The 70,009-nt window shown below is 52.6% G+C and overlaps 1 protein-coding gene across 2 annotated transcripts; it reads left to right on the top strand.

The window, feature by feature from the left end:
* Positions 1–397: 397 nt before the first annotated feature.
* PCDH19 (protocadherin 19) lies at positions 398–59,460 on the top strand. Of its 2 annotated transcripts, none has more exons than XM_059483184.1 (5): positions 398–2,538; positions 5,371–5,698; positions 29,009–29,067; positions 32,535–32,707; positions 56,112–59,460. In XM_059483184.1, exons 1-5 carry the CDS (start codon positions 398–400, stop codon positions 56,696–56,698), a joined length of 3,288 nt encoding a protein of 1,095 aa, XP_059339167.1. In that variant the 3' UTR covers positions 56,699–59,460. The 2 variants fall into 2 exon arrangements, with proteins under 2 accessions (XP_059339167.1, XP_059339169.1); XM_059483186.1 differs by having other exon boundaries at positions 32,538–32,707.
* The last annotated feature ends 10,549 nt before the right edge of the window (positions 59,461–70,009 follow it).

Below are 70,009 nucleotides of genomic sequence, written 5' to 3' on the forward strand. Positions count from 1 at the left end.
CGCCGCCCGCCCCCGCGCCGCCCGCCGGCGCTCCGGACTGCGGGCAGTGGCGTGCGGCCGCCGCAGCGAGCGCCGGCGGGAGCGGGCTCGGCTGGCTCGGCGCTGCGCTGCACGGCTCGGCTCCTCGCTCCTCGCTCCGCTACCGCTCGGCTCAGCGCCCCACTTCTGCGCCCGCACCCGCTCGCCATGCCCGGCCCTTCCGCGGCGCCGCCGGCACGGAGCGCCTGAGCGGACGGCGTTGGCGTGTGCGCGGGGGACCGCGGCTCCGGCGCCCGCAGCCGCCCGCCGCCGCCGGGGCAGCCCGGCGGGCGCTGCCCGCATGAGCGCGGCGGGCCGCTGAGGCGCGCGGCCGGCGGCCGTCGGGGCGCGGCGCGGCGGGCGGAGCGGCGGCGCGGCCATGGGGGCTCTCCCGGCGCTGCTGGGGGCCGCCTTGCTCTGGGCCGGCGCCGGGGCCCTCGTCAACCTCAAGTACTCGGTGGAGGAGGAGCAGCGGGCCGGCACGGTGATCGCCAACGTCGCCAAGGACGCCCGGGACGCCGGGTTCGTGCTGGACCCCCGGCAGCCCGCCGCTTTCCGGGTGGTCTCTAACTCGGCCCCCCACTTGGTGGACATCAGCCCCGGCTCCGGGCTGCTGGTGACCAAGCAGAAGATCGACAGGGACCTGCTATGCCGACAGAGCCCCAAGTGTGTCATCTCGCTGGAGGTGATGTCCAGCTCCATGGAGATCTGCGTGATCAAGCTGGAGATCAAGGACCTTAACGACAACGCGCCCAGCTTCCCCACGGACCAAATCGAGCTGGAGATCTCGGAGACGGCCAGCCCTGGCACCCGGGTGCCGCTGGAGAGTGCCTATGACCCGGACTCGGGCAGTTTTGGGGTGCAGAGCTATGAGATCACCCCCAACGACCTCTTTGGGCTGGAGACCAAGACGCGGGGGGACGGGTCTCGTTTTGCTGAGCTGGTGGTGGAGAAGAGCCTGGACCGTGAGACCCAGTCCCACTACAGCTACGTGATCACGGCGCTGGATGGTGGTGACCCGCCCAACTTTGGCACGGTGGAGCTCAGCATCCGCGTCATCGACTCCAACGACAACAACCCGCTCTTTGAGGAGCCAGCCTACACCGTCAGCGTGCCTGAAAATGCCCCGCCGGGGACGCCGGTCATCCGCCTTAACGCCTCCGACCCGGACGAGGGCACCAACGGCCAGGTGCTCTACTCTTTCCACAGCTACGTCTCTGAGCGGGCCCGGGAGCTCTTCCAGATCGACCCCCAGAGCGGCCTCATCACGGTGAGCGGTGCCATCGACTACGAGGAGGGCCACGTCTATGAGCTGGACGTGCAGGCCAAGGACCTGGGGCCTAACTCCATCCCTGCCCATTGCAAAGTGACCATCAGCGTCCAGGACGCCAACGACAACCCGCCCCTCATCAACCTGCTGTCTGTCAACAGCGAGCTGGTGGAGGTGAGCGAGAACGCCCCGCCGGGCTACGTCATCGCCCTGGTGCGCGTCTCGGACCGCGACTCGGGGGCCAACGGGCGCGTGCAGTGCAAGCTCCTGGGCAACGTGCCCTTCCGGCTGCAGGAGTACGAGAGCTTCTCCACCATCCTGGTGGACGGGCGGCTGGACCGCGAGCAGAGGGACCAGTACAACCTCACCATACAGGCCAGGGATAATGGCATCCCGTCCCTGCAGGCCACCAAGTCCTTCACCGTCAAGATCACCGATGAGAATGACAACCATCCCCACTTCTCCAAGCCCTATTACCAAGTCATCGTGCAGGAGAACAACACCCCGGGGGCCTACCTGCTCTCGGTGTCGGCCAGAGACCCCGACCTGGGCCTCAATGGCAGCGTGTCCTACCAGATCGTGCCCTCCCAAGTCAGGGACATGCCTGTTTTCACCTATGTCTCCATCAACCCCAACTCTGGAGATATCTATGCTTTGAGGTCCTTCAACCATGAGCAGACCAAGGCCTTTGAGTTCAAAGTCTTGGCAAAAGATGGGGGTAATCCCTCTCTGCAGAGCAATGCCACCATCAGGGTGATCGTCCTGGACGTCAATGACAACACGCCCGTGATCACGGCCCCGCCGCTGGTCAACGGGACGGCGGAGGTGTACATCCCCAGGAACGCGGGGGTTGGCTACCTGGTCACCGTGGTCAAGGCAGATGACTATGATGAGGGTGAAAATGGCAGACTTTCCTACGAAATGGTGGAAGGAGACAGAGGATTTTTTGAGATCGACCAGGTCAATGGAGAGATAAGGACCACCAGAGCCTTTGGGGAGAATGCCAAAACAGCCTATGAGCTCATCGTGGTGGCTCACGACCATGGGAAAACATCTCTCTCGGCTTCTGCCTTGATTTTGATATACCTGTCTCCAGCCCTGGATGCCCAGGAGTCCATAGGATCTGTTAACCTCTCCTTGATTTTCATTATTGCCCTGGGGTCTATTGCAGCCATTCTTTTTGTCACCATGATCTTTGTGGCAGTCAAGTGCAAAAGGGATAACAAGGAAATCAGGACCTACAACTGCAGGTAAAGCTACCTTTGTTTATGTGCACCTGCGGGTCTGCTTTGATTTTTGCCCCCGCTGTTACTTTTGCATTTGCTGCTGTATACTCGGGGGCGGCGAAGAGGGGTGGATTTGCCTTAGGAGCAAAACCGAGGTTCCTACCCCTGCAAGAAGATTTCTTGCAAAGCTTTAAGAAATCGCTCTCTGCGAGGAGAGCGCGGAGTAACGAATCGCCTTAATTGTGCGGCTTGGCAATCTGTTGCAGCAGCGCGGATTCTCCGTGCTCCATCGCCGCTCGCAGCGGACAGAGCGGTTTTCCTGGGTTCGCCGGGGGCACGGCTGGTTCGCTGCCCAGGGCGGAGAGCCCCCGGCCCCGCAGCATCCCCGCAGCAGCCGCTGCCAGCGGCATCCCCGAGCCTCGGCGGGCGCTCAAAGGCGCTATTGTGTGCCCGCTGCGGCTCCCGGCCCCGGCACGGCACGGAGAGCAGCCCCGAGCGGCTCCGGCACCGGGCAGCGCTGCCGGGCACGGCTCCGGCCGTTTCGGTGCCATCGTGCCCCGGCTGGGCCGGCGCTCCTCGGTCCGGAATGCCGGCGGGGAGGTCAGCCCGCGCCCGGAGCGCTGAAAGGCTGAGCGGGGAAATCCAGTCCCCTGAATATGTAACAGCCCGGCGATTATTGTCTCTCTTTTACTATTCTCTGTGTTACACAAGTTAGGAGACAAATGCTAACCACACATGAATATCAATCAGATGCCATAAAAGAGCAGCTGCAATGCCTCATAAATGGTTTAATCCTGTTACTAGTGAAATAGCCATGACTTCTCCGTTCCTTCGGCACCGAGTCGTTTCAGAGAGGAGGGATGGAAATTAATTTTGCTCTACCTTGGAAACGCACGCTCGCCCCTGGCAATTCAGCGGCGCGGGGGGATGTGCGGTCTTTAAAGTTTTATTTACGCAGAAATAATGCCGGAGAGTCGGGGCATTGTACCCCGTTTTCACAGCGTAAAGTGCGTATATAAGCCTTTTTGCTCGATGGGGGAAAAATCATCTGCAAATAAAGGTCGGTCTGTGCTGTATTATGGGATGTCTAGCTCCGAGTGAAAGCTCACAGAGCAGATTTCTTGCCAGCTCGGCCCATTAAAAGGGGATGGGACCTGAATGGATAAAAATCATGTTGTGGTGGTGCCCCTAACAGCTACCCACAAACGCATAAGCCCCGGGTTTACTGTGACGGCTTGGGGATTAATGAAGTGCGGTTTAATTAAATAATTGGTCAATAGAGAAAGGACAGAAAAAATGAATGCCTGCAGGAAATAATTGGGCTCTCGCATTGCCAAACTTAAACATTTAGGTAAACAAAACAATTAAAGCTTCATCAGGCATTGTCGGACGAGTCAGCAGCATATAGAGCGTTGGCACAGCAGCAATCCCTGCCTCGCCGTGATTTTTCTGCACACTCGGGGTGCTGGGGCTGTGATCGGTGTGTGTCTGGGCAGGAGGCAGCTGCAGGGCTGGGGAGGCACCAGGCACCCTCTCCCCACGCCTTTGGGCTTTGCGGTGCCTTGTGCGAGAGATTCTTCACTGGAGCTGCTGGAGACTCTTCCAATGACGTGTTAATTTATGAGGCACAGATGAGGGCTGTTCGACTTAGTGGCATTTTCATGCTCAGGCAATTAGCTTTCTGGAACAAGAATATTTGTCCAAGATTTGCCTTTCCAGATAAACTGTATTATTTATTCATCCAGTTATTTCTGTTGCAGCTACTGGATTTTTTTAAAATGCTGTTATCACAACAAGAAGAGGAGCAAAATCCTGACTTTCAGATGTGCATTTCTGACTGTGCATGGCATTTGATGTGCTTCCCTAGGAAATACCGAGTTGCCCAGTGCTGTGCATGTACAATTAATGGCAGGGACTGTTGTGGTGCTCACTGTGGGAAGATGAGCCACAGCCAGTCTGAGCCGAGCAGACTCAACTAATGCAAGGTGCAAATAATTTGTCATTATTTGCTTGGGTGTTGTTTTGCAGTAACTTTTTTCCTCTGGTGTTTTGCAGAAGGCAAACAAAGCAGTTCATCAGTTGATTCTTTTGGCAGGTGGGAAGCGAAGAGGGAAGGAAAGGCAGAGAAAAACAAGCTTGCAGTGAAATAAAAAGGTCAAAAAGGATCATTTTTCTTTGCAAAGCACACGGTTGTTGTTCTCTGGTTTTGAGAAGGTGAAAGCATTTCCCAGCAGAAGGGGATGTGCGTGTCAGTGTGAGGCAGGAATGGAATTCAATTGGAGAAAAGATCAGGTATGATCAGGAGACAGTCAAAACACCAGCAGTTTAGATAAAGCATTAATAAACAAACAGCCTTTGGAGTGTGAGAGAATTGAGCTTGCCAGCTAGGACTGCTTCTGGGTCTGCTTTATTTACTGCTATGGAAAACGAACTGGGGAAAAAATCTGCTATTCGTTTTGAATTTTCATTACGGGGACCAAATTAAATCACTTTTAAAATCCTTATTAGGCATGGAAATGAATGCAGGCACCCTTTTCAGTTCATGGATTTTAACATCTCCATTTTTCTCTTCTGCAGGCTGGACTTTACTTCTAGTAACTAAATATCAACAATTACATTGACTAGGTCAAAACAGAAGCATTCTCCCTTCCCATTTTTTTACGCGTTTGACCTGAAAACGTTATGCGTGTGAAAATAAGCTAAAGAGTTGTGTTGTTGTGTTGTGCCACCAGCCCCAAACCATGACGTACCGTGCATGACTAAGAGCCCGCACGGAGATGGGGCCAGGCCCTCTGGGTTCCTGCGTGGGGCAGGGTTTGGGATGCTCTCAGCCCCTCATTTCCCTCTGTCCCCCAGGATCGCGGAGTACTCCTACGGGCACCAGAAGAAATCCAGCAAGAAGAAGAAGATCAGCAAGAACGACATCCGCCTGGTGCCGCGGGACGTGGAGGAGACGGACAAAATGAACGTGGTCAGCTGCTCCTCCCTCACCTCCTCCCTCAACTACTTCGACTACCACCAGCAGACGCTGCCGCTGGGCTGCCGCCGCTCCGAGAGCACCTTCCTCAACGTGGAGAGCCAGAACAGCAGGAACGCGGGCTCCAACCACATCTACCACCACACCTTCACGGGGCAGAGCCCGCAGCAGCCCGACCTCATCATCAACGGCATGCCGCTGCCCGAGGTGAGCGCGGTGCGGCCAGGGGCTGTGCCCGGGGTGGGTTCGGGCTGAGCTGTGCCCAGGATCAGCACAGGTTTGTGCTGAGCTGTGCCCAGGATGGGTTCGGGCTGAGGTGTGCCCAGGATCAGCAGGGTTTGTGCTGAGCTGTGCCCAGGGTGGGTTTGTGCTGAGCTGTGCCCGGGGTGGGTTTGTGCTGAGATGTGCCCAGGGTGGGTTTGTGCTGAACTGTGCCTGGGGTGGGTTTGGGCTGAGCTGTGCCCAGGGTGGGTTTGTGCTGAGATGTGCCCAGGATCAGCACAGGTTTGTGCTGAACTGTGCCCAGGGTGGGTTTGTGCTGAGCTGTGCCCAGGGGTCTGACAGTGCCAGCGCTGCCAAAACTGGTGTGACAGTGCCAGTGCTGCCAAAATGGCTCTGACAGTGCCAGTGGTGCCAAAACGGGCTGCTGGGCAAATGGGCACTGCTGCCTTCTGTGTGCTGCACAGGGCAGGTTTTGGTGGTTTCTGTGTGCCTGGCAGAGCACAGTAGGGTGGCTTCTGTGCGCTGCACAGGGCAGGCTTTGGCGGTTTCTGTGTGGTGGACAAGCACACTGCTGTGGTTCCTGTGTGTTGCACAGAGCACGCTGCTTTGGTTGTTCCTGTGTGTTGCACAGAGCACGCTGCTTTGGTTGTTCCTGTGTGTTGCACAGAACACACTGCTTTGGTGGTTCCTGTGTGTTGCACAGAACACACTGCTTTGGTGGTTCCTGTGTGTTGCACAGAGCACGCTGCTTTGGTGGTTCCTGTGTGTTGCACAGAACACACTGCTTTGGTGGTTTCTGTGTGTTGCACAGAGCACGCTGCTTTGGTGGTTCCTGTGTGTTGCACAGAACACACTGCTTTGGTGGTTTCTGTGTGTTGCACAGAACACACTGCTTTGGTGGTTTCTGTGCGCTGCACACCCCAGGGGGAGGCAGTGATGGAGCATGGGCAGGGGGAGCAGCCAGCACTCACCTGTGGGCTCTGGAGCACCCCTGACGTGTGGCCGTGGGTGGGGGTTTGATCCCCAGACCCTGCAGAGAGCCCAGAGGTGACCCTCAGGGCCCAGCCAGGCTGTGTCCTCGTGCCCGGGATCCTGGAGGGGGCTGTTGGCAGGAGGATTCTGAGTGTGGCGATGCTCAGGGGAGCAGACGCTGGCCTTCACAGGAGGTTTTTGAAAAGGCTGTTGGGAGCAGTGTTGGTGGCTGTTCTCTGGAGGCTGCAGGCCCTGCTGGGGGTGCAGACCATGCAGCATGTCCCATTGTGCCCACCTGCACACCTGGCCCAGTGCTGTCCCTGCACTCTGCAGGACCCTGGCTGGCATGGGAGGGATGGGTGGTACCTGCTCTCATCCACACCATCCTCATCAGTTTCTTCCAATTCTTTGGCTTTCCTGTACATCACAGGCATCATTTAATGTTGCTTGTTTGTCTCTCTTTGAATTATTGTTTAGTTTTAAGCAACACAATCAAAGGTTTGTCATGTTTCCTGCTTTGAACAGAATAACAAAGCTGAAAAAGCAGCTGAAATATTTATGGCTCACTCTGTTTTGTGTTCAGTGTGCTGGTGTAAATGCAAAATGCTGTTGCTGAAGGCAGAGGAGCTGCTTCAGATTCATCCTGGAGCTGCAGAGAGCCAGGCCCAGTGCTCTGCAGGGCTGCTGGAGAGGGCTGGTGCTGGGCCCTGCTCCTGCTGTGCTGGTACTGGCAGAATGCTCACTGAACCCTGGGGTCTGCCCCTGGGGCAGAACCCGCTCTGAGAGGTCGTGTACCAGGCTGGCCCACGCCAGTGACCACTGCTGTTGTGGGCAGTGCTCCCTGAGGAATTCCTGTGTTCCTGGGGCAGTGTCTTCTGGAGAGGATTCTGGAGTGCATCCCTGGCTGGTGCTATGGGCACTGGAGCAGTGGAGCATCCTGCCAGCCCGTGATTCACAAACCCATCGCAGGCTGGCATTCTCCAGGAGTGCAGGCTGGCACTGGGAGGTCTCAGGTGCCAGGGAGGATGGAAGGACCATCAGGACCATCACAACTGACAAAGTTGGCAGGCAGCTGCATGCAGAAGGCACTGCTGCCTGTGCTTCTCTGGGTGCAACAGCTGGGCTGGGGTCTCATGGAGTGTGCCCTCCAGGGCTGTCCCTGCCTTGCTCACCCTCTTTGTGAGGGACAGGGGATGCTTGTTTCTCCCTGTGCCTGCAGCTCGCCCCATTCTCCCATCTCTTGTGCAGGTGAGGTGCTCTGGGAGGAGCTGGTACTTGCCTGCAGACACCGGTCTGTCTCCTGTAATGAGTGCTGGAGTGTCAGTGGAACAGCAGCCCCGGGAGCTGGCCAGGGGCAGCACGCAGCTCACCAGTCCTGCCAGGGCTCTGGTGTGAGAGAAACGGGTCCTGGCAGGGGCTGCTCCCCCTCTGGAGTGCTTCTGGACAGAAGGGCAGGATCGGGGTACAGGGTGGAGAAATCCCAATGGGAAGCTGTTTGGAAGTTTAGTTCAGGGTGGGAATGTTGATGTTTCTTGGCAGAACCCGTGTGTTATGCTTCCAGCTGTTGCAGGCACGGCTGTCTTGCTGGTGGTGTGGGTTCTGTTGGCTTGTATAAATCCTGGTGACCCCTGGGAGTGAGGTGGTTCATTGGTGCTGGTGTCACCCTGTCCTGGCCCTCGGGGTGACACAGAAACACCAGCAGCTGTTCCTATGGGGGAGCATGGCAGCCCTGCAGCCCCTGCAGCCCCTGCAGCCATCCCTGCCGGAGCAGTGCTGTGCTGTGCTGTGCCATGGTGCTGTGGCTGTGCAGGGTGCTCTTGGCACACCTCCTGGGGCTGAGGGTGTAATAAACACACTCCCTGCCCAGGGTTTACAGAGCCAGAGCCTCCCCTGCAGTGGTGCTGTGTCTGGGCTGCTTTGGATGCTCCCAGCAATGGAGCTGCTGCTGTTTCCCCAGGGAGGCTCTGTGAGGTGTCAGCACCGGGGAGAGATCACTGCTGCTCCACCTAGGAGTGACTTCTCCTGATGGGAAGGCAAAGCTTGGGCTGACAGCAGATAAAATACGAGGAGAATGTGTCTGTGGCAGTGTCACTTGGCATATGGTGGCTGTGGCTGAGGGTGAGCTATTGCCTCTGCAGCACGTGCTGCCCCAGCAGTGGTGGGTCTGTGATGTGGCTGGTCTTTAACGTGAACCTCATTTATTTTAGCAGTCAGGAGCCTTGAAATAACCGTCCCCAAGGATGCCTTGTTTGTGGAGCTTCAGGAAATGTTTCTTCTAGTGCCGTGGCAGGTCTCGGGGCTGGGAATAATTGGGTTTGTTGGTGCTTCTCATCTTTCCCTGGTGATGTGGAAGGGATTAAAGAGGGGTGTCTGAGGGGCTGCAGTCCCGCTCTGAGGGTGTAACAGAAGTTTGAGCCCACCCTTATAAAGCCTTTCCCTTTGGCTGGGGCTGGGCTGTCAGCTCTGCTTGTGCCAGGGTACGGCTGCCAAGAGAGCATCAGGGATGCAGGGGCATATCCTGGGGTGCTCTGGCCCTGCTGGGATTCAGTGGGTGCCAGGGTGCCACTCAGGGCAGTGCCCACAGCCCCTCAGTGCCCCGTGGCTGTAGGCAGTGATGGTAGGAAGCGTTTGGAACAGCTCTGGTGATCCTGGCTGACAGCACGAGGCTTGGCCCCTGTTAGTTCAGGCTGGTTCTGCAGCAGGGACAGTGGGACATGCTGGAGCTGCAAGGGCACTGCTGCTCAGGGCCTTTGCTGCTGCTGAGAGCTCTTTTTGTCTTCCTTGAGCTGGATGAGAAGTCAGCTTTGAAACCAAAAGGGCTTGTTGTCAGGTTTTGCATGCATATTGCTGGGAGTTGTACCAGGAGATTAAAAATCAAAACTAATAGGAGCCATTAGGCAGCTTCCTTGATAAAAATGCGTGTTGCATTGGGGTGGTGTGGAAATTGGTCTGAATGCTGAGCCCTTTAGGATCCAGGGCACATGACCTGCATGCAGAGCAGCCCCCCTTGGGTAGCACTCACATGCCTGCGTCTTGACTTGGTGTTTGAAAGCAAACGGTGTGTGTGTGGTGGCTGGATCTGTTACATGCCAGATTTGCACTGCTTTGGGAGATGGCGTTCGTTTGCTGCTCCAGGATGGGAAACGCGCTGGGCACAGCAGCTGGCTCTGTCCCCAGGGCTGCCCTGGGGCCACCGTGGTGGCAGGGCCTGGCTGCCAGAGGCCAGGAGGTGTGACAGGGAGAGGAGAGCCCTCTGTGAGAGGGTGGAACTGGGTGGAACTGGCAGGGAGGTCCTTGGCTGGCTCTCTGGGATGGCTCTGGGATGGCTCTGGGATGGCTCTGGGATGGCTCAGTGGTGGCAGTATTGGAAGTGGCAGCCCTGGCATTGCTCTGTGAGCAGAGCATGAATCAGGCGTGGTCCTGCTCTGGTTCTGCTTTGGTTGAGCCCACAGGAGGAGAAGGTCAGGATGGAGCCCTCTCTCCTCCATCTCTGACCCAAACAGGACCCACACACCCAATAGCTCCCAGAGCTGTGGCCATCCAGCTCCTCCTGAGCTGATGGCCACCATCAGTAAGATGGGGAATTACTGGTTTTATGTGGTAATCCCGGTCTAATCCCCCAACCTTGATACACTCCCACATAATCCTCGCTCACTCTGATTTATTTAGCTGGGGCTCCTCGTGGCTCCAGGGATTATTTGAGGGAGCAGCAGTGGCAGGATGAGGCCCCGTTGGTTTCAGATCTGCTTTGTACTACCTGGAAAGCGTTCTGCTCGCTGTGGGAAATGGTTTTCTCAGCACAATAGAGCAATTTTCGTTTCAGGCAGCACCGGCAGCTTTTGCTCTGGCTATCTGGCGGTGTTAACTAAAGCGCATTTCTACAGCACACAAAGATTTTTGTTTTGTAAGAAATGAAATCAGCGTGGCTGTTTCTCTTTCTCTGTCATTTCTCTACTTGTCAATTCTTTCTTCCCCTCCAGCTTATCCTCCTCTTCTCCGCTAGCCTTAAAAAGCCCCCAAAGTGTCTGTTATAATCACATTTTGTGTGTTACAACCAGAATGAATGTACTCGCTTTAATATGCTGGGTTTGAGGAAATCAGTTTCTGTCTGGTATAACAGACAATTTGTTATAAACCATGCCATTTAGAAGTGAAGGGCCTCGCTTTAGTGCGGCGCTGGGGAAACGTCATGATATATAATTGGAAGGGATTTGGCTTGCTTCTGAGTAATGCTGTGTACAGAGCAGGGAGAAAGGGGAAAAGGAGATGATTTCCAACCCGGAGAAAGTTTGCTGTGTTGAGGCAGGCGGGGTGATGAGATGAGGCTTATTTTCAGGAGCCATAATAATTAAAGCATTAGCAGGGATGATGTTCCACTCGTGGGAAGGCTGGCTTCGCAGGCAGCGCTGCCAGTCTTGTTTTCTCCTTGGGAGGTCACTGTAACTCAGCACTTTTTTGTGCCTGCCACTGATGCACGGTGCTGGGGAAGGCAGGTCAGGCTCTGCTCTGCTCTGCTCTGCCCCCCGAGCCCCAGCAGCCCTGCCTGGAGCCAGCCAGCCTCAAACGGGAGTGACGCTCTCAGCTTTGGACATGCACTGCTTGTGCCCTCCCTGGGGATGGCTCCTGTCCCTGCCTGGGCACCCAGCCCCGCTCTGCATTGCCAGGGATGGTGGGATGGGACCCCCAACCTCCCTCCCTGGGGCACCCAGCCCCGCTCTGCATTGCCAGGGATGGTGGGATGGGACCCCCAATCTCCCTGCCTGGGGCACCCAGCCCCACTCTGCATTGCCAGGGATGGTGGGATGGGACCCCCAATCTCCCTCCCTGGGGCACCCAGCCCCGCTCTGCATTGCCAGGGATGGTGGGATGGGACCCCCAATCTCCCTGCCTGGGCACCCAGCCCTGCTCTGCATTGCCAGGGATGGTGGGATGGGACCCCCAATCTCCCTCCCTGGGGCACCCAGCCCCGTTCTGCATTGCCAGGGATTGGGGTGGTGGGATGGGACCCCCAATCTCCCTGCCTGGGCACCCAGCCCCGCTCTGCATTGCCAGGGATGGTGGGATGGGACCCCCAATCTCCCTGCCTGGGCACCCAGCCCCGCTCTGCATTGCCAGGGACCCTGGTACCCCCAGCCTCCCCGTGTGCTGCCCCTGCTGGCCCCAAGCCCCAGCAGATCTCTCAGTTTCACTGCTCCCAGAGTGGATTGTGTATCGCTGTGGGTTCCCTGACCTCTCAGAGTGTCACAGGCTGACATTATGGAAATCAGCAGCTCTTTATTCCAGTCTGAGGTCAGCCTAACCAAATTATACATCTCTTAATGCAATCGCCCCAAGCTGTTGTATGGAGAAATTCCCTTCAATACCCTGCAACAGAGATAAATACAGCAGCCCCCATTTGTGTTTAACCATGCCACGCTCCCTGGGTGTGGGGCAAGCCCTTAGTTCAACGCTCTTTGGCTTTTCCCAAGATCATCACATCATTTAGGTTGGAAAAGGCAGTTGAGATTGAGTTCAGCTAGGAGCTAAACATTGCCATGTTCCCCAGTAAACAGCACATGGTTTGTATTGGTGATGTGGGGCTGCCACCCCATCCTGGCAGCTCCTGGGGCTTTCCAGGGGTTTTCTGGGCTATGGTAGGGTCCTGGTTGGAAGGACCAAAGGGGTTTGCTCCAATGGTCTGTGGAGGATTAGGGCTGCTTGTGTTTAACAGCAAGGCCTGAGTGCTCCCATGGATATGATCATATTGTTGTATATTACATACTGTATGTTGTATTTGTGATATCCTCCGTAGAATCACAGAATCATTTAGCTCGAGGATTTAAGATCATCAGGTTGAGACAGTAACCTAACACTGCAGTGTTCACACCTGTATCCCTATGCCTACAGAAAGTGTGTATGGAATTATTACATATTGCATCTAATTATGTGGGTATATAATATGTCATATAATCAGATACATCTCATTTGTTTTTGTGCTACTGCTTTTATGGTTCACTTTTACTGGAACTGGAGAGGCTTCTCTTGTTTTCATAGAATCATAGAATGGTTTGGGTTGGTAGGTTCCTTAAATATTTCCTCTTGGAAAATTTGAATTTCTGATGCACATTTCTAATGCATAACTCGTGAAGTCTATAAAAAAAGCTTCTGCAACTATATTTACATGGCAGATAAGAATTTTCTCTTAAATTGGGAAAGATTTCTAGTAAAGTTTTTTAAAATTTTCATCCAAAGGATAGTCTTGCATGGGCTTTCTTACAGCAGTATCCCAGCGAATCTGTGTTGTATCGAGTGGTCTCTGTGGTTTCTCCCTCTGGTTTCCTTTGCTTGCAGCACGTGCTCATGCAGAGCCATCACTGAGGCCAAGTGCAGCAGCCTTTGAATAACCTTGTGTGCATCTGCTTGGCTGGGTGGAAGAGCTGCATTTTCCAGCTGCCATTTCCTCCAGTCCCTCCTGAGGGCTGTGAGCCAGAGCAGCTCCTCAGCCAGGTGCCCTTCCAGCTCCTCGGGCTCCTGCCCTCACCAGCTGTGCCCGCTCAGGCCATTCCTGAATTGCCAGCAAGGGCAGAGCCGCCGTGCCCTGCCTGCTTCCATCCCCAGCTGTGCCTGCAGGCTGCCCAGGGATGAGCCTCCCTCTCTCCTGGGAGACCTCTGTGCCCCATCATCTGTCCTGGAACCTTCTCTCCTCCATCTCTCCTGGCTTTGCCCTCTCTCCTCCCTCTCTCCTCCATCTCCCCTCCCTCTCTCCTCCCTGCCATCCCTCTCTCCTGACCCCTTGCCCACTCTGCCAGCAGCTCCTGCTCTTTTGTGGGGGCTCAGATGGGTGAGCCCCCCCAGCCCTGCCCGCTCCCCCTCTCCTGCCAGGCTGCTCGTGGGGCTGGCGTGGCCTTGCTGCAATAAATTGTCAGATATTGTTCCCAGTAGAGGCTATAGTTGAGTTCCAATCATTTTCTGTTAATTAAAATACAGGATGGTCTTATTTGTAGCATAAATAGTTGTAATCTGTGTGCTTATAAGTGTAATTATAATTCAAATTAGAGCGTGCTCTGCATAGGGCATGGGTGGGGTGCTGTGCAGGCAGTGCTGCCCTGGCAGGGCTGTGCTGGGTCTGGGACAGTTCCAGTCCCCAGGGTCCCCAGTGTCCCCAGTGTCCCCAGTGTCCCCAGTGTCCCCAGGGTCCCAGGACAACATCACCAGGGCTCAGCACAGGACACTGGGCTGCTGGCAGCTCCCAATGTCACTGTCCCTGCTGGGGCAGAGCCTGTCTGTGGCACCTGTTGGAGGGTTTGTGGAGAAGAGGCACAGCATCTCTGCTCCAGTGTCTCCCTCTAGCTCCTTGTGTGGATTTGGAGTGGAGGCATGGCTTATGTCAGCTGGACAAGTGATTCATGCTGAGCCTGAAGTGTCTCCTGTTTAACATGGAATTACAGAGAGTTCTCCAGGCCTGGTGAGGGCTGGGGACAGCTGATGCTGCACAGGCAGGAGTGTGACAGGTACTGCTCTCCTGCAGCCTCTGATGGCAGCTGGGCACCCACAGGTGATGCCAGTGCTGCACCTGGCACCCAGGACAGGCAGGTGGGTGACAGGTACTGCTCTCCTACAGCCTCTGATGGCACTGAGCACCCACAGGTGATGCCAGTGCTGCACTCCTGCAGCCTCTGATGGCACTGAGCACCCACAGGTGATGCCAGTGCTGCACCTGGTGCCCAGGACAGGCAGGTGTGTGACAAACCTGTCAGTCAGAGTGTGCTGGGGACTCATCTGCAGGTGAGCTCCTCATCTTGCACCCTGCTGAGGTCTGGGTGTGAATGCCCTGTGTTTCTCACGGGGAGCTGGAGCTGCTGGATTATTCCATCGTTTGTACTGGCAGGTGTATGCCACAGGGCAGGTTGTAAATTCCCGTGTTGGTGGATTGCATTAACCCATCCTAAGTCAGGTATGTAAAATTCCATTAAGTGAAACCCCTCTGGCATTTTCTCACCCGGGCTCCAGCTCTGCAGGCTATGCTAATGCAGTGTGTTTGCTCATCTATTAGAAGGATGATGGCTTTAAAATAATAACATTTATCTTTGGCAGCAGACTTACAATAGTGCACACCGAGTACAATTTTGTGAAAGGCTCTGCAGATGTTGCCTCATTCAATCTGGGTCAAAAAGAGTGCTTAGAATCATAAAGGTTAGGAAGAGATCAAATAATTCGGTGGTTTTATTGCTGAATAATGTACTTGGAAAATATCATTCACCGTTATTAGACTAAGTGAGTACAGAAAACACAGGACTCAATAGCCATTTCTCAGTATTGGCTGATTTTACTGTTTTTATAATGTAGCTAAATTCCCTGCTATTGATTGCAGCATCGATTATCGATCTGGAGATGTAAGTGTAAGTGATGGTGGGAGCACACAGGAGCTGGGCACTTGGGCACTCAGCAGCTCTTCCCTGCAGTGCCTGCTGGTGGGCAGCACATGCTGCAGCACACTGAGGCTGCTTCTGGGGAGCTGTCAGGGCTTTCAGAGCTGTTTTCACGAGTGAGGATGAAAAACAGGAAAACACCCGTTCTGTGTGTTCTTTCCCGTGCCTGAGAGCTTATGTAAACTTGCTGAGGCAAACCCAGATGGGCTGGGACGCTGGCAGCAGGATGGGGCTGGAGCCTCTGTCACCTGCTCCCTCCTGGACCTTTCATATTCAGATTCACATCTGGATGCTCTGGCAGGGACCCAGCTCACACGTTCAGTAAGCGGAGCCTTGGGGCTGTGCCTCGGATACAGACCCAAACCTGTATGCCCAAAACACTTCCCAGGGCTTTGGGAGCAGTTCCTCTGCCTCCTTCCCCAGGTGCTGTGCCCAGGGGCAGTGCCAGCTTGGGCTGAGGCTCTCCCTGGACAGCAATCAATTATGGGGACTGGGTCAGTGAGAGCAAAGCCGTGCCCCTCTGGGCTCTGTGTCCTGTGCTGAGCTGGAGCAGGGCTGGCAGCATCACTGTGGGAGCCACAGGCTCCTGCTGGGCTGGGGTTCAGCCACACCATGGGTTCCTTTGTTTGGGGAAAAAAGAGATAAATTTTGGAATATGTTCATCTCCTGTTCCCTGCACTTAGTTGTTGTCAGCATTAATATGCCATTAACACATGCTCATTAGGAGGAGAATGATTGTACCCTGCAGAGTAAGGGGGAAACCTTCATTAGGCACTAACATATTGAAGTGAGCTGCAGACTTCACTTGGGAGAGCTGGGGAGTGCTCTGCTCGGCTTCAGGTTTCCCTGATTCCTCCTTTTGGTCTGATGAAAAAAGCACCTCACCTTCTGGCATGTACTTTGGTCTGATGAAAAAAGCACCTCACCTTCTGGCATGTATTTTGGGTTATAGGTGGGGAGGATGTGCAGGTGAGCCTGGGCTCAGCCTGGGCTCAGGGTCCAGCACTGAAATCCTTTTGGGACCTCAAACCCATCTGTCCCCAAATCGAAACCCTCCCCATCAGTGCTTATTTTGCCATGACACAAGCCCGAGTCACCCCTCCAAGGGCTCTGTTGGCTCTTCAGCCTCAGTGAGATGAATTCCTCACGGGGCTGGGAGATGCTGGGGGAGCAGATCTGTAGAGAAAGGAGGTGTCACTTCTGCACGCTCGCTTTTCACACTGTGAGGACGTTTTAAGCGTTTGTGTGGCCTTGCTGCCTGCAGTCTGCACCATGCCCTGCCCTGTGTGACAGGGCAATTGCTGGCCCTGCTGATCACTGCAGCGGGGTCCCCTGCTTGCTCACGGCTCCAGGCTGTGCCTGCTGCTCTCCTAAAGTCAATCAATGGCAATAATTGCAAGTTCAGGTGGGGCTGAGGGAGGAGGGAGCCCTGGCAGACAAATATTTGCTGATCAAGACCCTGTGCAGGTGCAGATGTCTCTGTGATAGGTAAGAAGGGATGGACAATAAGGACCATATGTGGTATTTAATCAGAATTTATTCTAAATTGAGTGATTTCGTAGATTTCCACAGAGCTGGCAGCTGTCCTCTGTATTAGGAGTGAATGCCCTGGCTCTGTCCCTGCCCCACTGCCCTCTGCCCTGGGGCTTTGCAGGATATTTCAGCGTGGGTGCAGCGTGGTCCCATCCTCTCTTGCCTCTGTGTAGGCATAGCCAGAGGGAATCCCACAGATCAGTGTTCACCAATAAACCTCAGCAAAGCTGAAATGACATTTGACTGGGCTGGGCTTGCTGTTGTGAAGGTAAATGAGAGCCTAGCCCAGACTGGAGCTCAGGCAGGTCCTGGAGGAGGCAGCTCCTCCTGCAGATCATCTGCCCTTGTCAGGGAGGGAAATGAGCTGCCGAGGTGAGATACCACCATGAGACAGGCTGGGTTTGGAAGCTTTTTGGGTGTCTCTGTTCATGGACCATCTCCAGTGGTGGCAGCTGGCCCTGCAGCGGTGCAGGAGGCAGCTGGGTGGCTGTCCTGGCTCCACCCAACGCTTGGGTGTTTTGGGTGTTTTGGGTGTTTTGGGTGTTTTGGGTGTTTTGGGTGTTTTGGGTGTTTTCTGTCTCCCCCTCATCCCGCACGCTGTCTGCAGGCAGAGCAGCCACAGGCTGGATGTGGTCCCAGCTCTCCATGTTGGGGATGTGGCTGTGTCCATTTGCTGGCTGCTGCGTGACTCATGTAATCACCATGCGAAATGCATCATTCATAAACTGTTTAACGTGACCTTTTGTACAGTAGCACTAATTATTATTATCACAGAAGCCCAGTAAACTAGACTAGTAATTATCAGGGATTTATTTGAATGGACAGCTAAGCTATTCTTGGCAAGTTAGTCAAAGCAGTTGTCATGACAGCCACACAAATGTGTCTTATGAATTGGGTTAATTAGGGTAATTAATAACTGTTGTTTTGCCCTTTTTAACAAGGTATTGCTGAGACACTATCAAAAAATAGCAATTGTACCTAACAGAAATAGTCTTATTTTAGCAGCAGCCCTCACATCACAAAACAGAAGCAGTAAATACCTGTTGGGTTGTTGTTTCACAAAGAAATGTGCCATCCAACCTTGTCTTTGAGAAAAAGCAGGGGGTTAGAGGCTCTGCTGTAATTTTTCTGTTGTGCTTCCCCTCCTGGGCCATATTACCAAGAAATGGATCATCATCCTCGCTGATATTATCATTATTTATTGCAGTGCTGTGCTGCACTGAGCTGCTGTCACAGGGAGGTCAGGGCAGTCACGGGTGGTCAGGGCAGTCCCAAGGTGCTCCTGTCAGTGGGAGCAGGCTCCGCAAGGACTCGGAGCCAATTTTAAAGTTGTGGCCATAAATTAGAGCAGTTCTGCTGATGCATCGTCACCGTCGTCATCAGGACAGCAGGTGCCAAAGCGCCGCGTCCTCGCTCGGCAGAGCATCTGCTGCCTCTGAAAGGAGCTTCTGCTGAATGCAGGCATTTGCTTCTCTGAGAGCCTCCGAGGATCCTGGGCTGGAAGAGACCCACAGGGATCCTGAGCTGGAAGAGACCCACAGGGATCCTGAGCTCAGAGAGACCCACAGGGATCCTGAGCTGAAAGAGACCCACAGGGATCCTGAGCTCAGAGAGACCCACAGGGATCCTGAGCTGAAAGAGACCCACAGGGATCCTGAGCTCAGAGAGAGCCACAGGGATCCTGAGCTGGAAGAGACCCACAGGGATCCTGAGCTCAGAGAGAGCCACAGGGATCCTGAGCTCAGAGAGACCCACAGGGATCCTGAGCTGAAAGAGACCCACAGGGATCCTGAGCTCAGAGAGAGCCACAGGGATCCTGAGCTGAAAGGACCCACAGGGATCCTGAGCTCAGAGAGACCCACAGGGATCCTGAGCTCAGAGAGAGCCACAGGGATCCTGAGCTGAAAGAGACCCACAGGGATCCTGAGCTCAGAGAGACCCACAGGGATCCTGAGCTCAGAGAGAGCCACAGGGATCCTGAGCTGAAAGAGACCCACAGGGATCCTGAGCTCAGAGACACCCACAGGGATCCTGAGCTCAGAGACACCCACAGGGATCCTGAGCTGAAAGAGACCCACAGGGATCCTGAGCTGAAAGAGACCCACAGGGATCCTGAGCTGAAAGGACCCACAGGGATCCTGAGCTCAGAGAGACCCACAGGGATCCTGAGCTGAAAGAGACCCACAGGGATCCTGAGCTCAGAGAGACCCACAGGGATCCTGAGCTGAAAGGACCCACAGGGATCCTGGAACCCAGCTCCTGGCTCCCTCCAAAAACAAAACTATGATTGTGGTGCTTGTTGTTGATACTGAGTAATGGTAATTAAAGCTCTTAATAGTCAAATAGCATCAAAAAGCCTCAAAAGGAACAAAAGCCATAGTGCCCATCTCAGGGAGCACCCTGGGCACCCTTGGTGGCCTCATAGTGGGCTGCAGCCTGTGATGGGTGATGGTCCTGTCCCACTGGACCCACCGGGTGCTTTCAGCACTGTCTCCCCAAGGACTGCAAGAATTGGTGCTGATTATTAAAAATGACCCAAGATTATGGATGCAACTGAGGAATATTACGTAAGTTTTGTAGAAAAATGACCTGAATAGATGAGTGAAGGCTCGGGCTGGTTCTCCAGCTGCACTGAGCTCTGTCTATTTATATCACCCCTGGGCTTTCCAAGCCCTCTTTTAACTAAAGCTCATTTGATAACGCATGTCTTTTAAAAAGAAAATAATAATAATAAAAAAAAAAGAAGGAAAGGAGGAAAAAAAACCTAAAGAAAAACACCTCTATGGAGAAGGTAGGGTTTTAATGAAGAAATATTTTATACTATTCTCCTACAACCTTAGGGCTAATAGCCTGGAACTGGTACTTTGGCTCCTTAAAAAGCCCAACAAGACAAGCCAATTACGGCCTCTGAAACATTTTTATTTTTAGTTCCTTGTAATAGCAATTTATCCTCGGCCATGGTACATTAACTGGAAGGAACAAGAAGTAGTAAGGTTTTGGCATCTTTGTAATAACCAAGGGGCTGTGTTTACCAGGCTGTTACTAATGTGGGGTGGCTGTGGGCAGGGTGGGGATGGGAGAGGGCACCCAGCGAGTGCCAGGCTGAGATCCATCCCCTCGTGTGGTGAGGCTGTGTTGTCATTCGTTCATTTCCCTGCAGTTTGTTCTGGGAGAGCACAGGCTCCTGTTAGCTGAGTTCCTCGGTTTCTGCTGCCCAGAGCTGGTGGCTTGGCTCAGAGGGGCTGTGCAGAGGGTGCTGCCGTGTCCCCAGGGATGCTGGGGCTGGTGGCACCTTGGGGAAGGGTGGGCTGAGCAAAGCCAGCTTCACATCCCCTCCCCATGCAGCTGAGACAGCGATGGCAGTGGGAGGAAGGCCAGTCCTGCTCGGATTTGCTGCCAGCCTCATGGCTGCAGGGAGATTCTGTGGGCTGAGAGCTGTGTTTTCCTGCACCAGTAGGGAAAAAAGCATTAAAATAGGGGAAAACTGGTTTTGATAAAGAGTTTTGTTGTGAGCGAAATCCCCCGGAGGCTTCGAGTGGGAGCTGCCTGAGGCTATCCTGATTGCAAGCCTTCCCATGCAATTGCAGATAAACACTGAGAATGATAAAACCATGAGCACAGGACAGGGTTTGTCTGGCTTTGATTATCTGCCAGGGTGGGGGGATTGCAGCTGAAGCCAGGCAGGAGTGCTGCAGAGGTGCTAGGGCTGGGTCTGGGTGCCCATGACCGTGTGCCAGGAGCAAGCCTGGCACCAGCTCTGGCCTCTGGTGATGCCATGGCAGGAGGATGCTGGGGCTGTGTGGGTTGGGAAGCTCTGTCTGCCTGCCCAAAAACCAGAATAAATGGGGTTTGCTCTGGGAAATGGGGCAGGGCCAGGGTCCCTGTGGCCCCTGAGTGCCCCAGGGCTGGTGCATGCTCGGGGGGCATCCCCTGGCTCTGATGTGCCAAGCTGGCAGCACCATCTCACGCCTTCCCTATTTTAACTCAGCTGCAATGATTTTTGGTTTATGGTTTTTCTTTTTTTCCCTCCTCCTTTTTGCAGTGACAAATCTGTGATTTCTCCTGTTCCCTACGAAATGCATTGGCCTGACCTGCCACTCCAGAAGGTGAATGACAGGGAGTTTTATTTAGCCCTGGAGACGGGAACATTTATAAAAAGGTTCTTCTGTTATATTTGTTTTCATTCCTAATGGCAGGAGGCAGGGAAAGGACAGTTCTGAAGGGTTTCTTTAACAAATCTCCAAGTCATGCCCCATCACCCTGGGCCTGCTGGTTAGATCCAGATTGTTTCTCTCACTGCCCAGGGAGGGGTGCAGTGTGTGCTGGGAGCTGCAAGTGTGGATCCATTGCACGTCTGAAAGTGCAGGTACAATGGGAAAACCCCTTTCTATCAGCTTTATTGGCTGTTACATCCCTGCAGGGAGCTTTCCTTGGCACGCTGAGGCAGCAGCCCTGTGCAGGAGGCTGTGCCCCATCCGTGGGCACAGGGAGGGAGGCATTGCCCCTGCTGCCCCCAGTCCCTCCTGTCCCAGCCAGGGTGGCTGCCAGGGCATCACCAGCCCCTGCTGCTCTTGGCCCCTGTGAGAACGTGTCTGGATGCTCCTCTCCAGATAGCCTGCCCCACTTTTGAGTCAGTATTTTGCTTTTCAATAGATTTTGAGGAATGGTGCCAAGCAGCTATCTGCTGTGATGGTTCCAATGGAGGACCCCTGTGCCATGCCCCCCAAAAAGCTTTGGGGTTATAGATACCACGTGGATGTAAGGCAGATGTTTCGGGATTTTTGCTCTTCATAACTGTAGATTTCTATCTGCTGGCAAATCCAGCCCGGTGACACAGTTTGTGGCTTTGTGGGGTGTAATTTTTTGCTTTGTTGTGTGCTGCTGCTCCTGGATTCGATCAGAGTTTTTAATCCTATACCTCTTTTTCAAAATCACATCTCAGCAGCAGCTTTTCTCTTGCCTCCCATCCATTTTCAAACAAGAGATGACAAAGCCTGTGTTTATTTGGGGAGGGGACAGGAGTTCAGTGTGGATTAGTGGGATGCTTGCACTGTAATAGAGTCTGGCTTGATACTGCTGCTTAGTCTGATGAGAGGAGTGATGCTAAAGGATGAACTCTCCCTGTGATTTCTCTGCAGTGCTTTTTATTTCATCAAGAGAAAATGGAGGCTGGACTCAGTTCCTCCAGTGTTTAATAATGTCCATCATAACGGAATGCCCTTTATTTGAGCTGCACTAGTAATTAGAGGCTTGGTGGTGTTAAGTAGCCGTAGAGTCTGGCTCTGAGGAATGTTCATTGTACCTCATTAAATTTGGAATTACTACTTAAAAGGCCAGAAATAAATATTCTGTTTATATTTTGGGGCCAGTAAATCTAAATGGATGCTGTGTTTGCACATCCTCGTCTCTGCTCGTTCCTGCTGAAGTGAGCCAGGCATTGCTCCAGTGGGCTGAGGCAGCAATCAGTCTGCAAAACAGCCTAACCCCAAACCCAGAGCTGGTTTCATTGATCAAGGGCAGGAAAATGATCTGCTGTATTACATCTAATTATAAACCATCAATATCAGATGCTAGATGCACTTACTGGTTCCGAGGCACTGCACTGTAGCTCACAGTTGGCAGGCTCCTGCAGGAGAAGCTCTGTCAGAGCTGGGTGTGGGCAGAGGGCTGCAGAGGGACATGCCAGAGGCCAGGTCCTTCCTGCTCTTCCAGGTGATGGTTCCTCAATGCTCCTTAAGGGCTGAGTTGCTTCATGTGTTCCTTCTGTCCTGCCGGGGCTGTAGAGGTGTGTCCTGCTCCTGTGCCCCCTCCTGGCTTGTGCTGCAGTGCCCATGGGGTGGCTGGAGCTGCTGATGGGTGCCAGTGGCCAGATGGGTCCTATGCAAAGGTGCTGACCCTGCAGGGGTGTCACCCACAGCACAGGGACACGTGGTGGGTTCCTTGCTATGATCTCTGGGCATCGCTCCCGCACTGCATCTGTCAGTGTTTGCTGATTTTCCCCCATGGTGGAAGCCCCAGTGGCTGTTTGGTGGGGTTTGCACTGGTGTTTAGCCCAAAGCCTTGGGCTGCTGCTGCTCCCAAACCTCTGACACCCACCGTGCCAGGAGGTGCCACTATGGGGGGATCAGGGCCTGGGGAGCAGGGGTTTGGCATCTCCCAGCTGTGCGTGGCTCTGGGTGCTGCAGGTGCTCAGTGCCAGAGCAGGAGCAGAGCTCCTCTCGTGGGTCAGGCACTGCACCTGGTCATGGTCCTGGCCCCCGACCCTGCTCTGGGGCAGAGGAGGGCTGGTAGCACGGGGCTAATTACTAATTATGATCCATCACACACACACAACGGGAGAAATCTGTCCTGACGTCCTTTGAGTGTGCTCCCAGCCCGGAGCTGGATCTGATGGGTCTGTGCTGCTGTGCAGAGAGACACCAGCCCTGGATCTGCTGGATCTCTGTGCAGAGGGACACCAGCCCTGGATCTGCTGGGTCTGTGTGCAGAGGGACACCAGCCCTGGATCTGATGGATCTCTGTGCAGAGAGACACCAGCCCTGGATCTGATGGATCCCTGTGCAGAGGGACACCAGCCCTGGATCTGCTGGGTCTGTGTGCAGAGGGACACCAGCCCTGGATCTGCCTCTCCTGTTGGTGTGCAGAGGAACACCAGCCCTGTGGCTGGGTGTGAGAACATCAACCCCAGCCTGGCTGCTCCTCTGGCCCATGGGCACCATCCCAGTGCTCCATCCCAGTGCTCCATCCCAGTGCTCCTTGGGCTTTCCCACTGCGTCTGCTCCCTGTGGGAAGGAGTCTCAGACCTCTTCCTTGTTTCCCATGGGCTAAATAAGCAGCTTGCTAAATGATAATGACTTTCCCTCATTGCTGATGCATACTTCATTTGACCTGGTCCCTACTTTGAAATTTTCACTGTTTCCTGAGTGCAGCTGGAGCGTTCTTATTTAATTTGCATGAATTTTGTATCACCCACAATGTAATTCAAACCATAAGAATTAAATGCTGGTGAGATCTCCTAACAGGCAGCATCAGTTCTATTGCAGATGCTGGAGCCTGAGGTTGAGTGGCCCATGGAGAACAGGACTGAGGATACACAAGGACCAGGAGAAGTGCTCTTACAAGCCCTACCCTCTCCAGCAGGGAGGCCCAGTGGACTTTGGGGGACAATTTGCCATTTCTGTGGTCCCCAGTGATGCCTGCAGCACAGAGGGGAGTCAGGAGACTGCTGCTCTGGGTGGAGATGTGCAGCTTGGAGCAGAGGATGAGGAGCCGTCGATGTTTCTGGAGCATTTTGTGAAACCAAAAGGAGAGATGCACATTGCAGCCTTGGAGAAAGGTCCGCTTTGTTTTTTAATAATAAAGGGTGACATGCAAGCTTTATTAACAAGGCATGTAGGGGAAAAAAGGCTCAAGGGATAACCCTGAAAAAGTGGTGCTAAATGTGTCATTTTTATGAAGCTGATTTTGTGAAGAGTCCCTACATGCTTTGGCAGGAGGTTGCAGCAGGTTTACAGTAATTTGTGGAAAGACAGAAATGTTTTCACCCTGAAGTGAGAAGAAGGGCAAAAAAATCCCTGTGTGGAGATGCTTTAGAGCCATGTTCCGAGGCAGGGCTGGCAGATGGATGGATACCTGTCACTTTGGGTAGGCAGAGATGGCTCCAGCTCCAAACAGCCATGGACTGTGCTGGGGGCTGATGGGCAGGAGCCAAAGCCTTTATCGAGAGCCTGCATCCACCTGCCGTGGAGAAAGCTGGATTTTCACCTCTGTGCAGTTTGGTTTGAAAGATATCCCACATCTAAAACTGCTGAAAGGAGGAAGAGTGACAAAGAGCCAGCTGCCAGGCATTGCCCTGAGGCGAGCAGGCTGCAGGGACACCCCTGTGCGGCTCCCAGGCTGCTGGCACGGCCCAGGACCCATCCCTGACACCCTGCAGTGACCCTGCCAGCATCCTCTGTCTGTGCAGTGCTGCTGGTGCCCAGAGCAGCATCCTGTGTGTGCAGTGCTGCTGGTGCCCAGAGCAGCATCCTCTGTCTGTGCAGTGCTGCTGGTGCCCAGAGCAGCATCCTGTGTGTGTGCAGTGCTGCTGGTGCCCAGAGCAGCATCCTGGGTGTGCAGTGCTGCTGGTGCCTGGAGCAGCATCCTGTGTGTGTGCAGTGCTGCTGGTGCCCAGAGCAGCATCCTCTGTCTGTGCAGTGCTGCTGGTGCCCAGAGCAGCATCCTCTGTGTGTGTGCAGTGCTGCTGGTGCCCAGAGCAGCATCCTCTGTCTGTGCAGTGCTGCTGGTGCCTGGAGCAGCATCCTGTGTGTGTGCAGTGCTGCTGGTGCCTGGAGCAGCATCCTCTGTGTGTCCAGTGCTGCTGGTGCCTGGAGCAGCATCCTGTGTGTGTGCAGTGCTGCTGGTGCCCAGAGCAGCATCCTCTGTGTGTCCAGTGCTGCTGGTGCCTGGAGCAGCATCCTGTGTGTGTGCAGTGCTGCTGGTGCCCAGAGCAGCATCCTCTGTCTGTGCAGTGCTGCTGGTGCCCAGAGCAGCATCCTCTGTCTGTGCAGTGCTGCTGGTGCCCAGAGCAGCATCCTCTGTGTGTCCAGTGCTGCTGGTGCCCAGAGCAGCATCCTCTGTGTGTCCAGTGCTGCTGGTGCCCAGAGCTGCTGCCGCCCTTCCTGCTGGCACTGCCTGAGTTCCTGCTGAGGCGCCTTTGGATGCTTTATTTTATGGTTTATTTCTGGTTTATTTCTGTTTCCAAGGCAGGGAGTGAGCAGTCCTTAGAGCAGTGCCCTGGTGCTCACAGACCCTTTGCTGTCGGGGAAGTCCTCCCATCGATATTCAGAGTTACACTGACGTTTGTACATCTTTTTTTTTTTTTTTAATTTAATGGAATTGGCAGTCCTCAACCAAAAGCAACCGCTAGGGGAAAAAAAGAAAGTGTAACATTTCCCTCCCGATTGCTCAGTTTGCAGTGTGTCTGTTGTTATATTTGTATTTGTGTTGCTAAGGCAGCGGTTAAGAGCCTTTTTCAAATTAGGCGCTGGTAAGCTTTGGGCAAGCCAGGGCTCTCTTTGGCAGTGCCACCAACACGTCTGCATCTGGAAAGCAAGGACAGCCCTGTCCCTGGAGGACAGCAGGGCTTCTCTCCTCCAGGAGAAATGCGGGCTGAGGCCTCAGGCTTCATGCAAGGTGTTCCTCAGCGTTTCCCAGTGTCTGGGATGTGGTGTTTATTCTTGGCACGGCAGCCGTGGGGCTGATGGTGACAAGTGTGAGCATCCTTTCTTCAGTTACAGCGAGGAGATGAGAGCTGCCAGCATGTCTGGGAGGTCCTGGCTGTGCCTGGCTCTGAACATGGAAAGCAGAGGCTGGACTTGGGGCTGGGCTCCCCTTTGATTCCTGCAGGAGTGATGCTGATTAGTGAGAAAGTGACAGTTCATTTGCTTTTGCCAAAATAATGAAGAAGATGAGGGCCAGCCTCTCAGTGATGCACTTGATGAAGAGCACGCTTTCATCGGTGCCAGCCAGCCTTACCTTTTCCCTCTTTTTTGTGCTTTGACTTTGTTCTTTGGGTCTCATTAAGAGAGGGAGTGGATCCTTTCCCAATTAAAATGTTGACATGTCGAAGACGCTCTCCTTTCCCATCATTTTGCCTCTGTTTGTGAGTGGTTGCACCTTGCAGGATGAACTAGAAATAAATCAAGTGAACTTTGATTGAATAATGCAAGCTGTAAAGCAACCCTTCTCCATGAAAAATCTCTTTTTTTTTTAATTTTTTCTGGTTTGATTCCCTAGTCTGCATGGAGATAACCTTGACAGATAATCCCATGGCTAAGTAAAGAAAAGGGCTGGAGGGAAGGATGAGCAGCCCAGCCTTGTGCCAGCGTGGGCAGCACAGGCAGCTCTCACCTCTGGGGGTGCAGGGAAGAGGATTTCCCATCCTTGTGGCCGTGTCACTCCTTGTTTTGCCTGAAATCTGGAAGTAATTATCATGACTTGTGCTGTGTCCAGCGGTGGGGGAGTTCCAGGCCTGGGAACGGATGCTGTGTCCAGCCCCTCAGAGCCCTTTTGTTCTGTGTGCATGTGGGGGTTCCACAGAGCATCCTGAGCAGGGATGTGGAGCAGGAACACACAGGAAGGACATTTCTCCAGTCCATTGAACAGAAATCATGGGGAATTTGCTCCTTGGTGAACGAGCTGAGCCTGGATATGGGCTTTGGTTGTGGTTTGAAATCAACAGCAAAGCTCCCAGGATGTTGTTCTGAGGGGGATTTAGTGCCAGCTCTGTGTCTGTGCTGTGGCAGTTTGATGGCAGCACATGTGGTGTCTCCTCAGCCTCTGGGATTTTTGGTCTGGCTTTCCCTTGGGTGTTCCTTGGCCCCTGAAGCCTTGGCCATGCAGTGTCCAGGCTCTGAGTGTTTTAAAGCTCTTCGGTGTACCTGTACATATTGGAACTTGCTGTCTGCATCCTCTCCCCCAGCTGTTCCTCTCCTGGCATTCCCAGGGCTGTGCACACACAGGGATGGAGGTGATGGAGCAGGGCTGGGTGCAGGGGTCTCCCTGCTGCTGGGGATGCAGGGATGGAGCCAGCTGAGGCTCTGGGCCTGTGATCCCTCATCTGCCAGTGCTGGGTGATGGGGGGCTCCCCACCCTGTGAGGATTGTGCCAAAAGTGGCTTCCATCCCTTCTGCCATCCATTGCTTGGCTGCTCTCAGCCCATTTGCAGGGCTGGGGGCTGCTGTGGGACTCCCTTGAGATGGCAGCCCTGGGACAGACGGACAAACACAGGGCCAGGTGATTTCTGTGGTGCTGGGGTTCTCAGGTACCATATGTAACCCACCCCCTTGGCATGGCAGCTCCAGGACAGACAGACAAACACAGGTCAGGTGATTTCTGTGCTGTTTGGGTTCTCAGTATCATATGTAACCCACCTCCTTGGCATGGACAGACGGACAAACACAGGGCCAGGTGATTTCTGTGGTGTTGGGGTTCTCAGGTACCATATGTAACCCACTCCCTTGGCATGGCAGCTCCAGGACAGACAGACAAACACAGGTCAGGTGATTCCTGTGCTGTTTGGGTTCTCAGGTATCCCACGCTTTGAGAGTCCGTGTGTCTGTCTGTTCTGAGCTCTCAGCGCCCAAGGCACCGGCAGGAGCAGGGATGCAGGAGTGCGGGCCAGTGGTGTGTGCAGTAAATGTGCAGCGTGGCTCCCCAGCAGTAATTACTGTGTGCAGCAATAACAGAGCTGTGCTCAGCGCCGGGCCAGCTCCCCCGGCTCGCTGCTCCTCGCCTGCCTCTCTCTGGGAGGTTCCTGTTTGGTAAATTGGACCTTGTGCTGTGTCTCAGCAAAGGTTACACTTAGCCAGGGCTGCCTGTGCTTTGTGATCTTGGCAGAGCCGTGTAACCTCTGCTGGGGCACGGCTGGATTTCACATCGGGCTCTGCTGCAGCGGCCCCTCTCCCTGCATCCTGCCATTGTGACTACGTCAGCAGCAGACTCTGCTTTCCTTTATTTATTGAGACATTAAAGATGCATGCATTTATTTTTGCCGTGTTCATAATTGCCATAAAAGCAGGCCGTGGCATCCCAGAGCAGCTCTTTGGGAAGGAGAGCAGCCACGGGGCGAGGAGCAGCGTGGCACAGAGGAGGCAGGGCTGGGGCAGGGGGATGCTCCCTTTGCTGTCCTGGGAGGAGGCTGCTCTTGTCCTGGAGGGAGGGGAGCAGAGCGAAGCCTGCTCCTTCTGCTGCCAGCACCAGAGCCCCAGGGCTGTGTAATCTGAGGGTAAAAGATGTGTTTCAAGTGCAGAACGAGTTGGTGGGTTTTTCTCGCAAGTAACAACTCCTTTGACTTTTCTCCCCTTCTTTTACTCCCCTCCAACTTTTAAGCATGTCACCCATTGTTTGCTTTTTTATTAATAACAGAGCCCACTGTCTCTGCAAATGAAATGATGTAAAACAAAGAAAAGTGCCCGCATTAAATTCTCCGGCAGGGGATTACCTCGCTGGCATTTACATATCTATGCAATAAATATTTTAACATGTTAATTATACACTAATAAGAAAAATACCTTTTGAACTTTCAGTCAAATTGACACGCACAGAACGGAGTCCATCAGGGAATTAAAAGCAATTAGTTTTGTAACTGAGCATAGCCACATTGTTTCTTCTCTGCAAATTGTTCTGTGGTCACCAGCCAGCTTTTTTGTTGGTGAAAGTTGGTGGAGAGACTGAGACAGGTGCTGGGGTTTTCCATCTCTGTCCTGCTCCCAGGGGCCTGTGCCATCATGGGATGCTCCTTCCCTCCCCAAAGGTTTCATCCTGGCCCTGCACACCTGGCTCTTCCCACTCATGAGAAATCTGACTTGTAACCATCTCCGTTTTCTTTTCCTCCTTGCAGACTGAGAACTACTCCTTTGATTCCAACTACGTGAACAGCAGAGCTCATTTAATAAAAAGGTACGTGGGCTTGCTTGGAGGGCTTGCTTTGCCCAGCCAGATCCCAGGGGTTTAATGTTCTTTCATGCTGCCTTATATACTACTTGCTTATTTTAATATGCAAAACTTTTTAAGAGTAATAATTTGCTTTTAAAACAGTACTTATTTACCATTAAGTCCCATTGCTCATGGTTTGCAGTAAAGGAAATATTTTTTTCCTTCTCATTGGCTTCTTCATGCTGGGAAGGTGCAGTAAGTGAGGTAGAGTGCTGTTACCCTGACAACTTTCAAATTCTGAGAGTTTATTCCATTTGAATGCACAGGAATAAAAGGATAGATTTGGGTGGTGAGATCTCCCTGCCATGTGAGGCGGGGAAAATTAAAAAAACACCAAGTTGTTTGGGGGCAATAATTGGGTTGGATGCAGCTCGTGGCTCCAGCTCACTGGTTTAGTTTGAATACCACGGCAAACAGCACTTGGCCAGGCTGAGTTTTCCCCGTGTGTAAAAGGAAACAATCAGTTCAACTGCAGCCTGGCAGTCACCCTTGGGGAAACAGAGCCCTTTGGGTGGAACGCTGCTCTCCTCAGAGCCTGGCAGTGTGAGGGAGTGTCTCTGGGGGTTTCACACCACGGTTACCCAGCTGAGCCCTGCTGGGCTGTGCTAACCCAGAGGTGAGCATCGCCCAGGGGCAGGAGGCTCAGGAAGGGACATGTATTGACCCAGCGTGGTCAGTGCTCCTCACAGGGCTGCAGGAACAGCTCCCTGCACAGGAGCAGGGTGCAGGGTGGGCCCAGCAGCTCCTTGCCCACCTCCCTGCTCTCCCCAGGGCCTGGCCAGGGTGTGCTGGGACCAAGCCATAGCCGTGCCCGTGCCCAGCCCAGCTGTGCTCGTGACTCTGCAGAAGCCATCGCTGAACCAGGGGTTTTACAGAGAGCAGAAGCCAGCCCTGAGCTGCTGAGATCTGATCTGAGCAGTAAAAATACCCAATTATGTGCCTGGCTGAGAGCCCGTTTGTTGACACCTTAGCAGCCCGAGCAGCGAGGGGCTGCGAGCGCGTTCAGCTGCGGAGGGCAGGTGTGTGTGCTGAGTGCCCGTGCTCTTTAACCACGCTAACGGGACACTGAGAGAGCTGGCTGGCCTGGGCCACGCTGCTCCTGCCAGAGAGCCTTCAGGCACGCTGAGAAACCCCAAATCCATTAATCTTTGCCTGCTCCCACCTCAGATAAAGGCAGCAGCACTCACCTGTGCAGGGGGCTGACTCTGTGCCTGTATTGTTTGGGAGATGCTGCTGCTTCCCCCAGACCTGCCCATGCTTTAGGAAGTGTCAGCCGTGGAGGCACGTCAGGGGCTGCTGCATGACAGTCTGGCTCACTGCAGGGAGGATAAATGCCTTGTAGCACAGTGCATTACGAGCAGCAGCTCCGTGTAGGACAGCGCTTCCCCTGCTCTCTACCTTTGTCTTCTATCTTAAGTACAACGGGTGCCAGGAGTGCTGTGCAGACGTCTGAGAACAAAAAATATTCTCTGTAACACACTGTGGCATCATTTTCATCCTTTGCCTTTATGAAGATGTTGTAGTTCTGCTATCTTTGGTGAGTGAATCTTCTCAAATCCAGCACTTAATTAATCTATTTGTACTTTTCCTGTGTTGTCTGCCTGCCTCTCCCGCTCATCTACACTCACACAAATGAATTGTAGATTTGTAGTGCTTTCTTAACTTAAAAATCTTTGATGTCACCTGGAATCAAAGTCAGCGGCTTCAATAGGGACATCTTTATTTAAAAGGTAGTGTTTGAAGGTTTACCAATTTATATGTATTTCAGAGCTCCCCCCTCGTGTGCTTTTGCAGAGCATTAGATGGTAGGTGGTCTGCTTGGTTTCCGTGGAGACACAAAAGGGCTTTTCAAAGTAATGAAAATCTCCAGCTCTTTGGGGCTTTGAAGCCCAGGCTGAGGCTTTCCCTGACGTCTCACACCACATCAGCCAGGGAGGAAGTTCAGACAGGTGGCTGCAGGTGGATCCTCCCAGTGGGGGCAGCTCTGCCATGCCAGGCTGGGTGTGGAAGGGGCACAGGGTGGGTGTTGCCAGGGACACCCTGATGGCTGTGCCACCTGGGTCAGGTGTGTCCCAAGGTGTCCCTGCTGCTCACAGCACCCCTGGTCCTGGGACACAGCCCCTCTCAGGGTGTTGGGGTCCCAAATGCAGCCAAAATGCAGCTCTTCATAGAGTCACAGAATGGTTGGGATTGGAAGGGACCTTAAAGCCCACCCAGTGCCACCCCTGCCATGGCAGGGACACCTTCCAGGGTGCTCCCAGCCCCATCCATCCTGGCCTTGGGCACTGCCAGGGATCCAGGGGCAGCCACAGCTGCTCTGGGCACCTGTGCCAGGGCCTGCCCACCCTGCCAGGGAAGAATTTCTTTCTAATATCTAAATACCATCTCTCTTCTTCTTCCAGTTTAAAGCCATTCCTCTTTGTCCTATCACTATCTGCCTGTGTAAAAAGTCACTCTCCCTCTATTTGTGTGTTCTATCACAATTTGCCCATGTAAAAAGTTACTCCTCTAGGAACTGAAGAGGCTGTATTCCCAGAACATTGTCCAGGGTGAGCAATCCCAGCTCCCCCAGCCTGTCTTCACAGGAGCTGCCCTCCCTCCATCCCTCTGGCTGCATTGCAGGGGCTCTGGGGCCGCTCAGCCCTGGGCAGATCTGGGAGCAGCTCAGTGCTTGGTCCTCCCAGCTGTGCCTGTGCTTGCAGAGGATGTCAAGGATGTCTGACTGCGTGTCAGATTTCCTTAAAGCTGCGTGAACTTGGACCCACAATCACTGGTTTATTTTTAAAAATCAGAATGCATCATCATGATTAAAAGACACTCCTGTTTCCAGGAAGACTTTTGTTTTTGTGCTTGAAGTGATTAGTACTTGGCTTATAACCTAAAAAAATGAGGTTTAGATCTTGTGTAACTTCAGTATGAGGTAGTGCAGCTTGGGAGAGCCAAGTTGTAGAAGCAGCTCACTTAGTGTATATTTTTTAAATTTTATTTCAAATCCTGCTTCACTCTGAGCTTCTGCAAGATGCAGGGCAGCCTGAGGGGTACCCACAGGGGCAGGAGCAGGGGTGGTGCAGGCTGGATGCTGTGTTTTGGGGGGCAGAGGTGCCCGTCAGGGAGTGTCCCCCCAGTCCCTGCCCAGCTCTCTGTGCCTGGCAGTGTCATTGGTGCCACTGGGTGTCACTGGGGGGTGTCACTGGGCGTCCCTGGGTGCCATTGGGTGCCACTGGGTGTCACTGGGTGCCAGTGGGTGCCAGTGGATGTTACTGGGCATCACTGGGTTTCACTGGGTGTCATTGGGTGTCATTGGGTGCCACTGGGTGTCACTGGGTGCTGGGGGAACACGCACCTCCCATCCCCGCAGCTCTCACTGCAGCACCCCGGGGTGTCAGGGGCCGCCGTGTCCCACCCAGCCAGTGACAGCTGTGTTTCCCCAGCAGCTCCACGTTCAAGGACTTGGAGGGGAACAGCCTGAAGGACAGCGGGCACGAGGAGAGCGACCAGACGGACAGCGAGCACGACGTGCAGCGCGGGCTCTACTGCGACACGGCCGTCAACGACGTGCTCAACACCAGCGTGCCCTCCGTGGGCTCCCAGGGCCCCGAGCAAGGTGAGCCTGTGCCCTGGGGGTGCCCACGGCCCCCGTGCCCCTCTGCTGCTGCCCCGGTGGGTGAGCAGTGAGGGTGCTCAGTGCTTGCTGGGGATAGCGCTGTGCGTCGTCAGAGTGCTGGGTGGATATTAATTAATCTTCACTCCACGCCTGTCAGGTAAACCAGCAGTTGGGATTATCCTCTTCTCACGAGCAAAAAACCTGAGATGTGCCTGACAGTGAGGGAGTGCTGGAGCTGGGATTAGGGCAGGAATTAGGGCGCTGTGCCCAGGGCTGGTCCCTGCCCGCCTCCCCTCCGGAGCACCGATGGTTTTCCCGTCCCAGCCCTCCATTCCCAGCCCTCCGTTCCCAGCCCTCCGATCCCAACCTTCCCAAAGGTCAGCAGAGCACATGGACAACCAGCCAGGCATCCCACAAGGGATTAGCTCAGGCCACTGGGCGAGGGTTTGCTTCTTTTCCCCTGCAAAGGTGGCAGCTTTCAGCTCTTCTGGTCCCCGTGTGCAGGGATGGAGTCCTGCTCTGAAGCCAGACTGGTGTTAGCTGGAGGAAGGCAGTCAGAGGAGTTCAGCTGAGCCCAAGTGTCGTTTGTACTTGGGCATGGATGTCGCTTTTAGTGTCTGAGGGATGCAAGCAGCCAATGCAAACATCCTGTCTGTTTCAATTAAGGAGGTTTGGTGCTCGGGCGCGGGGGAGCCTCGGGGCACTTGGCTATATCTTGAGATAAGCTGGAGCTGAGGCTCCACTGGAAGCCCCACTGCTAAAAGACTTAAGGATGTGAAAACAAAATGCTGTGATTATGAACTGGTCTTCAGCTGTTTAATTCAGTTCATGGTAAACATCATTAAAAGCCTTTGTTTTGCTGTCATAAAAGAGTCAAACGGGGGAGAGAGAGTTCTTGCCATCTGCGGCACCGGGTGTGGGATTTTTCTGGAGATTCTGATGGCTGTATTAATTCTCGATGGAGTCTGTTAAATGGCCACAGTTAACCCTGTGAGACTCCACGAGGAGGGGAACACAGAGGTCACCTACACATTGCACGCTGCCAGCCGCACTAATTGGAGAGGGATGGCATCCGCAGTGATAATGTATTTCCAGACAACCCTACTGTGGCCAAAGATGAAAAAAATTAAACATTTGTATAACTGTACAGTGGCAGTTTAATTCTCTGCGGACCAGCACCGTGTCAGAGAATGCAGGCTGATAGCTATCATTTATTATTCTTCTATTACAAAGAAATGCTTTTTCATTTCGATCAGGAGAGGGTTTCCTAAGATGCATTTGTAGTAAGGGATGACTGTGGAAGCAAAAATGTTCATAATTGATTCCCATCCCGGTGAATGGTCTGAGCAGCATCTGTTAATTTTTTGTCACATTTCTTCAGCAAAAAACCCAATCTCAATGGGCTGCAGATAGGGTTTTACAGGGATTACATTTCTGATAAGTCTGCGTGCTGGCTCTGATAACAATGCAAATAAGTTAAAGAGGCTGAGTTGGAGGCAGAGCTCCTTGGAGGAGTCAGATGGGAGTAAATATGGTTCACTCTGTTGTAGCATGGACTTCCCTCTGCATGTAAAATACACCCAAAAATCAGGCGTATTTCCAGAAGGTGACTTCTGAAAGCAGTCTGTCTGTGTCCTGGTCCCGCAATGGCCCAAGGGGTTGGTGCTCCTGGATCTGGTTTATTTTGGGAGGAAAGCAGCAGGGTAGTGCTGCACTGGCACCCAGCTGCACCTGCAGGCAGGTGTGCCACAATCAGCTCTCCTGCCCTGCAGGACCCACACTGTCTGGTGTGGAAGAGCTCGGGGTGACCCTGTGAGGTTATTGGGGTGCTGGTGGAGCAATGAGAGGAAGTGAGTGGTTACTGTCACAGAAGCTGGAAAAGAGGTTAAAGAGAGTGTTGCCTGAGCTGATTTGTGAAACAGGAACTGCAGAAAATAATCAGGAAAATCAAGATGCTGAGATGATGGTGATAACAGCAGTTCCCACATGATTAAAGCAATGGTTTTCACTTGGTAATTTTTACCTGATTTTGGGGCAGAGTGGCAGGGTGGGGAGAAAACACCAGAAATTCATTGAGAAGGATAAATTCATTGAGAAGGATGTGCAGGACTGTTGGCTGACTACTGCTCCAAACACACAGCCCTTGTCTGGAGAGCAGCCTGGCATGTACCCATACTTTGCTTGCTGTCCCTGCCCAAAGTGCATCTCATGTAATCCCAGAGAAATGGGGTGAGAGAGTTGTTGTTGGAGTTTGCTTGTTAATGGCAATGATCTCCTGGCAGGGACCCTGGTGGGGCTCCCCTGTGTCCAGTCTCTGCTGGGCTTGGACCTCAGCTTGAGGCACCACGAGTCCTCCATGAGTTGTGGCTGGCAGAAATCCCCGTAGCTGGCTGGTAGAGGATCATCCTGTGTGGTGGCTCAGGGTGGTCAGTGTGGACCTGTCTGGCCAGCCTTTGCCTGCTGAGATGCTGCATTTCCTGCAGAGGGAGGCGGGCTTGGATGGATCCAAGCTCCTTTGTTGTCTTACACCAGTGGTCAGTACTTGGGCGTGGGAGCCCCAGGGAGCTGCTGGTGTTTGACTGTCCTGGTGCCACTTTGGGTGGGAGTGACACCAGCTGCCAGTCCTGCTGGCAGGAGCCCTTTCTCCTCCTTTGGAAATGACCTAGATTGCCAGAAAAATGGCAAACCATGGCATGGAGAGTGCTGAGCTTTAGTGGGTAGCAGCAGGTCATCAGAAATGCTGCCTGGAGCTCGGCCACATTGCGTATTTTGGGAGCAGGACTTCTGCCCAGTCCCTCTTTACCTCAGGATCTTAATTATTGATTATAAATTCATCTGATGAAAAGATGGCTTTAATTGCTCTAATATGTACCCAATTTGGAGTTCATTACAGGCCAGGATTGTTTTCCTTCCCCTGCTAATTGGCACGAATGGGATGCAGAGGGAGGCGGGCACTGGTGCCGTTCCACCTTCAGCAATTGCCTGGCTGCCTGTAATTGTTTGTTTATTTGTGGAGGTGCTAAGCGCTGCTGGAAGTTTATATGTGCTCAATTCCTAACGAGTCCTCAGCTGAACCTCCAGGGCTTCTCTGAGGGAGGGGGGTTTCAGGCAGCTGCTGGATCCCAGTGATGGTTTGGGATGGCTGGAGAAGCCTGCTGGAGATGGGACACAATCCTGGGCTCCCCTTTGTGCCTTGGCCTGTTTCCCCACAGGATGGGGTGGATTTTCTCCGTGTCCTGGTGTAGCCGAGGCTCCAAGCGCAGCTCTGGAGGCGGCCCTGGGTTGCAGGAGGAGCTCAGGTGTGGAGCTGGTGCAGGAGCTGCCCCTGAGGACAGGTGTGGGGTGAGCACTGCTGGGAGCTCCTGAGCCCCGTTCCCCCCAGCACCACGGGCAGAACTCGGTGGGAGATGTTTCCCAGCCCTGCAGGCTGTGGTGGTGGCTTTCCCTGGACAAGATGTTCACAGGGTAATTGAAAATTCCATTTTATCAGAAAGCGTTTGCTGTCAAAAAGTTTTATCTTTACTTCAACAAAGAGGCTGATTAGATCCCTCAGGACCTGAATTAGCATCTTTGAGGCTGGATACTCTGTTTTGTGATTCAGGTAGTTACTCCTCCCTTGGTTTTCCTCATACTGGTACTTTTTCCTTTATATCCCTTTGCCCTCTTCCAATCACAGTGTTTGTGCAGGTTTGACTTGTTTTCTTTGTGTGGATGTGCACAGGCACCTAGATATGCTTAAATGTATTCTACTGCCTTTTTCACCTTGCCTTGAGCAAGAGCCATTCTCATACTCTCTAAGTCGTGGGAGCCAGCACAGAAATCAGAAAGGAGGTATTTCCAATATAAGTTTTTAATGTTAGAAGCAACAGATTTCACACTTATCTTAATTCCCAGTGCTGGCCAGTATTTTAGCCATCAATTACAGAAAGAAAATCATTGGTCCAATGAAGCAGTGATTCACTGTTTAAGACAAAAATAGAAAATATGAAAATAATAAGCACAGGCTAATCAGAAAATGGCAGTGTTAGAAATAGTCACCACCGACATAAAATAGTGAAAAAGCTTTAAATCAAAATGAGAGGGTTTTAAGCAATGTCAGTAATGGCTCTCTACAGAGAATTGCTTCTAAAAGCATCGCTTCCACTTTTCTGGTGCCAGATCAGCAGTAAAGGTTCACGTGAAATGTCATCTGGAAAGACCTGATCCTGCATTCATTTCCACATCTGTGTAACTTTGCTCACAGGGGAGATTTAATTGTGTCTGAGTCCCATAAACCCCAGCAAGATGTAGGGTTCTTTGAATAGAAATGGGTTATATTTAAGTAGTTATGTTAAGTCTTCTTTATACTATCACACAGTATAGAAATAAGATTTGGGTGTAAAGGAGAAATGGGCCTGTGACATTCACTGAAACTTTTCTGCTGGTTGCATCCCAAATTATTCAGAAGTATCATCATTTAGGGGATCAGGTTTTATCTGGAATATTCCAATTGGTTCTCATGCTCATCTCCATAGTGTCTGGGTGTATTTCAGTTGTGAATTGAGAACATGACTAATGGTATTAACTGGAGGCAAACACAGGTATTAGAAACTGTTGATTTTTTGTAAGCTGATTTCCAGCAGTCGTTCTGCCTACAACTCCCTTTCACTCTGCAGAAAAGCCTTTCTGTAGAGCACATAAAGACCTCAGTGACATATTCTAGGGCTTTGGGGGCTGCATTCCTCTGGAAGCTTCTACAAATTAATAAAAGCACCTAATTTCTTGTATTCATACATGCAGCACAAGACATAAAGTATGACATTAACGTGTGAGTGACAGCACATCCCTTAAGATGGATGAATGCTGTGAGCTTTCTTTCAGGGCAGTGTCAATTATCCCAGCTCCTGTGATTTCTGTATTATTGCACAGCTCTGCCAAAGCAGCCTCAGTGAGCTCAGTGGTGCTCCTGCAGTGGCCAGCCTGCAGGGAGCAATCAGCTCCTCACGTACCCTGTAAGCCCTGAGGAGGATTTTCCTGGCCAGTGGGTAAGCTGCTCTTTGGGCAGAGGAGTTCATTGTCTTGTGATTCCCACACTTTTAATGATTGCGTGTTGAGCATTTGAGTTCAGCTCTGTGTGGAGGTCACTGGTGCTTTTGCCCACGCTCTCTCCATCCTCCCCGAGCTCCTGCTCACGTTTCCTAACTGGGGTTGTGGAGGGCATAATGTCTTTTGTGGGACCGTTGACTGGAGCTCAGCTCCTTCAGAGGGTGATGTGGGCACCATCACACATCACATCCCTGGACAGAGGGACAGGTGGCCCCACTTTGGGCTCAGCTGCCTTCACTCTGTGCTGCAGCAGGGCAGGGGTCCCTTCAGGAGGGTTAATCTGTCCATGGAATTGCTGCTTGGCACAGACACATCCCTGTGCTGCTCTCCTCAGTGCTGCTCTCCCTGAGCACAGCTTGGAGCAGTCCTTGCTGAGGGTTCTGGGGGCACTGAAATCATCCCCATGGCTGTAAGTGAAGCCAATCCCCCTCTGCAAGAGCGGAACTAAATAACAAACAGATGTGCAGCCTCCTTTGTTTGCATGAGAAGCATTGTCCTGTATCCCACGTTCCTGGCACTCTTCTTTCAGCTTTGAGGCTCCTTCAAAGATAGTTCTTATGGAGTCTTCATCACTGAAGTTGCTCCATTCAGGGTCACAGGAGTTATAACCTTTAGATCCTCAAGTTTTTTCCCCCTAAGCACAGAGAACACTCAGCAGATGTGAACATTTTGGCAACTTGGAGAGGAAAATTAAAACTTGAATCCATGCCCTGTTGTGTAGGTTTGCAATGGATGAATGATCAGCCCAGAAATTTGGAGAGTTTCTACTGTTTTATTGTACTTTTTAATGAGATTTTGTCAAATTCAGTCATTGCTTACCCATATTTTTACTGGGTGACTGGAGAGCAATTTATGGGAGATATGAGGAAGAGGTATTTCAGATTAGAGAATTTCAGCTTGTATTTCTGCTTGGTTTTGTTAACTGTTCCTGAACTCCAGCCCAAGGAGAACCTTTGCAGAGAAGATCTTTGTCTCAGATGAAGATGGGGTGGTTTTAACCCTGGCTCTGCCAAAGCCTCCTTTTCCAGAACCACTGCCCAATACTTGCATTTTAAGATGTTTGAAGATAAATAAACAATTTAGGCAAGCTCGCAGCTTCCTTTTGCCTCTCAAACAAGTCAGAAAAGTCTCACTGGCCTCTTTTGCCCCTCTGCCAGTAACTTCTGAGGAAGCCTTTAACACTTTCCTTCTCACAAAGTGGTCAAGGTAATGGCCATCAGATTGAGCAGTGGGGAAGGTATATGAATAAAACCAAACCTTCTGCTATCGCAGCAAGCCAGCACTTCCCAATCTCCTCCTGTAATCAATCTACATCGTTAATGACTCTGGAAACAGACTGAACTGCTGGGGCTGGCACTGGGAAACTTGCATTACAAACTAACATCTCTTATTAACCTTTCGGTGTTTCCTTCACAGCGCTAATTAGAGCCAAATAAAACCAATGTTTGTGGAACTCTTAAGTTAAAATATAATTTTCAGAGGAAATATGGTAAACTCCAGAGCTCCTGTTTGCTTGGCCTTTCTTTTTAATTATGATAGGGGATGGCTGTTACTTGTTTTACAGAGGCTTACATGATTAATGCTGCAATGTTTCTGTAATTAAAACAGCAAAAAAAGAGATGTGATTGGGGCCTGTATAATTTACAGACATCTCGGCATTCTGGTGGCAGAGCTGCTCTGTGTTGCAAAGACGAATCATAAAAATTTATTCTAATTAAAATTGCCAGATTGACTAAACAACAGGTGACTTATATAACTTGAGCGACTTGCACTTGGGGTGAGAAATCATCAGAAATCAGTGAATTATACAAAGCTGCCTATTATTCTGCTAAATGGGAAAATGTGTGCTTGCCATGGCAACCCGCATCAATTTTGCAGCCTCTGGAAAATACAGGGCCCTTTATTAAAGGCATAATCAGCCCCAGCAGCATGGTGACCCCGGGCTCTGCAGGGACAGGGCCTGGGGGCTTGGGGGCAGCCCCTGGGCACAGGTGGGGCAGCAGGTGGACCCTGCCCTGGTACCTGGGGGTTCAGGTGTGAGCCAGCCTCTCCTGAGGGGCTGCCACAAGTTGGGTGCCTGTTACCCTCCAAAACATGGTGCAGTTACATTTATGTGTGTGATAACTATAAATTGATTGGACCTCTGCTAATTAGGCTGCACGCTGCAGGGCAGGAGCTGACTCCCCTGGGTGCAGGGCAAGGAGCCCACCCGTCTCCAAAATGTGATATGGGTGAGTGTCTGAGCTGCTCCAGCTCCTGCAGGTGTCTGCTGAGGGGAGACACACCACTGGGTTTGTATGTAGGTTGTTTTACTAAATGATCTATGTAATAATATATAAGTCAAAACTCTGTAATAATTGGCACCAAACAGCACAGAGAACTCGCAGCTTTTATCTGTCTAGAGGGAAGTGCTGCCACTCAAAACTCGGGAGTGCTGTATTTTATTTCTCATGCAGCATATATGAATGTAAGACTAGATGGTTTTAAATGGGTCACAGAATTATTAAGAAGTTTGGCAGCCTTTCCTCCTGGTGCACGCAGGTACGTGGGGAGTGGGTGGGTGGGCAGCAGGAGCGTGGGCTGTGCCAGGCTCTGGCTGGGTGTGTGTTGCCTTTGCTCAGTCATTTCCCCTTCCCTCCTGCATTTAACCCCTGTGTCTGTTTGGGAAATAAGTTCTTTGTACAAGTATTATTATAGATGTGTGTTAGTCACGATGTGTATAATCACAGCACTCGTAAGGTGGCCCCTGTTTTTGCTGAGTATCTGTAATGGTAGTGATTGGTTTCCCCACTCTCAGCATTAGCTCCCTCAGTGTTTTTATTTTCCAGCAGAAACCCCTTTTTGTTCCATTTTCCTTATTGTATTTCACCCTTTTCCAAGTGTGAAGAACAACTTGCTTCCTAGCTGGCTTCACTGGCTGCCAGCAGGTCATGTTTCATGACCAGCATCCACAGCTGCCTGGGGTGCTGGCACGTGGCAGCAGGTGACAGCTGGTGACACTGTGTCACCTGTCACCTCACCTTGGGTGACAGCCACACCTGGGCAGGGCACTGGGCCAGCCTCGAGGTCTGGGTGTCACAAACTGGGGAATTTTAGGTGTATGGGATGACTGGCTGTAGTGAAACCAGAGCTTCATCCCAAAGAAATCCTGGCTGAGCGTCAGTCCCTGCAGGAAAAAGAGTTTAAATTGAACCACAGGGAAAAAAAAAAGGGAAAAAAAGATGAAAAGCCCCCTGTCTGAATTGAAGCAATAGGAAATGAAAACTGCTGAGACACACTGTCATGTGGGTAGTGGTGCTACCAACCTTGTGCTGCAGTAATTACCTCTGTGCATGCAATTTGTGCTCAGCTACGACTGATTTCCCACATCATCCGGTGCCCAGGCTATATTCAATCGGTCCCAGCTGGAGGGAGCTATCTTGGATCATTTGGTGAGATTTCACCACAGATGCTGCCTGGCACGCCAGGGAAGGGCTGCAGAGCCCCCTGGCACAGGGGAGCTGTGGGGACAGGGACAGCAGGGTCCCTGTGCCCAGGGTGCCACCGCCCATGGGTGCTGAGCCCTGCAGCTGCTGGGGATGAGGGAAAGGTGAGGAGCTTCTGGCACTTCTGGGGAGAATCTTGGCTGTGCTGGGTGCGTGCTGGAGGCAGAGCAGTTTTGTGGCTGTTCCTGCTCTGTTTCATGTGAAAAATGAAAGAGTGAGAGCGTCGGTTGGGAGTGTTCGTGAGGAGCCAGGGGAGGTGGGTGTCCTCATCTCCTGCAAACCAAAATAGGTCGGGCACTTGATTTCCTCTGCCTGCTTGGGAAGCGTCAGCTTCAGCGAGGAGCCGAGCAGAGCCGGAGCTGTGTGAGTGGGGCGCTGCCTGTCTGCTCGGGCTGGTCCTGGCAGCTCGGCAGGAGCCACGGGGCTCTGAGCCATTGTCCCGGGACAGGAACTGCCTCAGCTCCGCTCCCTGTGATCCTGGACTGGGCACAGCTTGGGGAGGGGTTGTCAGGGGCAGCTCTTGTGTGGGAACAGCAGTTGGGCTGGAAACCTGAAGTTAGACTGTGCACAGGAGTAATTCAGGAACTGTCAGAGATGGGTGTTTTTGGGACAGGAGCTGCATTTTTGGAGGGTGTAAATACTGCATTATTGGAGGGTCAGGCATGCTCTGTGTGTTCCGGAAATTTACTATATATATGTGTGTGTGTGTATATATATATATATATATATATATATATGTAGTAACTATGTATACTAACTATATATAACTATGTATACTAACTACTATATAGTTACTATTTATATGTATAGTTATAAATACTAACTATATATGACTATATATAGTAACTACTGTATAGTTACTATGTATATATAGTCCAGTATACTGGACTTTGGTTTGTTTTTTACTCTCTGTGTTTACCAGCCCATCATCATCATCACCACACAATGGTTTGGGTGGGAAGGGACTGTAGGGATCATCTGCAGGGACGCCTCCCACCATCCCGTGTTTCTCAGAGCCCCATCCAGCCTGCCTTGGACACTTCCAGGAGTGGGGCACCCTCAGCTTCTCTGGGCAAGCTGTGCCGGGTCTCAGCACCCCACAGTAAAGGATTCATTGCTGATGTCTTATCTGGCCTCTGAAGCTATTCCCCCTTGCCCTGTCACTCCATGCCCGTGCCAGCAGTGCCCTCCAGCTCTCCGGCAGCCCTGTGTTTGTTGTTTGTGCCCCTGCTGTTCCACGGGAGCTGTGTGAGCAGGATGCCCTGCTGTGTGTCCTGGCGGGCTCCCAGGAGCTGCCAGCAGCACTCACAGGTGACTGCTGTGTCCTGCATTGTTCTGACAGGCTCTGCAGCCACTCTCAGGTGAGTGTGGGTCCCCCTCGTTCACAGACCCTTCCTGTGCAGGGCAGCCTGTCCCCATGACAGGCCATGAGGCACATGATGACTCAGCAGCCTGAATTATTCAGGCAAATTGAATGTGTTTGGCTTGTTCCAAGCTTTTGTTTCCTTTCAGTGCTGTCAGGAGCACGGGTAGCCCTCATTCTTGTATTGCAGCTCATTCTAGTGCCAAGGAGACACAGACAGCTCGAGTATAACTTGTGTTTTACCTTGTCTGTCACTTACTTCCACCTTGCTGGGCTCTTTCTGGGCACTTCTGTGCCTCATGAAAATGTTTATCTTGCACCTACTGATTGCTCCCCTCTGGTATGTGCTGGGTTCTGGGAATTCTCTGCGTCATGTGCTGGAAAAGCCCCTGTAAAATCCAAAACCAATTCTGTGTCTGTTTCACCCTTTAGCGGAAGTCTATTCACTCATGCAAAAATTTTGACCCGTTAGTCATCACTGCAGGATCCAGAAACCTCATCTTAATGAAGACAAGTAATTAAAATTAACAATTCTACCTGCAATTCCCTCATTGCCTGACCTCTGCTTTGTCAGTCTTCCTCCATTGTTACTGGGTGGATATGTTGAATTAATTCATTTAAAAATCCACACAAGCCCTTCTTTAGCAGCCTTGCCTTGCAAGGACCACGAGCTCTGGCAAGCACATGGACAGGAGATGCCCTGTCAGTGCAAACATGTCCCCTGGCTTACTGGACACTGCTCAGGAGCTCCTGGGATAGGTGAACAAATTGCCTTTCACCCCCCCAAACACGTGTCTGGAGATTTGGGAGCTCGCTCAAAGCCTTTTGAATCCACCAGGATTCTCTCAGCTGAGAGCACTGGGCTTGAAATAGGACCCGAGGGAGACTGGCATCCTCAGGGACGTGCTCTGAGCCTTGCTGGAGACATTGGCCATCCAAGCCTGTGCTCAGAACCAGACTGAGGGAAGAGGAGATCTCTGCTGCTGAGCACCTCCCTAACTCAGTGAGCAACACAGAGCCTCGGGAGATGGAGATTTGCCTTGGAAAATTCCAGCTGCAAATGAGATGCATGATTTTAGGAATTAGAATAATTACCCCCTGGAACAGGTTCCCAAGGGATGTGATATATTCTGTATCACTTAGAGTCTTTAAATCACATTTGCATGTTTTTCAGAAAAGCGTGCCTAGTCACTCAGAGTGCAGGGCTGTGCTTGAGGAGCACGGTGTGACAGGCTGAGCCTGCCCTGCTTTTCACCTGGTCCTGCCTGGGCTGAGCCCTGCAGGTCCCTGTGGCACTTTGGGGTCTGCCACACCCTGGAGGAGAGCTCAGGGCTGTCCCTGGTCAGGGCTGGCGGCTGTGCAGGAATGTGCAGAGCTGAGCAAGGAACGTGGGGATGATTCAGAAGCCAATTCCCCCAGCCAAAATCTGCCTTCTCTTCCCAAACACACGCAGTCCCTTCCTCTGAATCAGATGTCCCCAGGCGCTGAGCAATCCTGGCTGGATCAGTGTTTCCAGGACCTTCCCTCCCACCACCCCTGAGTGATGAGAATATTTCTGTAGATCTCATTTCCTGCCCTTTCCCTTTCATCTCTCAGAGCAGCAAGTAAATGAACAGCCCTTTAGTTTTTAGTTACCGCTCTGCACCCAGTGAGCTATCAGAGGCTGTTGACAATGACTTTTCTCTTTTCCGTGCTCCTGCCTGCAGGATTTGGGGAGATAATTCATTTGGTCCTGGTGCTTTGTCAACTTTCAGCACTTGTAATTGCCTAATGATCAGTGCGGATGCTGTTGTTAAGCCTGTTCAAACTTTGTCCTGCTGAACAGCCAGGCTGTGCCTGTCTCATCGTGTTGTGCCTGCTGTGCTGGCTGGGGCTGCCTTTGATGCTCCCACCCTGGCCCCATCTCTGCTGCTGCTCCCACCCACCTCAGGGGATGGATGGATGGATGGATGGATGGATGGATGGATGGATGGATGGATGGATGGATGGATGGATGGATGCAGCAGGGTGCTGCCCCCGCTCAGGAGCTGCACCTGGAGTTACAAATAGCTGAAGAATGATCCCACAGAGAGCCAGATGCTCTCCAGGATGAATCCCCTGTCGGCCCCAAGGAGCCTGGAGCTGGTTGGGGAAGGTGGGAGCTGGTTGGAACTGGTGTCTGTGCCCTGTGGGGTGGGTGAGAGCAGCTCTCTGGAGCAGGCTGTCACTGCTAGAGCACTGCTGTTGAGCAATATGCTGCTATTTCTGCTTTTCCATCTCTCTTGTGCCTTTTCCACCATCATTATAGCTTTTTAAGGACTCTAATTGGCCACATTTCACGCCACCACCTCTTTTGCTGCTCATCCGAGGTGCCCAACTGGCCGGTGCCGTCTCTGGAAGCCCCTGTCGCTCATCCTCGCCTCTTCCAAGGCCGCTTTTTAATGGCACACACTGAACATCAGTGCATTACCATCCCTTTTCCAAGAGCAGTCTCCATCCACTCTTCTCCCGTCCCCCAGTGCCTCATCCAATTTAATTAATTATCCTTAGTATATTACGCATCCTGTCAAAGTTTTTCCTTTCCGAGCTTTAATGGTTTTTTAATTCTAATGCAGGCTGCATGTGCGAGTGTTGGAGCAGTGAGGGAGCGTGCAGTGGCAGGGAGGCAGCATTGCAGCAAGCGCTGCAGGCAGCCAGGGTGGGTCCCTGTGGAGAGGGACTGCAGGACTGAGCTGTCCCCATCCCTCTGTGCAGGACTGAGCTGCTCCCTCCCTGTGCTGCTGCTCAGGGGCGCAATCAGGCAGGGGGACACGTTTGGGGTGAGCCCCCTCACCCTTGGTGCATCTGGTGGGACAGGAGAGGGCTGGTGGCTCAGCCCCAGCGTCCTCTCTGCAGCTGCTGAACTCAGGGCAATGAACCTGACTCTCGTCCTTGTGCTAACTGTGTCTGTAGCGCCAGTTCCATCAGTCACTGCAGCCCTGCCTTATCCCCGTGCACAAGGGCTGTGTAAAGGATGTGGTGGGGACTGGTAGCACTGACTGGGGCTGGTACTATCGCTCTGTATTTCCCAGAGACACTTAAAAGGCTTGGTCAGGAAGGTGGTTCAGCAGGAATGACTTTGTGGGGTCTCACACTGACTAGCTTTGGGTATTTCCAGATGAAATCTGCTCGGACTAAGAGGGTTGTGGGTTGGTGGTTGTTTTTTCCCTGCCTGTCAGTGTTGCAAAGTGCTTAGGTTTTGAAAATCCAGCTGGGCTCCGTCTGTCTGTCGCACCCTCACTGAGAGTAACGGTGCTGTGGTGCAATTTAGCTGACAGCCCTGTGAGCTGGGGCCAGGAGCCAGCACAATCCAGCCTGACCTGGGGGCAGCGCTGCAGGAATGTGCCTCAGGAACCAGAAATCCTCAGAGGCTGCACTGGCAGGAGCTGGGGCAGAGCTGAGCAGCCCGTCCTGGGGAGCGAGGGCATCCCACCTCTGCATTGGAGCCACAGCAAGGGGTGTGTGGGACGATCCCAGTGAGGTGTGCAGCCCCCAGTGGGACCCAGAATCACTGCCCAGTGCCCATGGGTTGGCAGCAGCTTGGCTGGAGCTGTGGGGCTGAGTGCTCTCCTTGCAGTGCCTGTGCAAGGCATGGACATGCAGTTATTTTCCATTCCTGTTGTTGAGCAGTCTCCCTGTGGCTCTGACAGCCCCAGACACACTGCAGGGCTTGTTCTCCATCTCACCCCCGTGGCTGTGGGGCCAACAGAACGGGGTGGGGTGGGGCAGGATGAGACCCCAGCTGGATTGCTGGAATTGAGCTTGTCCATGACTCACGGGTAAAGACATTTCCCCAAGCTTATAATGAGGTTTTAGATTTAACTATTGACCTTAGAATAGTTTTACATGCATGTTTATCTGCCCTTTGGATTAATGAAGGTAAACTTAATTGCCAGAACAAAGTTGCATCTAATTAAATGGATCAGATTCTCAGACTCTGGCAATTCTGTCATGTCTTCTGTTGGCCCTGGGCAGTGTAACCCACAGGTGGCATTTCCCTGGCATTGCTGTTATCCCTGGTTGATGTGGAGCTGGAGCCTGCTTTGAACCCTTTCTGCAGCTCCATGGCCGTGCAGAGAGAGCAGGAGGGTCCCTGTGAGTCAGGGTGGACAATGTAGAGCAGGTTTGCAGATCTGTCCCTGTCTCTGTGGGATTTTCTGATGCTCTCTCCCCCCTAGGCAAACATCTCCTCGTGGTCCATCACTGTGTTTCAGAGTAAAGATCCACCAGCATGGAAAAACCCTGTGTTCATCTGAAAGAGACTTAAAGTAGAGCACCAGGGAGGGGAAAATGCTGAGCTCCAGGGTGGAGGCGTGAGAGGTCAATGTCATGATGAGAGATGGCCAGCAACCAACATTTCGGTGTTTTAAGAAAAGTGTAAAATTCCCCAGCTCTCCCTTGATGGTGGGGAACGCCCCATTGTGCTGGGAAGCCTTCCAGCTCCCTCCACTCCTCAGAGCTGCACACTTTAGGAAAGTACAAAGAGCTTCTCATAATGTTTTGCCTTGTGGGTACGTCTATGATTAATTCCATGCAAGCATTACTGGTGCAATAACAATACTGAAGGTCCTAAAACTGCAAAAGGAAACACATTTGGCTCGTGCTTCATCCACAATCACTTACACTTAAGCTATTGATAGCTGATTGGGATCTGTAGACTGCTGGGCTGGTGCCACTGGGTTTCTGAGCGCGCTCAATGGCTGGAACAGACAGCGAGGCTGTAGGTTTTGGCAAGCTGTGGCTCTCATTAGTCAGGCTGACTGTATCTGACACCAGAGATTCCCATCCACCAAGATGAAGCTCACTTCCCTAGGCTTTGGCTGACATCCCAACAATATTTACATGAAGGACGACAGAGGATCAGTGTTAGATTAAGGCTGTGAGTTTCCAGTAGGCAGACAGTTAAATATTCTATTGAAATACTCTTTTGATTATTTAGATAATAATGAAGTTTATGCATGTCCTTGAGAAATCTGGGGAAAGGCAGTTGTTTTATGCTAAGCATACAAAGATGTGTTTAATCTTGATAATAGGAGTAAATTATGTATCAGCGTTTATAACCTCGCTCCTTTATTTCTCACTTGTTGTGTGGAGCCACCAGAAGCCTGGCAGGGAAGGAGGGGGCAGCATCCTCCCCAGGGCACCCTGGCCTTCACATCCCTGCAGGAGGAGCATCAGGATTGATCTGTTTTGTCCTGGCCAAGGAAGGTGCTGGCTGAAGTAAGACATTAACCATGGAGTACTGGTTGAAGTATGACATTAACCATGGAGGTGCAGGCTGAAGTAAGGCATTAACCATGAGCCCCCGAGGAGAGGGCAGGGATGTGCCCTGACAGGCTCTGGGCCAGGAGCTGGCCCAGTACAGGCATCCAGGAATTGCTTCTTATCTCCCCCAACTGTAGTTTCTGTTTTGTTGGATTTTTATCAGGGTGGTTGAGTTGCCATTTTCTGACCGGTGCCTGATTTTGAATAGGACTGAGTAATAATTTGATTTATTGCTGCCGTTGGAATGTGGCTGCCTGGCTGGTCCTGCCTTACCCCCACAGAAAATGTGAATTTGCTTCGTCTATGACAATAGCAGAGAACAGTAACCTTTGGATTAATTTGTTTCAGCGACTAAAGTCCCATTAAATGGGAGGCAGCTGGTGTCAGAGGCATAAACTGAGACAAAGTTTTGGTCCCAATTGTGGGAAATGTATTTAAACAGACTAGAAATGTTTCCATCTCTGCAGGGTATAATATACTCAAATGGTTGCATTAACATGAAAAAAGTCTAAGGAAGAGTTTATTTAGGACAATCCCTCTGTATCCAGTGCTAATGAAATTGAATTGCAGTAATGAAGTCAGGGGTTGTGGCTCTGTCTGTGCCCGTGCAGGAGCTGCCTCAGCATTAACAGGAGCCGTGCCGGAGAGTGGTGGAGCACTAATGGCTCGAGATGGAGGAGGTCCATCAGAGCCCAGAGTGCTCTCCCCTCGCTCCCAGGCTGGATCCCACATCCCAGACCTGTTAGGATGCTAATGAGCCCTGGATGGAGGCACAAATGCTGGAGTTTCAGAGGTGGAATCCACATCCCGCTGCTCAGGGGCCAGCAGAGCTCCACAGACCACTTAAGAAAAGGATTAATTGGAGTTTAAATGGTGTGTTCCGCCGGCCTTCTGAAAGGGAATTAATTTTTCCTTGTGAATGAGGTGGGGATTGGCCTGCGGTCCTGGATAAAGGGGAGCAGCCAGCATTAAATTGCATTCCAGCCCATAATTCCTTCTGGGTCTGACTCTGGCGCACGGCACACCCACAGCACAGCTCCTTCTGGTGATCACCCTCCTTGCCACAGCCTGCTCCTCACCCAGAGGCATCAGCATCCCCAGGAAATCCTGGGCATCGGGGCTGTCCTTGCCCGCTGGGTGCAGCTCCCAGGCACCCAGGTGTGCCTGTCCCCCCTCAGTCCTCATTCACAAAGCAGGGACCCTTCAGCTATTCATGGTGGTGCAGAGCAGGGCAAGAGGGGAACGGGCAGCTCTTGGCTGTGCAAATCAGAGGGAATCCTCAGCGTTCCCTGGGAGCTGTCTGTGTCTGCAGAGCCCCCTTGCACACCTCTGCTGACCATCCCAGCAGCACTGCCCATGAGCTGCATGCAGCCACAGGTCCTTAGCAGCAATTGCTCAATAAATAAATCTAAATGACAGCCCTTGTTTCATTAAAATAATTCCTGTGCTTTGTCCAAGCGCTGTTGACCTTCTGTGTTGGGACAGGCAATCCAGGATTAAAAATACAGCGTTTTTAGCTTGCATAAATCCCGAATAATGGTGAAAGAGAGGGAAGGAAAGGCTTCTTGTTGCAGTAAAGAGCATTTGTCACTGTCCCTGGTTATTAGTATCCTCTGAGCATTGTGCAGGGGAAGCCACGCCAGGATTACATTGCTGCATTGACTGGAGATCTCTTGTTAGGAAAGGCAAGGAAGGCTCTGTGAAGCCCACAGGTCAAAAATATAATACACTATTCCCCACCTCTCGTTTCCTGATGTTATGCTATTAGAGGAGATAAGGGAGAGGTGCAGAGTCTTAATTTACAAGGGAGTGATGAACCACGGCTGGGGACTGTTTGTATTTTGCTGGAGCTTATTATTTTATCTGGAGTGTAATGCAGAGGATCGCTGCCCCTGAGCCTGAAACAGCCACTCCTGTTGGGGTGGAGGGTGTGGGCTCCTCTGGTGTGCTGAGGGTGCTGGGTCCTGAGGAGATGAAGGTGCTGGAGTTGAAAAGAAACCCCGAAGTAGCTGGAAGAGGAGTGTTAAATAATGCAGCTGCGCTTTGTCCATGAAAGATGGCTAACCATGAGTAAACAGCCACAACAGTGTTTGATCCCTTCGTGTTTACTATTTATTCATATTTATTATTCATAAATTCTGTCACAAATGTTGGGCCCGCACCCCAGTGAGACATTTGCATTTTATTTTAAGTTTGATTCCCCCCCCGCCCCTCAGTTTCATGAACTGAGATTTAATGATTTGCTTTTCCACATTGCTCCCGTGCTGGCTCTCCCTGGTTCTCCTCTTCTTGTTTCAGGAAGAGATTTCTAACATGGAAAAGTGATATTTGAATAGATTCCCCTAAGGCAATCAATTTACTTCTAATTTGTCTGGAACTAAGCTTTTCTTTGTTACAATGAGAAAGGATTGAAACTGCTGTAAAATTTATTAGCTTCCAGGAAGATTTTGAAATGAATTTTTTAATGATCGTGCTGTTTGCTGTACCCAGGAGCAGTGTCATCGTGATTACAGTATAATCACATGGTTGCTGAAGGAACACCGAGATGTGGAGCTAGAGCTGGGCTCCTGCACGAGGGGACCTGTGGCACTGCCCAGGTATGGGCACCGCCCAGGTATGGGTAGTGCCCAGGTATGGGCACTGCCAAGGTATGGGTACCACCCAGGCATGGGTGCTGCCCAGGTATGGGCACTGCCAAGGTATGGGTAGTCCCCAGGTGCAGGCACTGCCCAATACAGGCACTGCCCAAGTACTGGCACTGCCCAGGTATGGACATTGCTCAGGTATGGGTATTGCTCAGGTATGGATAGTACCCAGGTATGGGCACCGCCCAGGTTTGCGTAGTACCTAGGTATGGGTAGTACCCAGGTACTGGCACTGCTAAGGTACAGGCACCACCCAGGTATGGGTACTGCCCAGGTCTGGACATCACCCAGGTACAGGCACTGCCCAGGTACTCTCACTGCCCAGGTATAGGTCCTGCCCAATACAGGTATTGCCCAGGTACAGGCGCTGCCCAGGTACTGTCACTGCCCAGGTATGGACATTGCCCAGGTATGGGCACTGCCCAGGTACTCTCACTGCCCAGGTATAGGTACTGCCCAATACAGGTATTGCCCAGGTACTGTCACTGCCCAGATATGGGTACTGCCCAGGTATGGGTACTGCCCAGGTGCTGTCACTGCCCAGGTACTCTCAGTGCCCAATACAGGTACTGCCCAGGTATGGGTACTGCCCAGGTACTCTCAGTGCCCAATACAGGTACTGCCCAGGTATGGGTACTGCCCAGGTACTCTCACTGCCCAATACAGGTACTGCCCAATACAGGTACTGCCCAGGTGCTGTCACTGCCCAGGTGCTGTCACTGCCCAGGTACAGGCACCATGGCTGGCACTGCCTCAGGGCTGGGGGCTTTGGGCTGGGGCCGCTCAGCACAGCACTCCCCTGCCCTGTGCATGTCCCAGCAGGCTGGGATCCCTCAGTCCCTCCTTCTCTCCCCTTCTTCCTGGTTCTCAAGCGGCTCCTGCTCCTCTCCCTGCTCCCCTGTAACAGCACAAACGAGCTCTAGTTATCACCCCAGCAAAGCTGCTCTGACACGGATTGGATTGAACCGAGCGCCTGTTTGGAAATGGAAACTCCAGGGACTATTGTCATCGCCCAAATTGCACCTTAGATTGTATAACAGCACATGTCATCTGGCCATTTATCAGGAATATTACATTCCCAGGCACTTGCACCTTGCTACGATTTAACTTTGTCTCTTTGGCCAGCGTTGCAATTCCACTGGAGATAATTCAATTGCCGGGAGCTGAGCGGGCACCTCGCGCACCCGCTCGGCGTTGCTGTGCTGCAGGTGTGGGACAGGGAATGGGGGATTTGCTCACCGTGGACATTCCTCAGTCCCCCTGTGATGAGGGAACAGCCCGTGCTGCGTGGAGCTGGGGGCTCTTGCCGCAGTGCCCACCACGTGTCCTCTGCCAGCTCCTGCTGGGCTCTGCCTCTTGGGCATCCATCCCCTGTCCCTGCTCTTCCGACCAGGAGCTTGCACATGGCATTGGGAAGTGCCAAGGGTCTTGGCTAGGTGGGGATTTTTATCTCTTCCACCAGGTCTACCTGCAGCAGTTGCCTTCGTGCTGGTCTTCTGAGTTGCAAGTAGAGCTCTGATTTGAAATCTGGAGCTTAACATGGATTTTGCTTGACTTGTTGAGGATCGTGTTTATTCCAGAGGTGGCTGTGGATTTTATGTGAGTTCATATTTGCTATGCAAGAGCTTATGTTTAGTAATGACATTTTTCCTGCCAAGTCTGACTTCAGGATAACTGCTCTGAAACAAGTGCCTTGTTTCAGGTGCCCTGAAACAAGGTTGTGGATTTGTGCTGGGTGAGGGCAGTCTGGCTGCAACTCGGATATTGCTGCAGTGGGACCTGCACATCTCTGGTACAGCAGCTCCCGTGTAGGGCACTTGCCCTCAGGCGAGCTGCTCAGCGTGTCTCTGGGCCAGCTGGGTGCCACATGGGTGCCCCCATGGGTGTCCCCACAGCCTGACTGTGCAGTGTCCTCAGCTCCTTGGAGAGTGCAGCCCAGGTCATGCTCTGGGCCATGGTGGTCTCCATCCCTGGGCTGTAGTGTTCTCTGTCCCTGGACCGTGCTATTATCTGTCCCTGGGCCATGGTGCTCTCTGTCCCTGGCCCATGGTGGTCTCTATCGCAGGGCCATGGTGTTCTCAGTCCCTGTCCGTGGTGCTCCCCAGCCCATGCCAGCTGGCAGGTCCTTGCCAGCCTGGTGCACTGGTGCCCTTGGGGGCTGTGTGTCAGGATGAGGTGCTCACACTCACTCAGAGCAGTGCCAGAGCTCACACAATGTGCTCACACTCACACAGAGCAGTGCCAGAGCTCGGGGGTCTCACCCCTCTTTGCCCCTCTGTTGCTCCCTCTCCCTTGGCCCATCTCCAGCTCATCTCACCCCTCTTTGCCCCTGTGTTGCTCCCCTCCCTTTGGCTGTCTCCAGCTCTGGTCAGCAGCAGTTTCAGCCTGCTCAGCCCTGCCATGAGCACAGGGGTGGGAGCTGCCTGCTCTGGCTGCCAGGCACTCACCGTGTCATGCTTCTGGTGGTTTTTACCTGGGCTTTGCTCCATGCACCGAGAACATTTTGTCACTGCAGACAGTAACAGTTGTATTGACTAGGGCAGGTCTGGGGCTGTAAAAGAATTTCCTGTTGTTCTATTTCTGATTGTTAAAGTGGTAAAGAACAATACAGAGCAGTACAGTGATGTGAATGTGGATGTGAATGGCTGTCCTGGGTGCCATCAAAGCTGGGTGAGTCAGACTGAGCTGCAAAGGGCAGCACCAGGAGCGTGCCCAGCAGTCCCTGCCTGCCTCTGCTTGGGGCAGGAGCAGCATGCAGGGATCAGCCCTGGGTCAGCTGCTGGAGGGGCTCAGACCCCGCTGTGCATGCCTTTGGATCGGGGACAGCAGAGGAATGGTGTTTCTGGGTATCCACAGGCCTTGCTCAAGGCGTTTGAATAGTATTTTATACCAGCTAGGGGCTGAGACAGTGATGGATGGGTGGGTAGCTGGAGATGCCCGTTGTGCCATGTGAAGAGGCTGCTGCTGGGGGCTCTGTGCTGGTCCCTGTGTCTGCTGCAGGTCGGGGCTGCTCTGGGCAGCCTGCACACACGTTGTCCCCGAGAGCAGGATGGTTCTGGCTGCAGGGCAGGTCTCAAAGCTGGCATGTGTGCTGAGCACAGAACAGAGTGACAGAATGTGCTGTGGAACTACCTGTTGTCTCAGGTCTGTGGATGGTGGTGACCTGTGACCCTCTGCCTGTCAGCCTGGCCTCTTTGAGACTTGTTAACATTCCCTTCCTCATACAAAAGATTGAAACAGTATAATGTAATGTAATGCTTCTCAGCTCCTTTCCTCCCTGCATTTCAGCTGCTGCAGGTTCTAGACAAGCATTGCAATGTCCAAAACTGATCATCTCCGTGGCAGAGGGGCACCAGGCCCTTTAGTGAGCTGTTGTTAAAGCACAGGTGCCTTTGTAGGCTTTGAGGAATATCCACTTGCAGTAATCAGGGAAGCCCTCCAATTGTTTCTAGCTGTAAAATGTGGCAGCTGGAATAAATGGGTCAAGGCAAGAGCAACCTGCCTGTGCTCCCTCTGGAGCGAGGTTTGCCTTGGCTATGGCAGTGCCATGGATTGGGGGCTGAGCTGCGCTGCTGGGCAGGGAAGGTGAGGAGAAGCAGCTCCCCTGTGCCTGACCAGCCAGCCCAGCACGCTCACAGATCCAGCTTTTCATGTTTGTGGAGAGACTGAAGTGATGTGTGCTCCAGCAACACGCCCAAGGTCACACAGCACAATAAATCAGTGTCTCATCGGGATGAGAATCCGAGATATTTCTGTAGCCCCTCCAGCCATCACCAAGTCCTCTGCTATCACAGCCAGACTACACAACTTTGTATGCCTGTAGCACCCTTTTGAAGTTAAGCTGTGGATAAATAGGGAGACAGCAATATTTTCTGGGCAATTTTTCTTTTTTTTTTTTTCTATTTTGCTCAAGTACTTGAAATTAGCAGAATCAAAGTATAAGATCATGGGCTTTTAGAGCTCAGTGCTGGTTGTTCAGTGTGTAGGGCTCAGGGCATCCTTCTCTCAAGCTGCTGTAAAGGCAGCTGCCAAAACCCAGACCTCCTCCCCTCCACCCAGCCCCCTGCTCCACATCACTGGCTTGCTGCTCTGATGTAGAGAAAAAGCTGATGTTTTACCCATATATTTTTCAATTAATTGGCTTCTTCACTTTCTTTAAAAAAACCCTTTCTTGGTGTTTTTTTTAATTTTTTTCTTCCTTTTTTTTTTTTTTGAGGTCTGCCTTTTACTCGTTTATTCTCTGTAAGTGTTAAGCTGCTCATATTTTGGTGCATTGTGTTATGTGCTGAGAATTTTTATCAGCCGCCCTAGTGCTCGCATGTGGTGGAAATACCAATGTGTCTGAGGAGCGGAGGTTATGCACACAGATGTACAGAGCAGCACAAGGAATGGTTTGCAGACGGAGGGAAGGAAATTTGGGCTGAGCCTGCACCTTCCATCCATCAGCCCAGCCCCGACCGAGCGTGGGCTCCTGGGGGTGATGGCATTGGAGCTTTAGTGCTGCTGTGTGGGTTATGGGAGGAAGCAGCCACGTCTTTGCGTGGGGAAAGGCTGTGCTTTAGGAGGGCAGCTGCAATTACAAGCTCTTATCAAATGAAGGAGAAGCCGAGACTGAAAAGCAGCCAGGATCCTGCGGTGTGAGGCAGGAGCCACGGTCGGATGCTCAGCAAAGGCTGGGCATGGTGAAACTGCTGAATTTCATTTCCAGCTTTGCACTTGGCTGAGCCTGGCTGCTTCCCCGAGCCTCGCTTTGTCCATCTGTGATGTGGAGGTGAAGCTGTGCAGCCCTCTGGGGCTGACTGACAGTGCAGGAATGCACACAGGCCCCGGGCACCAGGGTTTGCTCTCGCCTGGGAGCCCTTGGACCTGGTCTTGGAGGGTCCTTGGGAAGGGTTAAACCACCAGTCCATATTTCAGCACTGTAAAGTGGTGTTGGGACGACAGCCCCAAGTCGAGAGAAGGAATCTTTATTGCTCCTGTATGAATAAAGCCCCAGCACTGGAAATGACACATTTAATCTTCAGTGGAGTGGACAATCTCGGAGATTTATAAAGCCTCTGTTGTGTGAGAGGTCAGTGGGGATTAAGCAACAAGTTAAAACTCACATATACAGCAGAACCACAACGAACCTTCCCTCCTCCTCCTTTTCTTTCCTCCCTCTGTTCCCTTCCCCTCCTTGCAAAAAGCCAAGCTTAAATGTCGCGTCAAACCAAGCTTAAAACATGGTGGCTTTTAACACTGGCCACTAAACCCCGGAACCACTGGCTCTGAGGGCTTGACACACCGACAGCCCTGTTGTGATGGATTTGCTGCCGTCACTCCTTCTCCAGGCTTCTGTGCTGGTGCTGACAGGTGACACACAACCTACTGGAAATTAAACTCCAGTCTGTAGAGCCCTGAAAGCGATGGCTGTTTGAGGTTCAGTCAGTGCAGTTTGGGGTAGGATCCTCTCTGCAGTGCCCAGCTCGGTGTGGTGCCCCCAGCCCGGGCAGGCTGGAGGCTGTGGGCACCCCATTCACCGTGCCTTGTGCTTTCTCCTGCAGAGCAGAGCGAGGGCTTCCACTGCCGGGAGGAGTGCCGCATCCTGGGCCACTCGGACAGGTGCTGGATGCCGCGCGGCGCCGTGCCCAGCCGCGCCAAGTCCCCCGAGCACGGCAGGAACGTCATCGCGCTGTCCATCGAGGCCACGGCCGTGGACGCGGAGCCTTACGCGGACTGCGGCGCCAAAAGGACCTTCGCCACCTTCGGCAAGGAGGGCGGCGAGCCCCCGGCCGAGGAGCGCCTCGCCAACCCCAAAGGCAAAAGAACGGTGGACTCGGCCGCCTGCTGCAGCCCCAAGGTGAGCGGCGCCGTGCGCGAGGCCGGCAACGGCTGCGAGGCCGTCAGCCCCGTCACCTCGCCCCTGCACCTGAAGAGCCCCTTGTCCGGCAAGCCGGCGGCGCCCTACGGGGCCGGGCACTGCGCCGGCGGCCGGGAGCCCTTTGGGAACAGTGGCCCTTCCCGGCCCAGCGAGGCCGAGCCCCGGGGCGCGGACAGCGAGAGCAGCGGGCAGGAGGGCAACCCGCTCCTGCAGGCCAGCCGGGAAAAGGACTCGCCCGGCGCCCAGAGACTAAAGGACATCGTCCTCTGAGCGGCACGAGGATGAGGATGAGGCTAAAGGACGTCGTCCTCTGAGCGGCACGAGGATGAGGATGAGGCTAAAGGACATCGTCCTCTGAGCAGCGCTCGGCCACAGGAGGATGAGGATGAGGATGAGGATGAGGATGAGGGACCGCACGACTCCCAGCGCAGATTGTTTTTATCGCTTACCAATGGTTCACAGATTGCTGTATTTAAAAGCTTTCCCTAAATGTATTGTTTATAAATGGAGCTATCGTTGATGTGACAATCCCACGTGTCTCGAGGGCGGCAGGGGTGTGCAGCCCGAGCGAGGAGCCGTGTTCGGCTTTGGCCGGGAGGCGGCGGGTGGTGGGGGCACAGGCCAGACCCCCCCAGTCCTCAGGAGCGCTCGGTGCCTCCTCCTCGGAGTTTATATATTTTTGTATCTCAAAACGAAGATAAATTTCCATTCCCGGAGAGAATTGAGTGGCCAATTCCCTATTCGGACATCTTTAGTAACCACCCCGGCGGTTTTGTAGTCTGGATGGAGTAGCGGCTGTTTCTTGTGTGGGACTGTTCAAAGTGACAGTCGGGTGAGTTTCAGTTCAAATTCACCCAGCACGAGGTTGTTTGTCTTTTAAGGTGTCGGTGTTTTGCTATGGACACCCCTGCATTTACGAATCCTTTTGCTGTCACATACTTACCTGTACTATTATTGTATTTGATATTGCAAATTACTGTATGTCTAGTGATGGCAAAAGGCTTTCAGGCTTAAAAAAAAAGGAATAAAAAAAAAAATAAATCACAATCATCTTAGTTAAACCTTGGGGAAGCTGCGGTTTGCAGCCCCGGTGGAGCAAGCGCTTCTTCCAGCCCCCACCCATTGCCTGCAGCCTCCCCCGGCCCCTGCAGGAAAATGTCAGGGCATTGTGGGAAGCCGTTTTTGGGAAAATCCTGCCTGGATTGCAATTGTCGGATGCACTGTGCTGAACTTTTCCCCTTACCCGTTTCTTTTGCATAAATTCAAGGCAATTCATGGAAAGGTTTTTTTCCAGAAGTTGGCTATTTTGGTTTTTTTCCAGTTCCCAGATTTAGATATCCCTCGCCTCCAGTCATTTCCAAGTCAAAGAGATGGAATTATTTTAAGAGATCTAAATTACGTTCTCAATTAGACACACACACTTCCCAGTCAGCGTTTCCCAGCCGTGATTGCACCACGAGGGTGTGTGTAGGTACGACATCATGGCATGGATTTTAGACCCTTCTGATTTCTTTCTATCCCTGCATCATAAATAAGTATGGAATGAGCAATAGTGATGTTAAGTTAGGGGCAGACAGGTGATACGTAACAACGCTACTAATTCAATTAATGTGCCTTCTTAATGGAGAAAAAATTAAAGTAATTCTTTATTTTTTCTCATAATTAAGGACTTTTTTTGTGTGGGTACAAACTACTCATGTAAAATTGATTTGAAAATTGAGCTACTTTAATAGCCATTTTGTAGAAGGGAGAGAGGGAAGGGATTCCACAGCTCTCTGCTCTCTTGCAGTGATGATTCCTCAGTGAGGTATGAGTAAGGTAGGAGGATTTCAGTTAGTCTATTATTATTATTATTATTATTGCTATTATTATTAACCCTTCACTGAACAGATTTTTCCTACCCTCAATAATGTTTCCTAGAATTTAAAATCGATTCTGGAAGGAAAAATATATAGCTCTTGCCAATGTTTGCTGTACCAGCAAGTTGAAATTAGTGGTTTCTAGAGAAAGAGTCTTTCTAGGTCTGCATATCATGATAAAGTATTTGTTACTTGATTTATTTAAATGAAAAACAACCAGAAAACAAGTTCCAGTTGTTATCATCCTCAAAATAAAATAAAACTCCAGCCATTTATTTCTTCAGGGCAGATTGATCTTGCCTGAAGCCACAGCTGGTCTGAGACAGGTCCAGAGTCAGCCTGTTCCCCCTGCCACTTGCTAGGGCCAGGAATTGGGAAAGAATCAACAAAAAACAGTTGTCTAATGAAATTTGTGATGCTTCCCTCACTGGTGTGATGACTACCTCATTCAGCTCCCATCCCACGTGCTAACATGATGTCCTGCACCCCTCCAGAAAGCAAACTGGGGGTTTTCTCCCCTCTTCTGGATTCTGAGCCCATTTTTCAGGGATATGTTGTTTCTGTTCCCGCTGTGTTTCCTGCCTGTGTACTGTTACTGCTGTCATTTATTTCTGTGTTTTTTTTTCCCCCAGATGTGTGTTTTATTATAACACGAGCAAAGAGGAGAGGGGCTGGCTCGGGGCTGTTGGAGTAACTGGGTTGGAGTAACTGCAACTGTTCAGCTGAGTTTATTCTGATGTTACCTGGTTTTGTCAGCTCTGGAAGGTTTTTATTTGGAGGGGGAGAATTTCTCCCGTGTGTTTGCTGAGAGACAGAACCTGCCTTGCCCCATCTGTCAGGTGCTCTTGGCTTCACAGGGCAACGGCTCCGTGTGGCCCCATCATCACCCACACCTCTGCCAGGAGGGGACCCAGCTTCCCCATGGCCCGGGGTGGGCAGTGTGGTCCCCCAGGTGCCCGTCACCATCCCCAGGTGCCTGGAAAAGCACCAGCCTTAATTCCTGCCTGCCCCCTGCCTGCGGAGCTGCCACCACCAGCCTTGTGTTTCGGGTGAAAAATAGATGCTAACTGAAAAGGAAGAGAGGAAAAAAAAAAAAAAAAAAAAAGAAGAAAAAAAATAGAAACATTTCTCTAATTTACCCAGAGGAAACGTTCCTTGCCACTCTGAATAAAAGCACAGCCGAGAAAGAATGTGAAATAGTTCTGTATTAAAAGGGGGCATTAAAGAGGTCAGTAAACCCTTATGCCTCCAAGAAAAGCATTTAAGCACCAGTTTTGTGGGCTGACCCGGGCTGCAGTGGGGGATGTGAGCGAGGGGCCCTTCCCTGGTGTGGCCTTGCTGTGCGGGGCCAAGGGGAGACCCAGAGAGCTGCCCTGGCCTCGCTGCCTTGGCCCTCCCCAGAATATTTTGGTGCTCCTGTCACTGTCCCTCTGTGTCACTCGAGATGAGTTCAGGCTCCTGGGCAAATTGCAGTCCCTTGGTTTTTTTTCCTACTTGCATCGAAACCGGCCATGCAAAAAACGTTCCGAGCTGCGGGGCGGGCAGGAAGGCTTTTTGGAAGGGTTCCAGATGTAATTATTGTGCTTTTTAATAACTCAGACCTGTCCTCAGATTTGGTTTAGGAAAAGTCGCTGGGATCTGTTGGTTCCCTTCAGGCAGACTTGCTCTGCTCCCTGTTGGTCCAGGAGAGCAGCAAGCACCGACGCTTCTCCCCCGAGCATGACGAGGACCCATCTGGAGCAGCTCTGGGGCTGGGGCCAGGGGCTGAGCTCTTCCCTGCTCCCTTGGGAGCCCCTGGCCTTTCCTCGGGGCTGCAGGGCTGGGCTGGGAGGGACGGTGGAGGGCTGGGGGCAGACTGATGGCTGGAAACATCCCCCCTCCAAGCGCTGTCTGCTGAGGTTGTTGCCGTTCCCTGTTTGTTGTGAGCTGGAGGTGGCCTGTGGATCACACTTTGTGCAAAAGTGAATTCCTTTCTTTTTTAATTTTTATTTTTCCAAACAGGAAACGAGTTGCTTTTGTGAAGAACACACTGTCTGATGAATATGTTGAAATTATTCTTGGAGGGGGTGGGGGTGGGGGGGAGGGAGAGAAAAAAAAAAAACCAATCTAATTTTGAATGGAAACACATTTGTCTGTCATTGGGGAAAACTGATGGTCTTGTTGCTACAGCTGCTTTTGCAGCTCTGGGTAATCTCTGATCCAACCTGTGAGCTGTGGAACCGCCGGGGAGAAACCCCACTGCCCCTGCTGCTGCTCTGCTGGGGCTGAGACGGAGCCTCCGCTGGTGTCGGCTGATGTTCAGCTGGTCTGAGCTGGGGTAGGGTCTCAGACTCCCCTCCCTCCCAAACCGGCTCTGTTCAGCTGGTCTGAGCTGGGGGAGAGGCTCCAGACACCCCTGGGTTGGGGTCTCAGACACCCCTCCCTCCCAAACCGGCTCTGTTCAGCTGATCTGAGCTGGGGGAGAGGCTCCAGACACCCCTTTCTCACTCCAGACACCCCTGGGTTGGGGTCTCAGACATCTCTGGGTTGGGGTCTCAGACACCCCTCCCTCCCAAACCGGCTCTGTTCAGCTGATCTGAGCTGGGCTAGGGTCCCAGACACCCCTTCCTCACTCCAGACACCCCTCCCTCCCAAACCAGCTCTGTTCAGCTGGTCTGAGCTGGAGTAGGGTCTCAGACACCCCTCCCTCAGCAGTGGCTCTGTTCAGCTGTTCTGAGCTGGGCTAGGGTCTCCAGACACCCCTGGGTTGGGGTCCCAGCCCCCCTCCCTCAGCAGTGGCCCCAGCAGCAGCAGCACCACCCCGGCGGCCGCGGCACCGAGCGCGGTACGTTCTCGTCATGGTGTCTCCGTTGCCGAGTATATGAAGAATAAATTGTTGTATATGCTGATATGTATGTTATGTACATTTTCACAGTGATTGAATCATTGTAAACAACAAAATGGAAAAAGGAAAAAAAAAAAAAAGAAGAATCACCATTCTGTCTATTTTATGAAGATGATAAAGCAGCTTTATTAAATTATTATGATTCTGTTTCCAAATGGTGTACCTGCCACATTGGGATTTTTTCATCTGATGAGAACTTTGTTTTCCACCTAAATGTGATTTTCTTTTCTCTGCTTTGAGCATCTAATGCATTTTAGTATTAAAGCAATTATTGAATAAAATGGAAAGTAAGTGTTTGGTTAAATATGCCTCAGTGGGTTTGCTTTGATGGGCTCCAGGTGCTGGTCCTGTGCACGGCTGGGTGCCACCCCAGCCCCGTCCCTGTCCCATGGCTGGTCAGCTTTGGCACCCAGGAGGCTGCAGACCTCAGGCAGAACTTTCCTGGTCCTGAGCAGGGGTCATCACCATCACCGTCCCCAGTGGTGATCAGCTGGGACAGGCAGGCTCTGAGCCCCCATGAAACTGGGCACGGTGCTGGTCCTCTGCTCTGCCAGCTTCACCTTCAAGGGGAACACCACTGTGAGAGGGTGAGCACAGGTAGGAAGCGCCTCCAACACTTCTCTAGTGAGGCATGGCAGAGGAGACTTTATTTTCTGTAGTTTTTCAGGAGGGTGCTTTGGAGGAGATGGTGAGCGGCACCCACTGCCTCTGAATTAACAAGTTCATGGACCACATTTACACACAGAGCGTCCAAGCACTTTGTGGCTGCCAGGCTAAATGCTCCCACAAGGTCTCTGCTCACTCAGTGCCTCAGTCAGGGTGACACCAAATGGAACTGGAACAGGAGCAGTGGCGTGGGAAGCCCTTTCCCTGGCGTGGGGAGATGCTTGAGCTGCACACCCAGCATCATCCTGCCTGACAGGGACGCAGGAGCAGAGATCAGCTGCAGGTAACCACACCTGGGTGAGGTCCCATCACTGCCCGGCCTGGGCTCAGCTTTGTCACAGGTGTGCGCTGGCACGGACACCCCCCAGGTAACGGTGCGCAGCCAGCCCGGCACCCGCACCTGCAGCTTGTTTGCACCCTCATTAGTGACTCATTTGGCAGGTGGGTAAAGGAGATAATCCAGGCTGTGCGAGGGAGGCTGCCGTTTGTTTCAGGGGGTGGATTGCCGCCGGGCTGGGGAGCAGCGGTGCCGCAGCATCGGCGGTTCCGTGCCCGGGGAGGCACCGGCTGGGTCCTGCGGCGTGCCCGGGCTGGGACCCTGCACCGGGACCTGGGGCCGGAGCCGTGCCTGCGCCTGGACTCGGCTGCCAGGTAGGAACTGAGGCTGTCTGGGGAGGGGCTGCCCTGGAGCGGGGGGCTGGGGGGCTGCCAGGGCTGAGCGGGGTTCGCTGGGGGAGCAGGGCACATCCCCTGCCCATGGGCCGGCTGGGGGATGCGATGGGGCTGTAACCCCCCCGTACGGAAGGTTTTTCTCGTGTATCGCAGCCTGCCGGAGCCCTGCGGTGCTGGGCTTGTCCTGGTTTAGCCGCCTCCCTCCGCTCGCTGTGCTGGCTGGGGATCGGTGATGGCAGCTGCAGACGGGTCCCCGCCGTGCTCCCCGGCCGGGGGTCGCTGTCCCCTGTGTCCCCGTGCTCCCCGGCCGGGGGTCGCTGTCCCCTGTGTCCCCGCCGTGCTCCCCGGCCGGGGGTCACTGTCCCCTGTGTCCCCGTGCTGCCCGGCCGGGGGTCGCTGTCCCCTGTGTCCCCGCCGTGCTCCCCGGCCGGGGGTCGCTGTCCCCTGTGTCCCACTGCTCCGTGTCCGTGCCAGCGCCGAGTGGGCGGCCCGGGAGGGATTGAGCGTCTGCCGCAGATAAACCCGGGATTGCCTGTCTGGAACCGGGGATGTGCGGGAGGGAGCTCGCTGCGGGGGCTAGGGAAGGATCCCGGGATGCGCCGAGCCCCCGGCACTGGGGGCTCTGTGTGGCACTGCTGGGCTGCTCTGTGGGCCTTGGGCAGACCCTGGCACTGGGGGCTCTGACCAGGCACTGCTGTCTGTGGCACTGCTGGGCTGCTCTGTGAGCCTTGGGCAGACCCTGGCACTGGGGGCTCTGACCAGGCACTGCTGTCTGTGGCACTGTTGGGCTGCTCTGTGAGCCCCTGGCATTGGGGGCTGTGTGTGGCACTGCTGGGATGCTCTGCGAGCTCCGGGCAGCCCCTAGCACTGGGGGCTGCGTATGGCGCTGTTGGGATGCTCTGTGAGCCCCTGGCACTGCGGGCTCTGGCCGGGCACTGCTGTCTGTGGCACTGCCGGGCTGCTCTGTGCCGCCGCTGATAACGGAGCGCTCGGGGCACAGATTCGGCTGCTGCAGGTGGGCTGCACGCCCAGGGAGGGACCTGTGAGCATCCACCGCTGGTGCCCTGAGGTCCCCACCCTTCCTAGGACACGGTTCTGCCATTGGACAGGTTGGACAGGCTGTCCCTCTTGTGTATGAGAGAGTTTCTGGGGGTGCTGCAGTGCACCCCGAGGTACAGAGCCCCCACCCTGCTGTGCCTCTGGCTGCTGTGAGGGGCTCGGCGTGAGAATAAATTAGCAAAGAAAACAGGCAGCCCTCAGCAGGCAAGGTTCAGAGCCATGGAACTCGTTCCTGTTTCTTCTGGACGTTATTCTATATTACATTTGATGTTAAACGGGAATATCTAAACAGAGCCAAATTGGATTAAGAAGCAATGACTTATTGTACACGCTGAATGTTAAGCCCACAAAGACAAGAACAAATAAATTGGAGGAATCAAAGGCGTGAAAGCATAGAGCAAAAATGATATATCTCTGTTTGAAACAGGGCTCTGCTCAGGGCTTGTTGTGGGCCCAGAGGGGCAAGTGATGGTCCCTGGTCTGCTTTTCTGTTGTCTGGATTTGGGTTCTGCTCCTGTGTCTGGTGCTGGACCAGCTGCCTGCTTGCCTTGGGCAGGAACCAGCGTCCAAGAGCCCCAGCGGGCTCCCACTTGTTTAACTTGCAGCTGTTTTTTGTTTTGTGCTGTTGTCCTTTCCTCCTGAACGTGATGCAAGCGAGCATCCCCAAAGAGCCGTGGCAGAACAAACACAGGCAGGTGCACAATTACAGAGCTCACCTCTGCTGCCACACGCAGCCAGCTCAGCTCCCCTCCCTCCTGGCTGCTGGAATGGCTCTTTGGGGACAAACCCTGGGCTTTGGGGCAGCCACCACATCGGGGCAGGGGGGTCTGGGCAGCTTCTGGGGGACACAGCTCGATCTGCTGTGCTGCAGAGTGATCAGTCACTGCAGCCCAGCCTGCAAAACACAACAACCCAAGGAAGCAGCACTGTGGTGCTGCTGTGGAAAACCCAGCCGTGGCAGTTTCCATTAATACAGATAAAAAATTGAGACACAGGGCAAACAATATTAACCCCATCACTGATCAAGCTTAAAAGCTTTTCCCAAGAAAAATTGTCTCTGGGCTGCAGTTAAATAATGGGCAGGGGGGTGGCTGCCTGCAGAAGCCTCTGCCATGGTGCTGGCAGGTGCTCCTAGCCGGGGCAAGGGAAGGTGGCTGGGGTGGCAGCAGAGGGTCAAGCACCAGGCTGATCCCTTGCAAAGCTTCAGGACATAAGAAGCTCCAAGTGCTCTGTGCTTTAGGGGAAAAAGGCACAGAAGCTGATCATCAGCCTTGGCAGAGGCCAATCTATGCTGCCTGAGGGTGATAAATTGTCTTCCAAGGCAAAAATAAAAAGGAATTATGATAATAAAACCTCCAAGAGAGAAGCTTAGTGTGAGGGCTCTCAGCTTTCCAGGCAGGAGGGATGGAGGCTGATTGGTGGGAGCTCATATCCCCAAATGTGGAGGGAACTGGGGCAGGGGCTGCCCCTCACCTGTGCCAGCCCTGGTGGGTGTGAGAGCCCAGCATGCCAGACCTGCTGGGCCTCGGTGCTGCTGGAGCAGCTCCATGGGCCAGGGACCACCTCGGAAGGGCTGGATTGAAGGTGGAGATCTGGGCAGGAGGCTCCAGGGATGGGCACTGCAGCAGCTCCATCCTGGCACTGCTATCAGAAACCCTCTGTGCCCATGAGGAGAGCAGGCAGCAACAGGGTTGTTTTGACTGAGAAAGGGAAAATGAGCAAATAACATTCTCCAGGTTCTTTTCTTTCTCTTTTTCTTCCTTTCCTAACTCTCCTGATAAGGAAAGAACCTTTTTTTAAACTCCCCTCTCCGTGTCTGCTGCACACCAGCTCAAAGGCTGTTCTTTATGTATTTGATTCTCTGTAAAATTGATCTTATTCTCTTTGGAGGAGTTAGGTTTAAATCACAGGATGAAATTCTGGCCACAGTGAATCAATAACAAATCTCCAATCAGCCTCGGCCTGGGCTAGAGACTTTGGTCATGGAACTTTGGTTCCCTGCTCCCCAGTGGGAAATGTCATCTGTTGATGGAGGACGTTCTTTCCTTGCTCAGTGAGCGAGTCCCAAGGTCTCCATTAGAGCACTTTGGTTCTTCTGTCTTTCTGCTCCAGCCCTGCCTGCCTGTGCGTGGGACTGAGAAAAGGGATAAAGTCTCAGCTCTGAACTCCAGTGGAAAGCCTCCAGCAGGCTGCCATTGCCTCCCCAGCCTTCCTCTGGGTCACTCTCCACCTCCGTGCTGTGTGAAGGCACAGCTCAGCAGTGGCTGGCCTGGCTGGGCGAGCCTTTGCTAAGCCAGCAGTGAGCTCTGGCTCTGCACCATCCATCCCTCCTCCATCGTTGGTCCCAGCCTCCAAACCCTCTGCATCCTGCAGTGCCTCATCCCTGCCTGGTGGTGTAGGGAAGTTGGCCAGCATTGACACTCACAGCCATTCTGAGAGGGTGTCCCAGGCAAAAAAAAAAAAAAAAAAAAAAAAAAAAAAAAAAAAAAAAAAAAAAATTACTATTTTTATTTTTAAAAAATTTTATTTTAATTCTTTCTTCTTGTTGCTATGGTAAGTTCATCCACCTCCTTAAAGGTGATGGAGGCTGGCTGGACAAGCTTGTCACGGCAAGGGTCACCCTGGGTCCCTTTAGCTGCAGTGCTGGGCTGGGTGACGGCTGTCCCCCCATCTCCGCAGGGCTGTCCCCACCTGTGCAGAACTGTCCCCATCTCCACATGGCTGTCCCCAAGGCAGCCCCGTTCCCCCTCCCCACCGCCAGCACAGCGAGGATCCCCCGAGGCAGATGGTACAGCAAAGCTGTGTCTTTATCGGGCGATACCGGTGGTGTTCAGCTGCTTTTGAAGTCTCCAAAGAGAGCTGGGATATTTCTTGATCTGCTCTTAAATAAGTCATTGGCGCTGCTGTTAGCTCGCATTAAGCGGGGAGGCAGCGGGACCGGAGCGGGGCTCGCAGCCCTGGGCCAGCCTCGGGAGGAGATTTCGGGCTGCTCAATATTTGATGGGAGAAGTTTATTTTAGCCCGAGCCGGGCTGAATCGCGGTGCCCGCACTGTGCGGTCAGTGGGGGAGCAGCCTCGCATGGTTCAGGCCGGTTTTGTACCTCAGTTTCTCATTTCCATCTCACCCTCGGTCCCTGCGCATCCCTGGCCCCAGGGCTATGCCCGAGCCCTGCTGCAGCTCCCTGGCACTCCCTGCCCATGCCCACACCTGCAGGGCACTGCATCCCTCCCAAAGCCCTTACAGAGGCAGGAGCTGCTTTCCGCTCCAAGCTCCGTGCTTGGCACCCGGGTACCCTTTAATTCCTGGTGCTTTGCTTGTGCCGAACAGTGGAAGGAGGAGGGTTTGGGAGGCTGAACCCGTGCCCGATGTCCGGGAGGGATTCCGTGCTAACAGAAACATTGACAGGTCAGGCTGTGTGTTTTTTAAATGCGCCTTTTTCGCTTTTGCTCGTTCCCCTTGGACTCTCTTCCCAGCAGCAGCACCTTTAGCATTTATCTCATTCGAGTCCTCTAAGCAAATCTTATCTCTACATTTATTGCATCTTTGGGAATAGTAATTTTCAAGTCAGCTTTCACATTACTCCATATTTGTTACTAGTCCTCTGTCGAGGGAAAACCTGGCTCTTTATTAGTTCTCTGCCTGATACAAAACATTTAATTTGAACAGAAACCACCAGGAGAGAGATACATATTGCTTTTCATAACCAAAGTGTCAACATCTTGACCAGACTGTAGCAGAAGCAATCTTTACCATATGGTGGATTTTTATACTTGAACGTCACATCTGCATCCCCGCTGCCTCTCCTTTCATTCCGGAGATGCTGTGCTGGTGATAAAAGGCGCTGTCTCGGTGTCCTTCCACAACACAATCACAAAAGGACCCCTCAGCAGATAAGGAACTAAACCAGAGATACAATAGCTGTGGCTTCCCACTGGCTTTCTGCTCAATAGCTTTCTGCTATGCAGTTCACACACACACACACAAAAAAAAAAAAAAAAGGAAAAGAAGAAGAAGAATAGCAATGAAGGAGCATGTGTTGGGAAAATAAGCCCCAGTAAATCCCAGGGAGGGCACGGCTGCAGAACATGCTGGGAATAGCGACTAGAAGTGGGCTGAAACAAGATGAAACATTTTTTTTTCCCCCCCAGATTCCTGGTAAATGGGATGCTCCCCACAGCTTCACTGAATCTTGGGGACCTTCAGAGTATTCAGACTTGGTTTTTGGGAAACTGGGGCCGTGCTAGTGTTGAGTTTTACTGCAAGGTAATGCAGAAATCTGTATTAGGCTCTGCTGGATGCTGGTAGGAACAGGCTGTACGGAGTTTCTCGCTGGAAAGCGTGTTCAGAGCGCAGGGCGGGGGGAAGGAGCCGTGTGTAGCTGCCACTGAGCAGCAGGAGAGGCTGTGCACAGCCCCTGCTGAGCCAGGGCCCTGCCAAAAGAGCTCCAGTCCCACCTCTGGTCTCTGCCTGCTCAGGCACTGCCCCTGTGCTGCTGCCCAGCCCTCCTGGAGGATGATTTGTTCCTTGGAGAGTGATGGGAGCCTCAGAGCCCTTCCTGCAACAGGATTTCTCGCCATGCTGTGTAAATTGGCTGCAGATGCCTGGTTTTGTTGTGTTGAGGATGCAAAGGCTCTGCTGCCAGCTCTTCCCTTCTCTCACCTGGGCTGGGCTCTCACCTGTGAGCCACCCCACAGTGCTTCCACCGTGGATATTTTCACTCTGCCATTTTCACCCCACCTTTCTTCCACAGTGGATATTTTCACTCCACCGTGTTTCCACAGTAGATATTTTCACTCTGCCATTTTCATTCCACAGTGGATATTTTCACTCTGCCATTTTCACCCCACTGTGCTTCCACCGTGGATATTTTCACTCTGCCATTTTTATTCCACAGTGGATATTTTCACTCTGCCATTTTCACTCTGCCATTTTCTCCCCACCGTGCTTCCACAGTGGATATTTTCACTCTGCCATTTCTCAGACTCCTCTCTGCCCTCTTTCCCACCCCTGGGGCCTCACGTTTTGCCACTGGCCTCCCCACACTGCTCTCCACATCCCTGCTGTGCAGAGCCTGTGGGCTTTGCTTGGGTGCAAGGATTCCAGGGTTGGGCTCCGGGCTTGGCACGTGCCCCAAACGCTTGCCTCAGCATTTTGCATGCCGCAGAGGATTTTATTGTATTGCTTTAATGGGAAGTCATGCAGCTCTGAACCCCAAATACACAGCTCTGTAAGAGTAGTGGCTGGAGGAATCCGCAGATAATTCAGTCCTGCCTCCCTTAAGTGAAATAGGATGTTAATACAATACAGTGGAGAATCGCTAATACAATCCTATTTTTATACTGGCACTTTCATGTCATATTAGAAGAAGATTCGACTTTTAGATCTTTTTTAGCAATTTAGCACAGTGAGGATTTCATTATACTGACAGAACTATTGACAAAAAGAAACACATTAGAATTGGGAGGATAATGGTCCTGGGGAAGAGGAAGTTTTGCAAGGCTTTTCATTTAAAACTGGACTGGGCAAAGTAGCAGGCGCTGTGCTGAGGGGAATAATCCTGCATTAGCAAAGGGGTGGACTGGCTGACCTTTTAAGTCTTGTCACAGACTAATAGAAGTCAGAGATGGAAGAGACTTTTAGGTCACATCAAACACTTCTTCCAAGCCAGTGCAAGATTATTTCTCGATATATTTGATGGTGTTTTTTTCCACTTGTAAAAGTTCCAAGTCACGAAGCTCTCTCTCCTAAGGAGCCTTTTCACACTGTTTTACCCAGTAAGCGTGCGCTTAACTTTGCGCACTATCGTTAATTCCCCTGAATTAAAGTTGTTAAATCCTGCCGAGACTTAAATTGGATTACTCGCAGCCTGCAAAGTTAAGCACCTGCATAAGACTTTGCAAGAGGGAGGTTTAACAGATCTTAGCATTAAGTTCTTCTCACTTTTCCACCTTAATCTTTATTTTACTTCGCAGTCCTCTCACCTTTCCCGTGCCTGGTTCAGCTCAGCCTCTCCTGCTCCTGATGCTCTGACAGTTCTCACCTTCCCCGGGGTCTGAGATCTCCTCCCAGGCTGGCTGTGGCTCTGCAGGCATGTGAGACACAGGAGCTGCCTCGGCAGCAGCAGCGTGGCTTCTGGCACCGGGTTAAACTGGGGTAGCCTTGCCACGGTGAACAATTAAAGTGCTTCTGCCACCCCCTGCTCCTTGGCACAGCTTTGGAGCGAGAGGAGAGGGAAGCACGGGGATGGGTGCTGAGCCTCGCTTGCTGTGGGTCTGTGACAGGAGGAGGAGAAACTTCCCTGCTCCATCTGCTCCCAGCCTCCCTCGCTAGGTACCCATTTCCACACTGAGAGCAGATGTTCCTGCTGGAAATAGGCTTCCCTTCTGAAGCTGGAGCCATCACTTTGCATTAGAGCCTGCAAGCCTGCCTCCTGCCTCATG

This window comes from Ammospiza nelsoni, chromosome 15 (assembly GCF_027579445.1).
Source record: "Ammospiza nelsoni isolate bAmmNel1 chromosome 15, bAmmNel1.pri, whole genome shotgun sequence".
NCBI lineage: Eukaryota > Metazoa > Chordata > Aves > Passeriformes > Passerellidae > Ammospiza > Ammospiza nelsoni.

Excerpts from the sequence above, each read along its gene's own strand:
- PCDH19 (XM_059483184.1), top strand. The coding sequence starts at position 398 with ATGGGGGCTCTCCCGGCGCTGCTGGGGGCCGCCTTGCTCTGGGCCGGC. Across the intron at positions 2,539-5,370 it reads ATCAGGACCTACAACTGCAG|GATCGCGGAGTACTCCTACG; the intron begins GTAAAGCTACCT and ends TCTGTCCCCCAG. Across the intron at positions 29,068-32,534 it reads AGAGCTCATTTAATAAAAAG|CAGCTCCACGTTCAAGGACT; the intron begins GTACGTGGGCTT and ends GTGTTTCCCCAG.